The 62,126-nt window shown below is 42.6% G+C and overlaps 1 protein-coding gene across 1 annotated transcript; it reads right to left on the minus strand.

Moving 5' to 3' along the window:
- Positions 1–9,407: 9,407 nt before the first annotated feature.
- LOC108598632 lies at positions 9,408–29,894 on the minus strand. The gene is made up of 4 exons (XM_017985332.2): positions 29,519–29,894; positions 11,797–12,392; positions 11,591–11,719; positions 9,408–11,463 (listed from the first exon to the last, which is right to left on the minus strand). The coding sequence occupies exons 2-4, from the start codon at positions 12,215–12,217 to the stop codon at positions 10,919–10,921; spliced, it is 1,095 nt and encodes a 364-aa protein (XP_017840821.2). The 5' UTR covers positions 12,218–12,392; positions 29,519–29,894; the 3' UTR covers positions 9,408–10,918.
- Positions 29,895–62,126: the final 32,232 nt, after the last annotated feature.

The raw sequence follows: 62,126 nt of genomic DNA on the forward strand, positions 1-62,126 counted from the left end.
TTGCTGCATGCATCAGTGAGCGCGTCCGTCAAAAAGAGTAGGAAAACACAAAGAAAAAAAATGAAAACTAATTAATAAATTAATTATGCCATTATAAAAATACACACAAATATTCCCTGCATGTGTCTGAGTGTCTGCGACTGAGTTTGAGTGTGTGTAGCAGGCAGCAACGGGTCGAGACTCACGCACTTTAATTATGAATATTTTCATGCTGAAATATGCATGCACTTGTTCCACTTCCACTCTCGTTGCTGCTGTTGTTGTTGTTGTTCATTTTGTTGTTACCACTGCTGTTGCTGTTGCCGTTGCCGTTGCCGTTGCCGTTGCCGCGGGAGTTGACTTAATTAGCCACCCAGCTGAGGTAGCGCCCTGGTCTCTCGACTGGGCCATAATTTTCAGTTGGGTCTCTGACATATGCTGCAGTTTGCCCTCATGACATGAACCCCAACTCCAACTCCATCCGCAGCTCAGTTTCAGCTTGAGCTTGGTAATTTTTTGGCAGCTAATTAGCTCAATTTGAATATATTATGCCCTGTTGCTGTGTCTGTTGCTGTTGCCCCTGCAACAGTTTCAGGCATTAATATTCAAAACTACTTTTGTGATTTGTCCAGCTACGACTGTGAGCGCGCTCAGGTGTGCGGCTCGCATTCAATAAGGAATTCTCTACTCATGTTAACAGTTCTATTATCCTTGTGGCTGTATCTATAGCTAATGCCGCAACCTCAACCCGATGATAAATCGCACAATTTACGTGTGTGCGCCCAGGCATATACATATATCAGCTAAGTAAGGTCATAAATATTAATTGTGTTTTCGTTTCAAGTCCTGCCTTGGCTGAACACTTCAGGAACTGGAACTGAGCCTACCTTCAATTTTGCATGTATGCGCTGTTATGTGTGCCTCGTGGCGAGTGTTTCTTGTTTCTTACTGCTGCTTGTTGTTGTTGTTGCCATTATCAATCGATCGAACGCGAGCTGCATTTGCTTAGCGGTTTTCGTTTATAAGCCAAGCCTCACTCCACTGAATAGCAGCAAGAATATTGTTAATAAATATTCTAGATTGAAGTCGCGTAGCTTGTACCTTTACTAGATTGGAAACTGATACCCTGTATTACAGTTACCGTTCTATAGCTTTTTCTTGGATTTTCAAAAGGAGCAAGTGGCTTTCAATCGAAAAGATGTGAGTAATCTGCAATTTCTGTTATTATTTTCACCAAAAGTAGCTTTTATCAATTTACGAGCTGCTATTATTCTATGTCATGTATTATATTAATCATTTTAATTTAATATGCGGATCTTAGCTATAACATTTCAAAATCAATAAAGCTGAATTCATAGATAAAGTTGAGCATTTGCTGTGTCTGGATTATAGTGCCAAATGTAGTTATGGATGCTGTGGTAACATCAAAAAAATATGCAACATGCAACAGCAGCAGTAGTCGAGCTAAGTTGTTCATAAGCGTGGCGCTGCTGTGATTAATATCCAAGGAATGCAGTTTATTGTTGTTGCGCCAAGTGGCAGTGGCAAATGTAGACGCAGAGAAAGGGGCAGACGGGGCGTGGGCACGCGAAGAGACACGAGACCAGGAAGAGAGCGAGAGAGAGAGAGGAAGTCGGGTATACGTTGGAAACTTTGGACCACAACACAAATTTGTGGGCATTATTTTTGGCCCGGGCAAGAGGCATTTTTTCTCGGCTATTTTAGCTCGGTTATAAATTACAACGGCCAAAGGCATCATCTAACTAAATTTGCGTGTTAGTGTGTGTGTGTGTTGGATGGTTGCATAATCTGTGTGTTGAAATCTTCGGCATCCACTTGCGCATATGCTGGGACCAGGCATAAGTGAGCCCAGTTGAGATGCCCGCCAAGTGTAATTCTCTCTTCCTTTCTGTTCCCTTGCCCCAATGCCGTCTCTAGAACAATAGCCCAGTTGCACAATAATGCTAAAGTTGTAGTCGGAGCTGTAGCTGAATCTGAATGGCCTCCTCTTTCATAATAGAGTCATAAAATTTTAGTGCGCCGCTTTGGAACCCTCTTTGCCGTTGATGCCTCCCGTGGCGCCTTACTGAAGTCCACGTCCACATGCCAGGTTCAAGTGCGAGTCCATGGAGTGGATGGTCGTTTCGCTTTGTTGGCCATTGTCCGCTCGTTTATTCGAACCATAGAAATATATAATTGTGATTAATTATACAACATAAAAATGTTTTAGATTCAACATTTTGATGCATTTATTAACCGAAAAATCACTTCAAATGAGCGGCTTTTAAACATTGTATTGCACTTTAGCCCAACCCCCAGGGGGGCCACCATATACCAAGGGGTCCAGCTACATGCTTGCCGATGGCCTCAGTCCGAGCTCAAGCCTTGGATCTATTATCATTCGTAATAAAAGTTTTCTTTGCTGATATTTTGGGGCGGCAACCGCAACCGCAACGGCAATGGCAACGGCAACTGCAGCTGTGCTCTAAGCCATTGGCAGCCGATTTTGGCCTATCATCATGCTAAAAGTACCTACAATGGATTGGCATGGAATGTAAATGTAAACAAGTTACCAACAGGCTGATCGAATATACGACCAGCTTAAGACTCACGGTCTGATCTTTAGATCCATTGCCACCGGCTGGCATTGACATTGGGCAGACCTTAATTGAGTTCATAGGCTGCTGCACTTTGGATTGTCAACATTGTCATGGGCCTAGCTGTGCCTCTTGACTGTGCCGGCGACAATGGCGGCAGCTTCTCGTTATCACACAACATGCCAGCACATGGGAATTGTTGTTTGCTCTCGGCCAGAACAATGAATGGGGACAACAGGACAACAATCACATGCGCAGCGACAATCCATCCATCCATCTAGAACTGCCCGCCGTTGCCGAAGGCATTTCATGCCCATCAAAAGCGTTGACATTGAACAATTGCGCGTAATGTTGTCGTACACTTGACAAGCGCGCAAATTGTAGTGCTACCTGTACTAGCCGAGCTCACTGTACCTGTACCTGTACCTGGAGCTGTACCTGAAGCTGTACCAAAGCGAAAGCTGACTGTCGACTGTCGAGCGTCTCGAATCGCGATCGGCGCTAGCGTTTGGTCTAGCCGAAAGCAAAACAAATAGAAAACTCTTAACAACTTGAGCAGCGTTTGATGGAAATTGGCGGAGTTGTCTGTCTTGGCAGTTTCTTTCTTTCCTTTTCATTGTGCTTGTGCTTTTGCTTGTGGTGGGCCTAATGAAGCGACGACAAGCTTGCGCAAGCTACGACATGTCAGCGCCGTTTGCCAAATATGCAGCGAACAAGCATTCGCTAAATGGAAGGAAAGGATTAATAAGCCGCCGCCGCCGCCATTGCCATGTGGGTGATATCATCAGGCTCACCATTTACCCCAGTGTGTATGCAGTTGAAACGAGTTCAGTTCGATAGATAGCAAAAGTCAAAAGTCATTCTGGCCACCAACCAAATTTGGCTAGGGCAATATTTTTGCAGCCGTTAAAGATTTGCGAGCCAAACTGTAAAATGCCGTCTTGTGAGCGCCTTAAATGGAGCGAGCCAAACGCACAGATAAAACCGTATAGCCGCCTCTACAATTTGTGTGTGTGTGTGTGTGTGTGTGTGTGAGTTGGACTTGGCAGCTGCCAGGGCACCAACATTGCCAGGACACAGTTTTTCAACAACAACATTCTATTGAGCCGTTCGATTAGAATATGCAATAATGTTCATTAGTTCAGTTCATTAATTAAATTTTTGCTATTTTTATTTACATAATCATAGCATAACAACACCAAAGTTACATTTAAATATTTTTATTCACACCTTTTTAAACGATTCGAGGCAGATAATAATACCTAAATAAGTACGATTTTGGAAAAGTATAAAAAAGAATGTCCTGGGCAATGTCAATCAATGCAGTGTACACTTATGGACTCATGTCAAATGATATAATGGATTTTTGTTCCTCTTATATCTTAATGGATGTTTGATCCTCCATTTCATACGTACACCCACAATATGCCCAATTGTATAGGGGAGATAAAAAAATGAAAACAGCTGTCGCTCATATTTCTTTAAAATATATTCAAGTGCATATATATTTAACTCTTCGCTTTGGCAAAATGAAAATAGGAGTAAATTGAATATTCAATTGCTTATCAGCGTATTTATGAATTGCTGCCACCCCCTGCACATGTTCAAAATTATCTTTTTAGACTTATTGTAATCAGTCTGTCTCATCACTTCATTCTCAATAATTCAAATACATAATATATTTAGAGAGGACAACTTAAGTTGGCTAAAATAGGTCAAGTTGCGATTTCTTTAGTTTATAATAAAGAAATTCCTAAATTCATTTTCAAAGTGATACTCTCAGACCGACTAACAGTTGTATTTATGAGACCTAATGCAGTCTATTAATAGAATATACGCCAAGTTGAACGAAATGTAAGTTCTTTAACCAATTGCCAATTGCATAAACTGGTTTCCAGCTACTGCAGCTGGTTTAGCGATCTGCTGAATTTTATAGCTGCTGCTAAGATTGGCCAGGCCACTAAACTATTTACGTTTACCGAATTATGTTGTACTTTGGCATTGTTATCAATAATTTTGGGCTGCCCGAAGAAAGTTTTCTCAACGAGACTGCATTTTATGCATGCGACCCCCAGAGGTCGCCACGGCAAGAGCAACAGCAAGAGCAACAGCAACAGCAGCATCAGCAGCAGCAGCAGCAATAGCAAAGGCAACGGCAACAGCAGCTGCAAGTTGGATAACTGTGCTCATAAATTGCAATTGTGTGTGGAACATGGTGGGCCCCTTGCTGGGCTGAGTAGCTGGTTTGATTCTACTCATTGGCCTTAGCCATTGTTATTGCTGCTTGGCTGTTTGGCTGCTCCATCATTAGCTTGATTGAATCTTATTGTTGGCAATTAACCTTCGCAGCTAACAGGCCAAGCTCCACTGCGCTTGAGCTGCTGTAGTCACATCCTGGGCAAGAGGCGCGGATAATAACTTCATTTGGCACGACAGCTACGACACATGACACAACATGTCATCTGCTTATGCCAAACTAATTGCCAGCGACATCTCGCAAGACTCAATTAATTAGCTAACGCCAAGCAGATCAGGCCGCAGCCATATCCCCCCATCCCACTCCCCACTTGACATCTCACATTTGCATGCGCACGAACGAGCAGCGCGAGAGATCGAGCGTCATCTAACCTGCCCCGGTCCGCTGCTCTAGTGAAAAGTAAAAACCTCTCATACACCGAATTTCACTTAGTAGTCAAGGCGCGCCAAACTTTGGCAGACGGCAGACAGTAAACGCTGGCAAAGTCGAACAGGCAAACGATTTGTCAGACGAGTCTTCAGTTTGTTTTATTTCATTTCTGTTTTTTTTTTTCGATTTTCTTTTCCCAACTTCACTTCCTACTTACGTTTGAATATGAGCAAATGCAATTGCATTTTGCCAGTGTTTACTTACTTAGCAAAGTCAGCCTCAACTGCTCCTCCTCCGTCTCCATCTTCTACTTCTTCAGCTGAGCAAGCAATCGCATGCATATGCAGCGCCTTTGTCATGACATGACAGCAGCCTAATTCATCATTATGGCTACAAAGAGGCTCTGGAGTCTGTAGTCTGGACGGGAGGTGATTGGGAATGGAGGATGAATGAGAGTTTTGTCGCGACTTTCGCTAGACGCTTGCATGATGCTGGTACTTCTTCTTCCTCCGATCTCAGATTAAGGGACGCTGTGTCTCGTTGATTGCCTCTCTTGCTCTGTAGCCATAGCACCCGTAGCTTACGCGGATTACGACATGTGACATTGCTCCTACATAGAAAATCACATCCAGTGCTGTACTACGATGTAGATTCACAAATTCCTTATGCGCAGTTTAAGTCCGCGGAATATTTTTCTGCTTGACAATGCAGCAGGACGACATGGTCGTATTACTAAATATCAATGAATGCCTCGCTGCGGCTGGAACTCCATTTATCGATTCAGTGTGTTAAAGTCAACGAGCTAAGCTGAGCTCTCCGCTCGAATAAGTCGTTGATATGATTCGTCTAAGTCGACGATTCAACAACAGACTGACTCCAGTAACTTAGCATGACAAATCTAGGCATTACTCGCCAAAACAAGCAAACAGCATACAATATCAGACTTGCCTTTATCCTTCGTCAATATCAATGTCTTTGCACGTTTTACGAAGGTGCGAGCTATTATCCGTCATTGAGCCATAGCTGTGCTCTTATACGTTCCTCTATAATACTGACAATTTGTATCTATTATTTCTTTAGTGATGGGCTTGCGAAGGATGCTCAATAGATATAAGGTTTATATGTTAACAAGCAGATTGATAATGTATGCGTTCCAAAACCCAAGATAGGTTTTTGGATGTATCCCCCTCGAATAAGGACAGTAAGTGTAGAAGAGTTTTTTTAAACTGCATCATCATTGACAATAACTCCGAAGTAAGGCGTTCCATTAAACCGTCTGAAAAGCTTCCTGTCGGGTGATATAGCGGTAGGAAATAAGTGCGTAACAAGCATACTATCATTGTTACACAAACCAAAAATAAAAGTGCACAATTAACCTTGTCATATAGTTAGACTTTAAGTTTATCCTCTCGCTATATCTCATCCCTGATCAGGTAAATTAGACTATTAGCAAGGATTTTAACATGAAATAAGGTCTTATTCCTCTTGATCTAAATAGTCCACAACGAGTGATCTCAAATATCTTATAAAATGCTCTCCTACTTGCTCGATCAAAGCCGTCTAAGGAAGAAAGAATGAATCATGATGATGAATATTTATATGGATTGATTTGTATATAATATTACATTGAAGTTAGGTATAAATCAATAGGCATAAAATTAATATTAACTTTAATTGGTTGAGTGGAAGACAGCATTTTCTTAATATTCGGAATAAGTTTGAGTATTTTTCAGGTCTCTATTTTGATAAATTTAAGCATAGTTTTTCAAACAATAGACGACTCCTTTTTGAATAATATTTGAATCGAATTTCGTTAATCATATTTTCGGAACATGAGTTATTCAAGAGCAAAAAGCTTAGATGACTGAAATAAAACAGTTTTATTTTTATTATTTTGGAACTTGTAATACGATCTTGAAGATGTTTTAACACTTATGAATTTGAATTTTTAACTCGACTATTGGAGCTATGAAACAGATAGCTTGCAAAAGATGTCCCAAGTATATTGCCTAGGTAAAACAGACGGTACAGTTTGAAATATATAATATGGTTCGATGCTGCCTTTCTATTTATTATTGACGTGCGCCAGTTTTCGCCAAGAAGAAAAGGTGTCAACTCTTTAGCTGAACGAACTTGTTAATCATTTCACCGCATGACACAAATGCCATGCACGATTTCATTATAATGCAACCTCATATGCAACATCATTGGCTTCGGCTGCATCAGTGAGTTTGAGTGGTTCACTCTCATTGCTGGCAGCTGAGCTCGTGACATGAGTCCTAGACTTGAGGCTGGTGTGATTGGCTAGACAACTGATTAGTTATACCCGTAGACTTTTGTTGCCCTGTCCCCCGTCAGCATTATCATCAGTGCAAATGCACGAAAATGTGCCACAAATTTGTTAGCCCAAGCTCAAAACGAGCTGAAAGACAAAGGAGCCATATAGCTACTAGTGTGTCCATTAAATTCCTTGCTTTGTGCCTGCTAATGAAGTCATAAAGGCGCAAGACATTTGCAGTACCACTCCCCCGGTCCAGGGACCGCACTCTTTGGCCAGGCGATCCTTGTTTTGTTCTGTTTTGTTTGAGTTTGTTTCTGTCGTTACATACGATTGTCTGGCAGGGTGGATGGCTGTCCGGCTGTCCGGGCCAGCTCAATCGTTCCAATATGCAAATCCGAGTGCCGAGTGCACCCGCTGCCACCCACAGACACAGGAGGATTAGGTGACGTTCCATATGTATGTCCATATGCTTGTATCGCGCATAAGATCTTTCGCTTTCGATTGGCTTGACGACGGAGACAGTGTGCGGACTGAGCGGTGGAGAGAAGGGGACATTGGGTAATCTGGCTGCGCTTTATATTCGCTGCGGTTTATCTTGCCAACTGATTTTCCTCTCATTCTGTTGCTGCATTTCATTTCGGAGCTGCTTCGTGCGGCAAATATGCAAAAATGTGGCAATCCCCAATGAGAGACAGCGAAGCAGCTACGGGGAAAACAGGGCCACGTTCATGGCACACGTTCGAGGGGCCTTCGTGTCATAAATGGCATAAATATTCCATCTTGACCGGGCAACCTAAATACATATACGTATCTATATACACACAGATATACAAATAGTATATAATATGACTGCCTGGTCTGTCACTGATTACGAACAACGTTGAAAAATTATAACAATGTGCGGCAAGAGAAAACTTTCACTTTGGTTATTTACGAAAATCGAAATTGAATCGATTTTCATTTTTATCCAAAGAGCCTCGAATAACCAAAATGGTTTGAGTCAGGTCCGGTTTGAAGCCTTCAAATAACTAATTGATTGAAAAGCTAAAGTAAAACAATGCATTTATTATTTTTGTATTTATTTAATTATTTTTTATTTGTAGATTCTTTTTGTCGTCTGTTTTTTTGTGTGCCTAAAATTAAATTTGCACACTCGAATAGATTTGTTGTGAAAATTATTATTGATAATTGTTTAGTTTTTGTTTACTTTCCCACACAATTAGTTAGGCTATGCTAGATTGGAACATTTTGAGTTGCATTTAGTTGAATTTTATTTGTTTAACATGTTATTTGAGTTTTTAATTATAAGCACTAATTAGTATTATGATTATTATTTTGTTTGCGCATTTTTTTGTTTTTTCATTTTTTTAGTCTTATGTTGATTTAATTTGTGCAATGTGCGTAATGAATAAATATTTAAAATACAGTATTGCAGTTAGGTTTTATTTTTAATTTCTTTTGTCCCTAAGCTACTAAATGCAATTGCAAATGCATTTAAAATTACAAATAATTACACATCAAAACAAACAAAAAAAAAGGAATAATACAAGGATAATCGATTTAAAATTCGTAATTTAATTTTTTATTTGTTTTACATTTTTGTTCTTAGTTTGTACATAGCAACATTTCGACTTAAATGACTAGTCTTTGGTTGTTGTTGTAAATTGTATATGTTGTAGTTGTTGTTATGATGTGGATGTTATTATAAATATTGAACAAAAGCTTGAACTTTGAAGAGGAATGTACAGTTCGTGTTAATTTATGCAATTATTTTTTGTAAGTAGAAGAAACATTTCGCTTAACAATGTTCGTTTTTATTTATTAATGCTAATTGGAGCAAACTGCAAATAAGTACACACTACATACATACCTACTACAATATATATATATATATATATGTATATATTTATTTACAATGGCGCGAGTTAGTTTTTTATTTAGTTTTCATTTTTTATTTTTAGTTTGCTCGATTGTTGTTTTAAGTACTTCACTGCTCACTGTTGCTGAGCTGCGTTGTAGCCTTTGTAAATTACGCTTATTTGATATGCATGACATGAATTTGTTATAAACTTGTGTTAAATACTATTGCTTTAATGTTTAAGGATACTTTAGGAGTAACAAAAGCGAAGCCTTAATAAGTACAAATGCCTTTATTGAATACGAACTTGTAATACCCTTTATGGATTGCATTGATAAAATACAGAAAATATAAAGCTTCTTTTATCTTCCGACCTGCCTGCGTTTTGCATAAAAACTATATTTATGAATTAGTTGTTATCACATAACCTCAATCTATGTTTTGTTGTACAAGGCATTACACTGATTTATATAAGTTTACTTGTATCGTAAGCTGCTATGCTCCAGTCAAAGGGTATTGATGATGCACATAAGCCGCAAGAGATAGCAAATTTCAAATATATAGTATTGAGTTTTATTCCAGGGCTTTTGCTCTTGCTCGTTTGCTATGGCAATCTAAACTATTTGCTTTTGTAATTACAAAACAAGAGGAATGAAGTGAAAAGCCACAAAGTTTTGTGCCATTTACAGGCTAGAAACCCCACTGCCAATACAAACAGATTCCCAGTTGCCACACACACACGCACACACACACACACACACGCACACACACATACACACACTACTTAGACACATTGACATTAAATGGCTTGAAACCGAAAAAGACGGAAAGGCTAACAAATACCCTGGACGGCATCAGAGCTCAACTCTTTCCCACATGAAATAGCTCGATGTGTATGCTTTCCACTTAATATACCTTATAGACAGCCACACGTGCTAGTGTGTGTGGTGACAACGATTTTAAATTGTAGCATCATTGGCAAAAATCGGCTGCCCATAGCCATGGAGAGAGACAGAGAGGGGGAGGGGGAGACAGTTGGCAACAAAAAGCACGCTCTTTATTTGCTTTAATCTGACAAAATCCCTGTACTAATGCCGCTCGGCAATAAAGGATAAAACGTGCGAGGACATGTAAAGAGCATGTTATAAGCCCCGCCTTGCCCCTCGCTCTGTGAAGTCTGTTGCGAGTCTGGGGCTTTGCTGGCTGTTGCGATAGTTTGCGAAACGGAAGTGGAAGTGACACTAAATTCGTTTCGGTTTTCCCAATTGCAGACACAGGCAGCTACCACCCACGCATACACATACACACACACACATACACACACAGAGACTCACACTCACTCACACATTGAATACATACGTATTTATAGGGGGCTCTGGTGAATCCTTAGACGCTTATGGACTTGCTTGGCTGACAACAAAAATAAACTTCACAAACAGTTACTTGTAATCCTTTTTATGATCTGCAGCAGATTCTGTGCGACGCATTTTAAGCAGTGGCAAGCTGGAGCTTGTGCTTGCAACATGTTGCCCGGCAACATGTCACTGCCAGATCCAGGCACAGCTTACGGCCGACTCTCAGCTAGCGACCACCATGGGCGCGGGTGCAAGCGGCAACGCGGGCGTTGAGGCCATCGATGACAGCGAGTTCAAGTTCGAGTTTGAGTTGGAGTTGGAGCTGGAGCTGGAGCTGCCATGCAGCTGTAGCTGCTGCGGCTGATGATACTCGGGCTCCTCATACGCGGCGTCCTCCTCGTCACAGTCATGGCCATAATGCGACGGCGTCGGATGCAGTTGATGATGATGATGGTGATGATGATATGGATGGAAATGCAGTGCTGCCGCCTGCGGATGTTGCAGCTGACTTGGCGGCGCGTTGGCTGCTCCAGCTGCAAGCGTGGGTGGTATGGGCAGTGGCAGTGGCAGTGGCAGCGGTAGCGGTTGCATGCCCCGTATGCTGTCCGCAGGGTGTGCGGTGTAAATGTTGCTGCGTCTCAGATGATTGTTGTTGTTATTGTTGTTGTGAGCACTGCTGCCGGTGCTAGCGGAGCTATTGGCGCTACCCGAACCCGTTCCATTGCCGTGGGCGCGCTTGTTGCGTGACCACCACTGTACATGTGTGTCTGCAAGTGGAAAGAGGAAGCGAGAGTTGCACAAATTGTAGTTGCAGTTGCTATTGCTGATGCTGCTGCTGTTGCTGTTGCTGCAACAGTGGCATGTTGTTGGCGGCATGTTGCAGTCAGTACTTACCGTTGCGATTGTTGGACGATTTCTTGCGCCGACAACGAACCACAGCAATCATGACAATGGCGCCGAGCAACGCCGACAACACGGATACAATGATCAGCGTAAGTGGCCATCCCAGCTCAGTGGCTTTCTCTGCAAGAGGCGCAAAGGAGAGAAAGACAGAGTTAGGAAAGAGGGATGGAGAGGGAGAGCTTTTGGCTTTGACTTACCTATCGTGCCCTCGAACATAAATGTGCTCTTGGTGGGCATGGCCCAGGAGCATAAATCACACGTGGTAAGGCCATCGCTCAGCACGGGCTCGTCCACAAAGAAGGGGGGCCGGGGCGGTGGCGGCACAAAGCGTCCATTCCATAGTCCCTGCTCGCTGGCATCGAAAGCCATCGGCGAGCCAAACAATTCGTCGTCGTCGTCATCGAAGATGTCGAATGTCAAGTCCCCAAAGCTGCCCACATCCTCTGCCGAGCTGGCAACGAGGCTCTCAATGCGCGGCGGGCTATACGTGGCGGAAGCGGAAGCCACTTGATTTACTATGTAACTGAGACGTGCATCATTCGCAGGCAGGAAGTTGGCCAGTGTCCTGGCGCTGACACCGTCGTTGTCGCCAACGCTGTTGTTCCCAATTGATGGCATGTTTAGTGGCTGCTGCTGCTGGTGCTTCTCCTCCAGGGGTGAGAGCTGTGAATCGCCTGCAGTTGGCAGCAATCCTTTGAGTTGGCCCAGTTGAGAATGCGCGTGCTTTACTGCTCTACCAGCTGCCGTTGCTGGCTCATGGTGAACATCTAAGCGCGAGGCTAGCTGGCCTGGCCTGCAAGGTAAGAAAGGAGTGGGGAAGTTAGTCGAGTTAGGTCGAGTTGAGTCTTGCCAATTAAAGTCTTAATTGTGCTGTCAGCATTGATGCTTTCACATTTCTCCAATGCATGAGTACACCCGTACTATGCGACTAAGCCTTGCCTATTGGCCGTGCTAATCTTGGCAAGCTGAGAGCTCGCCGAGCTCGGCACAGTCATGCATCAAATGCCAATGCCATGTCAGCAATCGTTTTTCAATGACTGTTCTGTAGCGATTTTCAATTTGTTTGCGCTGCTGCCCCAGCTACCAAAATAGTCAAGAGTATCTGGCAGATACACAGATACGAGCAACACATTTTCCACCTACCCCGCTTCAGAGCTGTCGCTGTAACTTTTCAGCTGGAAATTGAATTTTTGAGCAGCACAGCTTCCTTTCTCTCCACTCTAAGCCACTTCTGAAACTCACATACACACTCATACATAAAAAGAGCAAGGCTAGAACAAGAGAGAGCGAGAGCTAAAGCTAAAGCTAAAGCTGCTCATAGCACATCGCACATGCCAAGCGCTGCTAACGAGAATTGACAACTTGACAGTTTGATATCAGTCTGCAAGTCAGCATTAGTTACAGTTGTTGCTCTAGCTCGATTTTGCTTTATTAAAAACAATCCAAGAGCTGAAGCAGCGGGAGAGACAATAAGAAAGGAGAAGGAGAGAGTGAGAAAGATTGCGAAAATTTGCAACTGTTTCTATTACTTGACTAAACGAACTCAATTTGCACAACGTTCTGAAACAATAATCATGATAAATTAACACTAATTTGCAAGCGCCAAGTGCAGCAGCATTTCCATTCCTTGCTGCAGTCAGCAGACAGTGGCGTCGGCAAGAGAGGGGGCTGAGAGAATATTATTAGCAATTGCAACTCCGATGTGTGGTATTTAGAGGGCTCATGCTAAGTAGTTTAATAAGCAGAGCTCCTGAACGTGGGAAATGCTTAGGAATTTCCCAATAAGGGAAGTTACCCCTCCACTATCGACGCCTCTGGCAGCAGCAACAGCCGCTCGCTTGCGCGGACACGTTTCTGGCATTAGCGTTACCCAACTTCAACGCTCAAAATGAGAAATGCTGCTTCAGGTGAGGTCTGAGGTCTTCTGACTTCGCCCTGCCATCAAAGCCGAAAAACTCGAAACTACCGTTGAAGTTGCCTTTGCACTTACCCAGCCACGCCCCCTTCAATATGTGTGCATAGTGCAGCGCTGTTAAAGTTTTCACTTGCCAAAATGGTTAAATAATATTTTGGCCACCGCCTGCAGTTGCCGTTGCAGCCGTCCGTCATAGACGCCGTGGGTCTGGAACTGGAGTTGACCCGGCTGAGCGGAGTAAGCGATATTTAGTCATTCTCGAAAATGAGAAAACGTGAGGCGCATAAATTGATGCGAGTAGAGTTTGCTACACACACAGGCAAATTCAAACGGCAATCGGAATATGAATGTGAGTGCGAATGCGAATGCGAATCCGAATCTTTGTGAATGAATGAAGCACTGCGTATAGCTGCTGCCTAAAACGGGTTAAGCTTGACTTCGTCTCTCTTCTCTTTGACTGTGTGGGTGGCTGTAATTCTTCTTTGGACGACTGCGTTGGAACTTAAGCTATTAATAAATTTATTTGCTGCATGCTTCAAATAAATTGTCAAGTCACGTGAGCTTTTGTTTGATTTGCCACATTGCCGTGTGCTGCAAGTTGTGAGTTGCAGCAAGCAATGTTGCGACAGCTGTCAGCTGCCAGTTGGCACATGCCAAGAAAACATGCGTGCCTCCATGTGTGTGTGAGTGTGTGTGTATGTGTGTGGGCGTGGACTCCCCCAGCTGCCTGTCCGAAACGTCTTCAGTTTCAAAAGCCTTGTCGTGCCTTGAATAAAGCAACAAACACCCACCGTGGAAATTAAAGAAAATCAAATAAAAAACAGCGTATGTATGCGTGTGTGTGTGTGTGTGTGTGTCGTAACTATGTGTATAAACAAAGTTGCATTCAATAACTGTAGAATTGACAATACGCAGCCCACAAACAACATGAAAAGCAATTACACATGTTCAATGATTGCCGCCCGGCTTCGGCTTGTGTGTCTTGTTTTCTGTATTTGTATTTACTCACACACACACACACACCCATACATGCATACAAGCACAGCATATTTAATTAGTGCAAGTGCTTGAATATTATTTTCGCTTGTTTTAGTATTTTTCACACATATTTTTTATTTTCCTCTCTCCGCATGAAATGTCGAGTAAATATTATTGCGCCCCCATAACATATTGAAATTTAATATGTTTTAAAGCCACATAAACATTCGCTCCACTCGCCCCTCTGCCCAAATAGCGAGCCGAACTACATAACCATGGAGCATCAGAAAATATTTACCAGACCACCGAGTTGGCTTTTAATTTAATGCAAAACATTTAGTAGTTGCCACTTGGGCCACAGCTCGAGTGGGGAAATGGAAAATAGCACGCAATAAATTCACAGGCCTCGTAAATAATAAATATGAATATATGGCACAGTTGTTTGTTAGAAAAATTTACGAAATAAATGTCAATATCGATATTAGAAATGCACAGAAAATAAAAATGCAAATTTGTATGTTGTTGGCTTTAAAGTTTATGTTTCCAGTTTCCAGTTTTTAATAATAGCTTTAATTAAAGCAAAAGCTATTAAAGTGTCGCTATCTGCTGATAATAGTAGTTGATTATCTCGCAGATGATATCATGGCCATATTTTACGGATATTATTGGAATAACTGAAAAGTTATTTATCAAATGCAAATCAGCTCCAATGATTAAAGTTAGATTATCATGCTTCACCTTAAGCTTAGCCTGAGCTCATGTTAATTATTATAAAATATGCATGTATTAAGCTTAAAACGGTTATATCATAATAAATAATTATAAAGATTTTCTCACGAATGGCACAAATGACCAAAACGATGAAAAAAATACATTTAAATGATGTAGCCAAATTTGTGGATATCAACAAAATTTCAACTCAACTACGTGGGCGTATAATTTAGCAAAAATGTCAGTTCAGTTCAGGATACAGTGGAATAGACAGAGACAGAGACAGAGACAGAGACAGAGACAGCAAGTTGCACACTCAAATTTGATTTTACTTTCTGTTTAGTCGACTGTCATTGCTGCCACTTTAAAGAGATAGACAATCATATTCATGCAACGAAAAATGTTGAGCACAGCACGTGCTGTGAATTTCGCTTTCTTTTTCTATATTTTGCAGAGTATTTATTTGTTTCCTTTTTTATTTTTTGCTTTATGCGGGGGCGATTCTCAGACTTGGAAGCAGCAGCAGCCATGGAAAGGTGCGATGCCATAATTTGCACTAATAATGCAGCACGGGGATTCACTTCACCGGACTCCTCATGCTGGAGCCAGTGAGGAAATAATGATTAAGTTAACTAGCAAAAAGAATGATGTCAGGCATTGGACAGACAGTGACAAACGAGAACAAACTTTCTTTGAAAAGAATAGAGGAAAATTGAAATTTTATTTAAATGCACACAAGTGACCAAAGCGATAAACTGATCAACTCGAACAGATTTACATAAATTAAGAGACAGAGAGAGTGGGAGAGAGAGAGAGAGAGTGAGGTAGAAAAAGAGAGGAGTGAAAAATCTAAATTGGTTTTGAGGAATGCCCTCAAGTAGGTGGAGCACTGAATGAGTGGCCATTTCACAAACTAAATTAGTTGATTTGTATGCGTCTCGTACGGTTGGAAAACTAATAGAGTTGTATAACAAGTTGGCTGCAGACACCGGAAAAACTGGTAACAGAAATCGAAAATAGACAATGAGCATTAGACAATAGACTAGGGAACTATGTTGGAGCTGCAACTGTGGCGGCATTTCAACAACTGATAAATTTGACGTTTTATTGCCAATTGAAACTCGAATTCCAACTCAAATTCAAAACCAAGGGAAATGAAAATCTTGTGTGTTGCTTATGTATATTGTCACTGAGTGGAAACAATCGATGGAGAGATAAATGAAACATGCAACTAAGCATAGCATTGATAAACTGAGCTAATGAAGCAAGTGGCCAGCATCAGTCGATCATGACTTGTCCAACAGCGGAACGCTCTCATTGTTGAGAGCTCAACTCTCCAAATGAAGCTATTAAATGTTTCTTTGATAAAGCTAAAATGTTTGGGTCTCGACCAAACAATAGTCGTGATCAGTGCTGCCAATTTTTTCAAATAAAAGAAACATTGATAGCGAGATTAATGACGAAAGAAAAAAGCTTAGCTCGTGTCTTACGACTCTAACCCAATGACAATATTTTTAATTTTGGACCTGTTAATACAAATGCGTTTAGTAAGAGTTTATTTGATTTAAGGCCAGACTCTGCACTTTGGCTAGCAATTTCCAAATCCTAGATTATTCCGAGTCTACTGTCTGAATAAAATAGTATTCTATCCGCAACTCTTCTGGAATACTTTTTTCTAGTCGTATATTTATTCCTTTTCAAGTCTTTTTGGAGTCATATTAGAATCGGATTAAGTCTAAATCTAAATACTTTAAAAAATCCCAGAGCCAGATCTACCGATTTGCTAACCCTTTGAATATGAACTTCGATTATTTATGATTGAAATGCTCAATCAGCTAATTGCTGGCAACAACTGAGACTGCCTCCCAGCATTTTGAGCTGAAGGCAATTTGCCTAAGCCGAGGCTTAACTCCAAAATTGAACAAATGCACACAAAATACTTGAAATCTGACTGACAAACATTTGTCAGCACCACCGCACACACAGTGTGTGTATGTGTGTGTATGGGAGCTGCTTGTTCCCAGATTCATAATTTTCAACAAACAAATCGCTTTATAATCCCTTTTCAAACAGACTCAGAGAGCCAAGGCAAGCAGACTGTCAGTCTGGCAGGCACTTGGCTTCATTCTAATCCAGAGCTGTCAATAAGACATTAATGCCTCCGACTCAGTCTCAACATCTTAGCAGGCAACTACATACATAACTGAAATGAGTTTGAAGTTGGTTTATGTTTTGGGTTTTGGGTTTGAGTCTGAAGTTGAAGTTGAGGCCGATGTGGGCGATCAGGTTACAGTTACAGCATTTGCCTTGCCTTTGTTGCTCGCGCCCTTGACGAGTGAAAAAGGATGCCAGCAACATAGATCTGTTTGATATGTATATAGCTGCTGCCTACACTTGTTGAGCCCCAGCCATAAGAAAAATGTGAATGCCAAGTGGCTGCCATAATACAGTATTTATTTTTCTTAATGTCTTTCAGGCAAGCACTTGAAGTATTTCTGGAATTCTTTGCATATTTATGAAATGATGCTTCAAAACTAAATGGATTTAAGACGGACGTTCAGCTTAAAGCTTGCCACAAACCTTTTTCGCCAAGTGTCTAATGCAATTTGATGGCACACAAACTCAATAAAGGACGCACCTGAAGGGTGTATGGAGGCAGGTGGCGACAGTTGATAGATTCGCCTGAAAGCCGCGGGCCACACACGCCACGCAGAGTGCAGAGAGCAAGGACTGAGAGCGGGCGCGAGAGCGGAGGCTCACCTTTTGCCCAGGCACTTGCTTGCAATCATTTTTCTTGCACACAGCTGCTTGAGGGGAGTGGTAGTGTCAGGGGGGGTATCGGGGGAGCAGGGCACGCACAAAAGCAACGCTGCAGGCGTTGCTAGCAAACACAAAGTAAAGCTGAGAGTTGCCAGTCAGCTCTGGTCCTGGCTGTAGCTGAAGTTAACATTGAGGCTGCGACTGCGACTGCGACTGCGACTGAGGTCCAGGGCCAATAGAAGCCATCAGCGAAAAGTAATGAAAACCAGCAGAAAGCGCAAAATAAATACGAAAATCAATATATGTAGGCGTAAGCAGCAGCCCTCAGACACACAGATACTCACGCACAGAGACGCACACATACATAAAAACGTATGCATGTATATGATAGAAATTGGCCTGTGCATTGGCACAGGAAACATAAAACGAATTAATTCCATGTTGTTAGCAGCGGCTATGACGCAGTCTAATCGAAAAGCAAGTGAAAACAAGACCGCCTGCCCACCTCCTACTACGCCTGCTGCTCACAGTCGAATAACAATAACTTCTATGCGAAGGCGTGGCGGGCAAAAACATGTTTAGGGCGGCTGTGGGTGCATGAAAAACCCAAACACGACAGAAGACACAAATCTTGGCACATAAAACAATTAGCAGGCAAGTGGGCGAGAGAGAGGGAGCGTCAAGCAGGGCGATAACTTGGGCCTAAGCTGACTTAACGGCGGCTGCAAGTCAAATGAATGACAGCCCGGCCAGTTCAAATTAGTTTTTCGCCAAACACACACACACACACACACACACACACATACACACACACACACGCACACAATTTCCACACATTTGTCGCATGTTTTTGTTTTTCTAATTCTCTTTGCAGGCAATGCCAAAATTTATGAATATTAAATGAGCAAAGACCAAGGCGGGAATAATTTATAGCACATGCAAATGCCTCATATATCAAAGCAAGGCCGTGAAGTCATAAAGCAGCAGCCAACTGGCCAGCGGTCAACAAGGATAACATAATGTCCCACACACAGTCACACACACACACACACACACACACACACGCACACGCAGACATATGAACAACTCGAGCGAAAGCCAAAGACAAACAATTTCCAATCGCAGGCTAAACATTTGCCTTGACATTAATGGCCCAAAAGTCTATTGGACAATTTAAGGCGTCCCCCATAGAATAGAATTTTTGTTTTGTCAGGCAAAAAGTGATAATACCAGCTATAGAGGGTTGGGTTGGAAAGCGTGATGCCTGCTTGGCTGCCAAAACAATAGATTAACGCTCGTCTACTCAGGGGTCAAGCCAATGTGGAAAGGTCAAGCAAACTAATAGAGAAATTACCGAAGCGTACAAGCGAACAAACATCGTTGGAAACTAAGAGATAAAGATTGTTTCGAACAAAGAGAGTCGAAAGTGCTGTTAGCATAAACTTGAACAATTTCCTTTGTGGCATATTTGAGAATCGCAAAGAGATGGCCCAAATTTTAAATTGAATGCTATTAAGCCGATCAGCTCATGGCTCGGCATCATTAGTTAACAGTTTAGCAAGTCCATCTATCAAATTGAGGCTAATTCTCAGCCAATGATGCTGCAGCTTCACTTGACTTAACAACAATTAAATTATAGGCAAATATATTTGTATTTGTATTGTATGTATTGGTCTTTAAGACGCTGGAAATGCTTTTGAAGCTCGCAAATACAAGCACAAGCACAAACTAAATAAACAGCCAAGCAGCCAACAATATTGGCTAAGAAATCGTCAACAACAATGCCGCTGCTGCTTTAGACGATGAGATTGCTGCTGTGCTGGCTGCTCTTGTTGTTGCTGTTGCTGTACAATTGCCATCAGCTTTTAATTGAGTTGGAGAGACAACTGGTTGAACAGTAAAGAGTATCTAGAGCTGAAAGCGCAGGAGAGAGCTCAGCGTAAGCGGAAGGAATTTTAGCAAATTAGATTGTTTTCCACTTGAGTTCGTTTTAACGCTTTTCAGGGCAGGGCCCGAGACCAGGCAAGCTCCTTAGCTGTTGTTGTTGTTATTGTTGTTGTTGCTTATCTGCAGCAATTTCAGTTACACTTTGTGCCACCCACACACAACAAGAATAAAGGTAATACAGAGCCAGTTTCCGTTCCGTTCGCTGGCACAATCATCACTCACTCAGTCGGCAGAAAATTGATGATAATAATCGCACGTAGTACACTCTGAGCTGGGCCGGCCTGTGCCGCTTTGGTAGGCAACTGGGGAGCACTTTATGGTCATGGCCAAGCAGCCACGCTAATGCGACTGGCTTACAGCCATTTCAACTCCAACTCCAACTCCAGCTACAGTTACAACTTCAACTTGGCCAGCAGCTGTTCCAGCTTCAGGAGAGCAAAGAGAGAACACCTTATGTCGTCGTCGTCGTCGTCGTCGTCGCATCATCAAAGCGCTCGTCAAATGACATTGTCAGTGGTGCGCTGATTGAGCACAGCAGCCGCCAGTCAGCATCCCCTACCCCCTACCGACCACCCCCTCCACAGCCTTGCCAAATTCCCTTTTGCGCACAGTCTTTTTTCTTTTTATCGCAACGTCAAAAAAATGACGCGAATTTATCTCTATTACAGTAGCTGCTGCTGCTGCTGCTGCCACGCCCACTGTACGCATACGCGCCCATCATTTGTATTGTTGACACAGCCCCCGCCCCCACAACAGTGCCAGATACGCAATCGAGCCGACAGCTGAGCGGCTCTGGGTAAGCTCCATCTCCATCTCCTCTTCCCTTCCACTCTCTCTCTCTCTCTCTCTCTCTAATGCATAAGCTCGCTTTTTAGGGCTAAAATGATTGATGGCGAGGCTGCCAGACTGCCCCACTTTAAAATGGCCAAAAAAGAAGTGCGGCAAAAACGACGTAAATTGCCAGGCAAACGAAATAATGAAAATGGCAGCTATTTGGCTTTATATGAAGATAAGCCAAGTCAGCTTAACAGGCTATAAGCTGAGCCCAAACGAACTAAAGGGTATGCAGCCAGTTAGTTTTAGCGAAGTCAAACTGTATTTTCTATTGGATTTCTAATTAAGTAGATTAGCTCGCTTTCATTTGCAGCGTTCTTTGCTGAAAGCCAGTCAAGACATAAATCAACATAATAAACAATTTTCGAAAAGTAAATATCATAAAAGACTGTTAACATTAACTGTCTAATTTGTTGTCATTTCAGCTGCCAACGGTTGCTGTCACGTTTAAGAGCTTCTTCAGTAGACGAGGCAGATACCAAGCCGCAGCCGCAGCCCCAGCCTCAGCCGCAACGCGGCAAGGCGGCAAAAGCGGCCTGCAGCGATTCTGAAGCGGCAACAACTACCTATAGAATAAACGTGTTTGAAAGGCCCGCACGCTAATAACTCGCATTTGACGTTGTTGGGTAAATTAATGACAGAGAAAATCATTTTAGCCAACTTAACTCACATAAAAGAGGTAGCAGACAAAGAGCGGGCGGGCTGTCGTATGGGGGGAGGGTATACGGAAAACGCCAGCAGACACTTAAATTTTGGACAAACATTAATAAACTGTGGGCTTTTAAGAGTACCCAACTGCATGCATAATTTGACGTCGAACAGTTTCCACTAAAAGTTTTCACCGCACGAAAAACTCGAGAGCGACCGAGCGAGAGAGATAGAGATAGAGAAGTCTTGACTACCGTTGTCTTTTGGGCACTTTGTTTTTATATTCTTTTTCTAGATGCTTTTTGCACCCTGGCCGGCTGACTGGCTGGCTGGCTGGCTGGCTGGCTGACGGACTGGCTATGAGAATGAATTTCAAATGGGAGAGAGACAAACATGAAAAACCTTTTATCTAAAAAGTGCGCTCCAAACGTAAACGCGAACGTTTTTTCAAAGTAAACCCCAAAAAGATGTCTGTATTAGCCGCAGCAAATGCAACTGGAAATTAAGCAGACAATGGGCAGCGGCAACTGAGGCGATGCGATTCAATAATTTGTGGCTGCATTGGAGAGAGCGTAGAACGCGAGAAGAAAGGAGAATGCGAGACAGCAACAATACACCGCTCAGTCTAAAGATAAAAGCAGCAGAAGCATTTGCTGTATATTCGTTGCTGTATAGCCAGCCGCTAATTTAGTTACAAGCATTCTCTCTCTCTGTCTCTCTCTGCCTTCTCTCTCTCCCTCTCTATGCGGTTACAAAACGAGAACCCCAAACCTAACTGCCGAACTGCAGTTAACTGTTTTGTGTTTTCGATGGCAATTGTGTTGAGCCGCCGCCGCTGATGATGATGGCTAATTAGTTGAGCTCCCCTCCCTCCCTCACTCTCTCTCTCTCTCTCTCTCTCTCTCTCTCAATCTCTCACCTCTCTATTCTCTCATATGTAAGTGCCAGTGCCTATCGCTGCCCACAAGCAAATGACTTTATTTTTCTACTTTGCTTGTTCACGCGCATTGTTAGGTGAAAATTGCTGCACATTAAATGGCAAAGTATACTACAGATTTTTTTGTTTTGTGACCGCAGTTTAATTGCTCTAATAAAAGCTTAAAAATTTTAATGCTAATGTGCACACATTTGCCCAGCTATCGACATTAATCAGCATTGGGAAAAATTCCACCAGACCAAAGCGAATCCGCAACTGATTGTGAGCTACCGAAACTCTATATAAAAACAAAGCTATATACAGACATATTATATACACATATGTATATAGTGTTATGTACTACATTAATTGCAGACTGCCTGTTTGCGGTTTGTGGCAATTCGCTAGCCATGGCCAACAAAAATCCATTTTATACATACAGAGCTACAAATTTAAACTGGAAAAGTTCAGAGTCTAGGTGGGGAATACACATAAAGCTCATACTTGTAGATTTTTTAACGTAATATGTATATTACACTTAACTTGGAACTATTTTTAATTGATTGTGTTAATCAGACTCCAGGTTGGCTTCTTTGATTTACATTGAAGGGCAATGAATGCCAAATAATTACAATTAAATTTAAATGCTCTAAAACTAGTTCCAATTACTTAACTGCTTTAAATTTATGAGTCTACTCTCTTAACCCTCCATAACTCAGCCCTCACCACTGACTTCTCCCAGTCCACTTCTTGTGCAACTGTTTTTTAGTTCGTTTTGGTAAAACCACAAGCCAAATCCAATTTCAATTTCAAAATATGCAAAAGCGTATTTTGTGGCCCTAACGCATTTACCTTGCCACAGCAACGGGCCAACTGTTTGAAATTAAATACCGCCTTCAACACCTAATCCCCAGGCCCAGGCCGGGCCGGGCCACACTTAACTGCTTCTTGTGTCTATTTGTTTTTATTTCAAGCAGAGACGCACACGCCGCAAAGTCGCAAAGTTGCCACCCACAACCCGAACCTGCAGCCTGGCCGCAGGATACGGCAAGGTCCGAGCAGCAAGCCCGAAAAATCAGCCTTTGGCAAATGATGCGTGAAATTCAATACAACGCAGCCAACAATATGTAGGCCAAGCAGCTCCCCTGAAGAGGTTCGGGATTTAGGGTTTAGTTCGCTAGCCCATTTACGGCAAACAGCAAACCGCAGAGAGCGTTATGCAACTTGCTGGCAGGATCAAATGTGTATACACATGAGCTCAAGGATACGCGCTCAAGAGCAACAGCCAAAGGGGCAACTGGATGGTGATGGTGCGGGGGACTGACTAAGTGTTTCTTGAGACTTGGCTGTGTGTTTTGCGCTTCCTCGCCTCGATGTGTGAAAAGGCATCAAATGGCGTTAAAAATGTTTAACTACGGACAAGCACACACTCACACACACACACTCACACATAACAACAATATTTTGTGGTGGAATCAGCAAGGGGGAAGGGGGGTTCAGGTTTTGTTTCTGCCTGCGTCTTCATTTCGGCTCTTGGCATAAATTCCATTGATTGTCGCCAGCGTTTTGTATGACAAGCAGTCGTTGTTATTGTCTCTTGTCTTTATGCTGCGTCTCTTGTATGACTTCTGTGGCTGCCACGCCTCGTGCGCCCCTTGGACGCTGCTGCGCTCACCTGCCACTGACATTGCCCGCTTCGCTTCCCTCGCCCGCATGTCACATAAGCCTCAGGAGCTCCCCGCCTCGTCAACAACGGCGACACCAGCTCTCAAACTCCATTGCCGACCCCAATTGCTCAAGTGAAGTGTGAAGCGGAAACCAAACAAAAGCCGCCTAAGACAACTGCAGGTAGACAGCGTTGGCTGCTAGCTGCTAGCTGGTGGCTGGTGGCTGTTGGCTGATGGACGCAGCTGAGCAGCAGCAGCTACAGCAGTTCCTGCCACATTCAAAGCGAATTTAGTATGCATATGTACACTTAAAGAAATACCCAAGACAATCACATTACTAATATTTGGAAAATCAGCGTAAGAATTATATAATGCCCAGGTGAAATATCTTAAATTACTAATTATTACAACTTTTGACAATTGAAAAATAATGCAGGATATGGAAAATATTGAAAATATTATACGAACTATACGAACAATTGAGAAATAATCCGGGATCATTTGAGAGTATTACAACTAATTGAGAATAATTAGAAAAATCCGATGATTATTTTTAATTATTTGAGTAATTTCAACAGATTTTCTGCAAAAAACCGGGCAAGTAAAACTATCTTATATCTGATATTTCTTGCAGTGTGAAATGTGTCTTTCAATTCTGAAAAGAGAATTCATTTGAAATCTGCGGCGCTAGCTTTTCTCACTTTCAGTGCCCAGTTGTTGCTTTAGTTGTTTGTATTGTCATAAAACAAAAAGCGACCAAGAAGTAAAATCTCAGCGGAAAAGAGCTTCGAAATAAGTTTAGTCTTCGTCTTTTGTCTTCTGCCTTTTTCACACCTCAAGACTGCCCTGTCCAGCTGCCCAGTGTTATTTTCATTTTTATTTTATTTTCTCACACAGCCTGTGCACTGCTCGAACTATCTCAATTTTGTCACGGCGCTCCACGGCCTCTTCCTCTACCTCCCAGCTGAGAACACCCCTCCACCTCAGTGGCCAATTGTTTGAGTTGTCGCTGCTTACTTAACAACTTCTCGACTCAGCGCCCCCTCATCCTCACTCGGAGCGCTTCGTCAGGCTCAAAGCAAAAACGGTTATGTCCTTTGGGCAAAAGCATAAAAAGTTGACACGGGCCGTTCGCTCGTTTTTTTCTTCTCACTCAAAACGTTTTTGTTGTTGTTGGACTTTTTTGCATAGCTGGCTACAAAACCGCCTCGCCCGCTTTCCGCACCAAGCTCTGGTCTGGTCGCCGCCGCGGTGTTTGGTAAGTGAACACGTTGAGCTGTTTGCTCCGACAGCGGGTGGAAACTAATTTTTTGACACGCGCTGAGCATATTGCAATTTTTTCCTTCTCTTTCGTTTTTTATTGTTTACAAAATGACAGTGCAGAAAAAAAGGTTGTTACCAAGGTAAATAACTGATTGGATATTTATGAAGAAAATGTTTGGCGGGGCATAAGAAACAAAAAAGAGCTGATGCAAAGTATTAGGCAAAGTATTTTAGAAATCTTTCGAAAACTTTTTGGCCAAACTATTTAGACGATTCGCACGTAGCTGCCCTTTCAACCTGTTATGCACTTGAATGAAACGAAAGAACAGTGGAGGGAAAATAAAGCCAATCTCCTTTTTTAAACTGTTCAACGAAAAACTTTCACTTTGTTGCACAGCTTTGAGGCTGTAAGGACACCGATCAACGACAGAGCTTGAAGCTGGAAGCTGGAAGCGTGAAGCGCAAGAAGAGGAAGGCACGAAAAAGTTCTTTAGAAAAAGTTACCGTATTAAGTCCATTTAACCCGCCATTGAACTTTACGCCTCAATGGCCAACTAATGCAACAAAAAGTTGTGGGTGGAAAGGGAGCGCCGGGGCAAGAAGCGGCGCAAATCTACGCACAACCAACAAAAACTAACAAGTTCTTAAAAACTCACCACTAACAACAACAACAACAAGAACAATAAGCGAACAGTGTGCGAATAAAGAGAGAGAAAGAACACAGAGCCAGAGAAATCCATCCGCCAGCAGGCAAATGGCTAAGAACGGAAAATGAAATGGAAAACTTTGTGCCAACATTTTGGCAACAAAAAACGTAACACAAAGTGCAAAGAAAAAAATTCAATAAAATAACGCTTTCGCCTGAGCGACCAAGTAGAAACTTTTCCCTTGGCTGCTGGCTTTCATGAAATTCGCAATGCCACGCCCAGCTGTCTGAGCCGCCCACCAGTCGGCATTAAACTTTAACAATAGAAGTTGCAGCGCGTGTGTCTCGACAAAAAGGAAAACCTCAAAAAGTGTGGCCAAGGCAAAGGAAGGCAGTTAGGCAAGTTGGACACACTATTTGTACTTAGAACAGATCTATTGAGGTTGTTGTTGTCAGTTGTTGTTGTTGTTGCTGTTGTGGCAAGTGTCTGTGTGGCTGCATATACTACGATAGATAAACATTTTTGCTGGCAACAGATGCACGCACTGCAATTGGAGAAGCAGGGAAAAGTTCTGAGCAACTTGCGTGGCAGGAAGTGTTTAAGGTACATATGGATTTATACTGAGCTGCTCCAGCGAGGCGATGTGGGTGGCACTGGGCGTTAACCAAACATTGTATGATTGTCTGAGAATGCATATTTTTTCAAGGAAAAAGAAAATTGCCCTCAGAGCATATGGCAGGGTGAAGGGGCGTAGAGTCCAGAGGGGAGTAATATAATATATATTGTGAATAAAACTAAATTCCTTCCATTACTATTCTCTCGCCCTTGAGTGGGATAGCTTACCGATAAAAGAAAGATTAATCTCACCCCCTTTGGCTCGACGTCACTGCGTGCAATGCACAACTAACTATTATCAGAAGATAAATGCCAGTCCCCACATAACTAAGACTTATCCAGAGACAAGGACGCAGCAGCAGCAGCAGCAGTAGCAGCATCTGCTCTGAACAAAACTGTAAAGACCGCGTGGCAGCAGCAGCAGCTTTGGGAGTTACGCAAATAAGCGGAAAAAAATACTTGCAACCTGCATGCAGGACTCCAGGACGCTGCCATAGAGTGGGGGGCGCTGCTTGTGGCATCTGCGGCAAGCTAAGTTGTGAGCCAAGACTCCTTGGTTAACGTTTGCCTGGCTGTGCAATAGAGCGATGGCGATGCCATAACGGCGCCTTGGAATTTTAATAGAGCGAATTTCAGTGAAAAAATTCCAGCGAGCGCAGCTTCTCTCGCTTTTATTTTATTTTTCGTTGCTTTGCTGATAATAAAACTTCCAAATGAAGTTTAGAAAAGTTTTTAAATGCCTTGCCGAAGAGCATGGCCAAGCCAAGGATGAAACGCTGTTTGCGGAATAGCCGCAGGGCGTACTCCTACGCACTTGTTATGGCAAATGGCAGGGCCCAAAAGCAGGCTATAATAATGATGGCGATGACGCCTACAATACGACACGCCCACACAGCCTGACACTGGGCGGCATCTTCAGTGTGCAATCCAACTCTGAGCGCGAGTCGCTAAATGGCCCCAAAGGACCTGCAGACCACACCACAGTACACTGCTGCTGCTTCAAGGACTCTCACACACACACGCGCCCACACACACATACACGCACACAAATATACGAGGCCAAAGCCAGCTTTTTGCAAATTTACGATTATGATTATTACAAGTCAGCGTTGTTTTCTTTTTTATTCGCTTGTTTGTTATTCAGAGGGTAAGTGCAAGCGTGTGCGTGTGTGTGTGTGTGTGTGTGGGGGCGGGTGGGTGGCGTGGTTGCCAAGGTGTAGTCACAGTTTGGCATTTGGACAGCTGCTCAAAGAATGCGTCAAAGTATTTTAGCACTTTTGGCAATTGTGTAGCTAGGGCGGGGGTGCGAGCCGAAGGGGACGCCAAAGTTGTGCGACAGTTATTACGAGGAGAAGGCAGCCGTTGACCTCCAACCAGCCTCGAATTCCATGGGGCGTAATAAACGCAAGATAAAAGTCAAAAAGGGACAAAAATTATATAATAAACTCAGCGCCAAGTGAAATGATTGTGTTTTGTTCTTGCCACATTAAAGCGCAGGACGAAGCAGCAATAAAAAGTGCGTTGATGACTGCAACTTGGTAATCTGCTGAAAATTTATGCATTTTAATAAAATATTTGCAAGTGTTTCAACTTTTGCTTGAGCTAAAGTTTATTTAACATTTTGATATCTTGCACGCTCCAAAAAAAAAAAAGAAGAAGAAGACGAAAGCTCTGAGGCTGCGCCTTGGACACACCTACAGACACACAGACAGACAAACAGATACCAAAGGTATAACAATAACTCAGTACGGTGAAGTGAGCTGGAGCTTATCAACATGGGCGCATCAAATTCAGTTAATAAAAAAAAAAGCATTATAAAATACCAACAAATATACCAAATCATAAAAGCATGACGACGAGCAATTTACGAAATAAAAAAAACGAATCCAAATACTTGGGGGAGAGCGCAGATTCAAATCAAGAACGTGCGTCTTTCATAAACAGAAACCAAACCCCAACCCCAACCCCAATCCCAATCCCAATCCCAAGTCAAACACGCTTCGGCCTCGGGAGCCCTGGCAAGGCTCAAAGTCAAGTCGATTTAAGCCATAAGTAGGTAACTACTTATATATGGTATATTTGTTTGTCTGCCTCGCAAGAGCAACAACCAAGTGATTAATGATGGGCAGCTTTTGTCTGCAACGCATTTCACTTTTCCATCAGCCAGTGGAAGTCGAAGCTCTACGCAGCTGAACTGAAATTGAAATGGAAATGGAAATTGCTCTGCAGTTGAAATTCGATTGCTTAGCACTTGTGTCTCTGGGCAGCGTGTTTAACGCTTTCTAAGCGCTGCAGTAATCACTTTGTCATTGCCATCATTTTTCAACAGCAATACACAAGAATTGAGAGATACACAGACGACAGAACGATAGACAGACAGACAGACAGACAGACAGACAGACAGACAGACAGACAGACAGACAGACAGACTGATGATGGTCTGATAGGCCAGCCAAGCTGTCTGCGTCTGCGTCTGCCCATTTGGGAGCTCGCAGCTCGCAGCCTGTGTGGCGAGTAGTGCATGGGGGCTGTCAGTCGATTATTGTTCGAGTCGAGTCGCGTCGAGTCCATATGGACAGCAGCCTCGACGGGCTTTCTGTCTCGAAGTGGACTTCCCTGGAATTGGCTTTGAAATGTGCTCGAATAGAGCTTTGGCAGCTCTGCTGCGCTTTCATCTGCCGACATAGTTACAGATAGATTTGGAAGAGATCAAAAGGCAATGGTTGGTTGCATGCCCCAGCATCAAAACTGTTACGCTAAATGCATGCCAACGATCCATGCGTTGCATGAGCCGCATGAGTTGAGCCCGAAGCGCAATTGCTGGGGCAACTTAGCGCCTGGCAACAATAGCTGACAGCAGATTGAGCTCTCATTCTTTGCCTTGGCCGCAGGCGTCCTGCTGAGCCTTTGATGGCAGGCTAAGCGAGGATGCACGCGCAGCAGTGCAAACAATGCTCAAGATTAATAACAACGAGTTGGCACAAACTAGTTCAACTACTTGTAGTGTTGGAAACTTACCTTGTTCAGTGTTAAGTAGTTGTGCCAATTAGTCTGCTTGTTGTGCTGTGAGTTCCAATTGGAATGTGTTCACCTGTCGTTGCCGTTTGTTTGTCCTAGACGGGCAAGACCTCTTAGCATAATCCAAAGCGTTGTTGAGTGCTGTTTGCTTGTGCAAGGATAACGGTAATTAAACCGCAGGCCATTGCATGCCAAAGCAAATCCACAAATAAAAAACACTTGTAGTTGTTGTAGTGGTGGTGGTGGTTGTTGTTGTTGTTGTTGTTGTTGTTGCCGTTGGGTTATTGACCGTGCCGCTTAGCTTGACACTTTTCAAACTTTTTCTTTTGGTTAGTTAAACAACTTTTTGCTTGCACTTAACACACACACATGTATACACCTGCACACACACACACACACACACACATATATATGCACTTCCACTAGTTGGGCCAAATGATTATTGTTGCTGATTGTTGTTGGTGCTGTTACACTTCTTGCTTGACTCTGCGTTGTAAATCTTTGCGCGTTGTTTTAAAGAAATTCTTTTGCTCAATGGCAAAATGTTTGGACGACGACGTCGTCGGCTTTTTTTTTTTTTGTTTCGTAACTTTTTTTTGCCGGATCTGACTCTGCGAGCCTCTTGCTCAGCTCAGCTCAGCTCACCTTGGCTGTGGCACTGGCTGCGGCTGTGTGGCTGTGGCGCTCTGCACAGAAAACTGAAACAAGCTTCCAAGCAGGTTGGCAGTCACAGGACAGGAGGGCGCGCCTGCTGCTCGTATTGCAGCGGCCGGGGTAAGGTGGTAGGCGGAGAGGTTAAGGAGGGGGGAGCGCTTGCAACTTTGTTGGTGGCAGCAACGGCAATGACTACGGCTTCGGCTTCGGCTTCAGCTTCAACTTCAGCTGCAATCTGCAATCTGTTTGTGGCATTAAATCAGTGAACCAAGACGCGCAGCCAGATTTGTTTATGCGGCCAGCAGCGTTTCTTTCAGGTCTCAGCTCCTCGACTAGCGTATGCAAATTTGTATTACAAATCAGTGCTTACAGCTCAATTAAAGCTGAATTTTCGGCACACACACACACACACACACGCTCAAATATATAGACGGGATCACAGCGGTTATAAAGATCACAACGACATTAACTATTTGTATTTGAATTTGTATCTATCTATTTACCGCTGTAAAAAGATACAAGTGCAGCTTGACACTTTAAAAATTATTATTTATTTATTTTTATTTTGTTTATATGTTTGTTTTGGAATTGTTGTAGTGCGACGCGCGTCTCAATTTGTGATCGCTACATGCCGACCGAACCGGTTATTTCGAAGCTCTTTTTGGATATTCGCGATATAAATTGTCCGGCTCTCAGTACCGTTCGCCTCGACGCTTCACAGTAAACAGAACAAGTTGCGAGTTCGAAACGTGGCTTCGACAGCGACGCCGCTGCCAATAGCGGAGTGCATATACGTTTGTATCTCTCGGATACGTTTGTATCTACCGCCTCATAAGACCTGCTTCGAACATCGAACATGTCGCACGCTGTCCAAGCGGAGCGCGACACACGAAACGAGTGGAATTGAAACACACTCCAGCGCGCCTTGAGTGCAACCAGTAGTGTGTGAGTGAGACCAATTGGAGTTGGAGTCGCTTGGTTGCTCGGCTGCTCTGTCAGGTGGTGGTGCTAGATCCATGACCGTCCTCGTTCTCGAAGTTGTTGTTGTTTTTATTGTTGCAGCGTCTAATTGTGAATGATTTATATGGGTCGACGCTGCAGCCTTTTTGGGTAGAAAGAAAGTGAGCTGCTGTCTTGGCCACAATTGAAATTAATAAGCATATTGGGTCATTGGCTTTATGGCCAGGACATGCGAGCAAATGAGCAGAAGAGTCCCACAGTGACTCAGCTGATTGCCAGCCCAACAAGTTGTCCGGTAATTTGTGCAGCCGTAGGGAAATGAGAAGGGGTAGCGTCCTGTACGTCTGCCCGGAGTTCAGAGCACTCGGGTTGCACCTGTTTTACTATGCAAAGTTTGCTGCCTGGCTTTGCCGCCATGGAATATTCAATGCGGAAAAAAGGACGCGAAACCATTTCGTTTCATTTGGTCTAATGTGGCAGTACTTAAACCACAGTTGACCCCATGCTGGCAGCAGGGCCCAGCTGCGAATGGGCTTATAAATATGCACATACATAGGAGCGCAGAACACACATCAGACTTCCAGTCTGTAGTCTATTCATTTACTTCCTGCCAGGAAGGTGCCACGATTTCGATTGCTAGCCTTTCTAGTCGGTCTCAACAATGTGATATAGAAATAGGAAGGATAGTCCGTATGTCGTTTTGAGCATAGCTTATTAATTGTATACAATACTTTATAAGCTCATTTGCTCGCATGTCCTGGCCATAAAGCCAATGACCCAATATGCTTATAATTTCAATTGTGGCCAAGACAGCAGCTCACAATTAATTGAATATTGTTGGAAAGATTATTGAAAACATACTTTGAAACGTATTTTGTTAGGAAAAAAAAGTGTTAAAATAAAGTAAAATAATGGCTACGGGAGATATTTTCAATTACCAATCCTTACAAATACAAATAATGGTAAAAAAATATATTTTTAATATTTTTCCAATAATAGATAATAATTGAAAATAGTCTAAAGATTATTTTGTAGAATATTTTTAACTATTTTAATTGCTCTCAAAAGTGACAAAAAATCCTCTCACAATTTATTGACTGCAATATTGGCTACTTTTCTATAAATCGTGTATGAGTCTTCTATGAAAATACTCGAAATTTATTTCAATTAAGCAAAAATAATAGAAAATAATTGAAAATAATCTAATAGCTTCTTGTCAATAATTTTTATTTTTTATTTTAATCTAGAATAATCACGCATAAATTGTTTTATTTATACTCATTAAATAATTAAATAATAATTAATAATATAATATAAATCAATAATTTCACTTTTAAAATTAAACGAATATTTCACAGGTAAAACAAATAAGCCCAATTCAAAATTTTTTCAATTGTCGTGCGGATTAAGATGAATAAGAAATAAGAAATAATAATAATACTGTATTCGAGAGATATAAATAGATTCTTTGATTAGATTGACATACAACCCTAACCTTTGCCCTAACCTACGCAATCGTTTGGATATGCACAAGGTGAAGCCTACTAAAGTTGAAAGGCAGACTTGTACGAAAAATTAGATTAGACATAATGTTCGATTGCCATCTGAAACAAGCCCATGTCTATGTGTGTGTTTGTGTGTGTGTGTGTGTAAGCGCTTGTCAGCTGTCTATCAAGCGCTGGAACAAGTAATCTACTGTGCCCCTTGCAGCCTCAGCTTAGTTTGAAAATACTTTCCATGGCAACGGCGACGAGTTGGACAAAGACAAACCAGCTAACACTCAGCGACTAGACAAGTTCAATGCCATGGATGGGCATCAAAGCGCTTTCAAGCGGCCACAGTCTGCCTGCGTCACTGCAGCGCCTTCACCGCCTCCTTTTGACAGCCACGAGACGTCAACGTCGTCTCCATCGTCGTCGTCGTTGTAGGCATCAGGAGCATGGACCAGAGCCTGTGGCCTGTGCAATGATTTATGAGAAATGGCAATGCGCACAGAGAGACGTTAGCGTCTGGGACAAGATGACGATTGCGATGGTCCGCTGACTTTGGCCAAGCCCGAACGATGGCGAGCGCCAAGAAGGTGGAGCGCCAAGACAAACAATTGACATTTGATGGATGCGTAACTCGTGCATTCAAATGCGTCGAGCGGCGAACGAGCAGAGCACTGAGACCAGCCATAAATTTGACAGGTTGCTGGACGCCACCGCTGAGGGCAGCAGCAAAGTTGTCGCAGGCGTCGGCTAATTGTTATTGATAATCGCGTCACAGTTATGTCTCTGTTCGATATTCTTGTAATTGGCAGCTGCGCCCAGCTCAGCTCAGCTATGCCCACTGCCCACTGCCCACAGTCTTCAGCTCACCGCGCCTCAATTAATTAGTCAATCAATAAACGAGCCTTTGTAGAGCAGGAGGCGGCGGCTGCTCACGTACCGGCAAGCTTGAGCTTGAGTGTCCTAATCAGATGGGCGCGCGGCAGCTACCAGACGATGACGCTTTTAGCTTGAATTATGTTTTGGCATACTCATTGTCTGCAGGCTGTTTGAACGTTCGCTCGGACGATGGGCTGGAAATCACGGCTCCATCCTGCGACTAACTGCAAACAAACTTCTCTATTATTGATTTATACCTTTCAACGATTCTCTGTATTTATCATGAGTGCAAGCCACATTTATCATTAATAATGCCGCGGCAACAGCAGCAGCAGCCAGAGCAACAGTTGAAGCAGTTGAAACCCTAACGCTCCAAGCAACCGCATTCGCAGTCGCTGAAGATGCCGATGCACAGACTCAAAGTGGTAGCCCTAGCCCCCAAACGAGCAACAGTGGCAGCCCCAAGCATCCGCATCTAGGCAGCTGTTGGTCGCTTAGCAATCACAGTGGTCAACATGCAATTACGAAACAAATTATAAAAAAAAATTAAACAGAAAAATTAAAACAAAATCTATTGTGTAAATTCAGTGTTGTCTCTGGAAAAATAGTTTTATATTCTGTAAATATGAAAAACTTGAATAGTTAAACCTGCTCTTAATAAAAGTCTGAAACAATGTTTGCCCCACTGTGATGCAGCAACATCGTGGAGTAGCAAGCAAAGCAGCAGGCACCCCCGTTGAGCTGTTGCTGCCGCTGCTGCTGCTGCTGACTGAGTACGTGGCCTTACTGGCTGTTGGGCTGTGTGGCTAGAGTTGCGATCATTTTCCGTACATCATTTCTATAGTATATTTATTGCTTGAGCGCAATGATCATCGCGGTCTGGGCCACCATTTCCGTTGTTGACTGCACAAAAGTTCAGGCCCAGCATTGATGGCAATGGACAACAGCAGCAGCAGCAGCAGCAACAACAACAGCAAGACGACAGCGGCGGCAAAATCCATTTTGGGAAGGTGATCTGTGGGATTGTGCTAATGTCAAATCAAGCTGTGCCCCCTTGTTATTTAGCCAGGCAACCAAGAGAGGCAGCCCAAAAGGAAGAAGCTGCTGCTGCTGCTGCATCGGCAACCACCAGCAACTAAAGTCCATGTTGATTTTATTGTAAATTGCATTAAAAGATTGCATATAAAGAATTTTATTTATCACCTTGGTTGTTAGGGAAAACGCTGTTGGAGACAAAAGCTCTTCACATCCTTGTTGTTGTTGTTGTAGTTGTTGCTGTTGGGCGGCATTGTTGCCATTGCTGCTGTTTGTTGTTGTTTGTCTTGGCATGATCTCAAGGTCTTTCTGTGGCAATTGGTTTAACTAGCCTCGTTTAGCCCCCATAATAGAGCGAAGGTGTCGCTCTTTTTATTAAGCTTGGATGGAACTTTTTGTCTACCTTTGTTCTTCCATTCTCTGCTCTTTGCTGCTGATCTTTGCCAAATTTGTAAATGTTCTTTAATGGAATTTGAACACTTGCTTGGCTTGGCTTGGCTTGGCTTGGCTTGGCTTGGCGACTGGCCGGAGAGCTTGTTGAGATTTAAATAGAACCCATTGGCCTGGAACTATTTATATGTGTGTAAGCAATGCTCGATCGATACATGGGCTTGTCAGTGTGACAATCTGCAGGAATTACTGCCAGCCGTTCAGCCATGAAAGAGCTGCAAATATATTTTAGTTTTATTGCCAAAGCGCACAAAGTGAAGGGTTAAGCACTTGGCAAAGCTTTAGTCGATGTGTAATCGGAGCAATTGAATCTGGCGACCTTAACAGCAACTTGCACGAGGATCGATTTCACAGAAGCTTGTTAAATTCTATCTAGATGACTGTGCAAAGATTCCAGATAGTCCACAGACTTAGATTCCCTGCAGGCAAAGCGAAATTCTGCTTACCTTCTTTTTAGAAACATTTACATTTGTTTGCTCAAAAGTTTTTATAACACACCAAGCCAAGCCCAACATGCGAACACAGTGAATCCAAATGTGGAACAGCTCAACGTATATGTGTTGACAACTCGGTAGGAAGTTGCCTTAAGTAGTTGCTGGGGCCAAAATGCGCATGCCTTTTGAGAAAGCGAATTTGCAGACAAATAAATCAAGCCACCTATTCGCGAAGAGTGTCCATTGTGTCCTGGCTGGGGCCATTGGGGTGCCGACGACTGTTAATACCTAAAAATGGTTAAAGCCGGTTCAGATTGAGAGGATCACTTACTGAAAGCGCATCTTGCTGTGGCTGCTGCTGCTGCTGCTGTTGTTGCTGCTTTTGTTGTTCTTGCTGTTGTACAATGCAATTGTTAACAAGCAAAGTTATGCGAATCAAGCAGCAGAAGACGCTGCAAACAGGCAACATCAAAGGGCAACAGCTATAGCCTTGCCTGCAGAGCCTTTTATAAGGCTCTAGAGTCGGGACGCGGCGCAGGGCAATAGTTGGTGCTGGAGAAAGAACAACTGGCCGAGGTCACCGGTTGCTGATGCCCAGGGGCTAAGCAGGGCCTTAAATCTTTGCAGTCGAACATGACAAAGGATGTGCAGGCAGTGGGACGACAGCGACAACGACAACAACAAATAAACACAGGGAGTGGAGTAGAGTGGAGCGGAGTGGAGCGGAGCGGACCTAACTGGCACTGGACTGGAAGCGAACGTGTAGAGGAAGGTGTTTAACAAACAGCAAAACAAACAATTGTAAAACAGCAACGACAACACACACATACACACATATAAGGCGTGGCTGTGCTGAACGCCCACGCCCCCCGTATGAGCCTGAGGCAAAAGGCACTGATTCCCATTCCCAGATGTCAGGGAGTGACCCAGCGCGGAGCAGCGTTAGCCAAGTTAGCTAAACGGGTGCGGGAACAGAGTCAAAAATGCTTCTTACAGCAAGCGGAGGCGGCTCAGGGGACTGGGGTTGGTGTCGGGAGCAGCTCTTTATCAGCGATAAAAGATCTGGCGCGCGAGACAAGAGTAACCCACAAAAATGAATACAAATACAAATACAAATACAAATACAAGAACAAATACGAAAAGGAGTGCGATGCGCATTCTTTATGCGGAAACACACAAATTGAAATTCAATGCGAAACAAAAGTTTTCGCTGCGACGGCGACCTCAGCTCCTTCTTGAGCTTGCTTGGGTCCAAATTGGCTTTCGCAGATAAATAAAGAATTGCCCGCGTGTGAGAATGAACAGCAAACAAATGTAGCAGCCGAAAAAACTGCGCTTTCAAAATAACTGCCCCAATCACGCCCTTTTAAAACGGTTAGCCAAGGACCAAGTGCCCGAAAGAGAAAGTGTGTAAGAGTGAGAGAGTGAGAGAGAGAGAGAGAGCTGGGATAATTCGTTGGCGTGGCAGGCGCTCGGGGCGTGTTTCTGATTGCAGCTTGTTAACAAGTGTTGGCAGTTTAATTGACTAAGAGGCCACGCACATCCTGGCTACTCGGCAAACCAATCAGCTGTCAGCAACTGGTCCCAGTGTCCTACTTAGCCGCACGCACCTCTCACTTCCTGTGCTCCAATTGCTGATTCGCAATCTGATTCGATTTGCAGCTCGATTCGCTTAAGCCCAGGTGCTAATAGGGCCCATGATAGACCTACTTGCTCATGACGTCACCGCACAGCGGTGGCCCAGAGCACTTCCCCAGCTCTTGCAACTATGTAACTATCGACGATCGATCGATCGATGGCTCGCTCAATGAATCGTGATCATGCCGAGCCGCCGATTAATTGAGCTGCGGTATTTTTATTAAGCCAAACGATACCTACAACGAATGCGTCTTACTCTATACTTGGGCGCAGCTCCCAAGTGAGACTAAATCCACACAAGAGTATTAGGAAACGTGTTTGCTTTAATTAATGGCTAACCATGATGACGCAGGAAGTGGCCGGCTGCCCAGGAGAAACTGAACCTGAACCCGAACCTGAACTAACTGTGTTATAAATGATCTTATTGGCTTTTTTGAAACAAGACATTCTGGAAATCATTATTCAAGAGCAACTTCACCACAAACAAGTCCCAATAGCCAGCCAACTGGCAAAGCCGCACGCAAGCTGCGCTGAGGATTGAGGATTGCGTGCACCGGCAGCAATTAATCATCGCACACCTAACGCAGCCAGCAGAAGCGGCAGCAGCAGCAGCAGCATGGGCAGTCAGGCAGCAGGAGATGCATATTTGAAAATTTGCAAATCATAAGATGAGCGCGGACAAACAGTTGGTCGATTGGTAGGTCCACATGGCGAGCTGAGCGGTCGATCGATCTTTGTGGCCGCCTGCTGCACTTCACTTGCTGCTTCATAAACGCCCCCAGACAAAGCGATGTGCGCCTGACTTAAGTCGCTGCTTTAAGTTTAATTTCAAGCTTATAGGCCGTAGTCGAGGTTGGAGCTTATGCTGAAGCTGAAGCTGGAGCTGGAGCTGGAACTGTAGCTTGTTCGATTGCGCTGTGATCGCTGATTGCATTCCTTGATATCGAAGGCAACGATTGCAGCTCCTTGCGCCTGGGAACACAGCCCGATCTGCCGCGCTTTGTACGTGACACACTCCTACTCTCCCTGCTCCTGCCCCCTACTGCTCCAGCTTGGCTCGCTTAATAATTAATTAATGTAATTGGCCTGTCGTTGTTGCGGCGATAATGATCTCATCAGATGTGTGTTTGAGATTTCGAATTCAATTTTGAATTGCACTCCAGCCCCAGAGAATTGGCTTCTTTCTTATTATATTGTTTTTATCCTTTCTGGTTAGCTTTGTTTCTGCTTGGCTGCCTGATCTCCTGCACTGATTTGTGATTGCGGGTAATTTAAATTTTACAAGCTCATACTTTTTGCGCCAGTGTCAATGCTGCCAAAGTTTCGGCGCAGTGTGTTTTCAGCTAGTATGTACATAGATGTTGATTATTAAAAGTGCATACTCAAGAGAGTGACAAAAGTATTGAATTTATATAAAAGTATGTATTTCGCCTTAGGTTAGGTTAGGTTAGACCGGTAGGCCACCATACAGTGGACCTCACATAGACCAGTTTTGGTCCTTAGTGTTGCCGGGAGTGTCATGGAGCGTTTAGGTGTTGCTTAGCTCGTTTAAAATGTCGACGTTTTTTGCGAACTTAAGCAGTGAGCAGGGACTTATCCTCGCTGCTGCTTTTAGGTTGGGGATCTCGTGTTTGTTTAGGTATTTTGTGCGCGTTCTCGCAAGTGCCGGACACTTGCACAACAGGTGCTCTAGGGTCTCCCTGATTCCTGGCTCGTTACATTTCCTGCAGCTGTCTTCTTCTATCAGGTATTTCGCCTTTAAACACAGTTAAAATAAAAGAAATTTTTTCATAAAGCGAACATTTCAATATTTCAACAGTATCTATTAAAACTAGGGTTGTAAAAAATTGATCTATATAGCGTTATTTTAAGAAAACCAATTTTTATTTTTTACTCAATTTCAATCTATATATAAATTTCTTTTCAGTTGTAGATAATTAACAGGAGAAGGTTGGAACGTAACATAATTTTTGAAAAACCTCCCGGAAAAGTCTTTAGCGCCTAAACAGGTGGACGCCTTATTAACGTATAGAGTCTGTTAACGCTTAACAGCAGTGTACAGCACTGTAGAGCTGGGAAACTATCGATGGTACTATCAACGTATCGAATTTTTACCCTTCTGAGGCACGATCGATAGTTTTTGGTCGCAATCGATGGTGCTGTGAAAAATTTTCTATGGGACATGCTTCTATTTTGCAAAGAAATTCATGGATTGAATAATATTTATGTTAATTTCTTTGTCAAGACAAATAATTCGATCTTTCTTCTTTTGTTACAGAGTTGATCTCCCATTAAGTTTCTGATGTTATTTTTTTTATATTTTGTACACTTGAATTTTCTTTTATTGTTAGGGATTTGATTTTCCATTAAGTTTCCAATGTTATGTTAAATAAACCGTAGGACAACCGTAGTCGCTTGCGTGAAGTATCGGCAAAATTTGAATGCGTATCGATAATGCTTATCGAAGAAAGCGATTATTGTGGCAAGGAGAAGTTCGCCGGGTTCGCTGAGATTTGCATTTTAGTTAGGGATGTCGAATATTTTTTAAATATCGTATCAACGATATTCTCGGTTTTTAAAAAATATCAGAATGATATTTAATATATCATATAGGAAAATCGATATATCAATATTTTTGATTTTTTGTTTCAAAAAAAAAAACTAATGTTCCCCACATTCATTTCATTCAATATTTTAATGCCAATATTTAGTTTTAACAGATTTTAAAAATACACGTTGCTTCATGTGTAACTCCGGCATTCGGCTCGAGTGTCGCCAAGCCCAACCATTTTTATGCGGATGCAAGCCCGCTCTGATGTACGAACTCCCGGGCCGGTGTTATCAAAGTACTTGTTGTGGAGCGCCAGTTTCGTAGTCCGGCATAGACGCCTTATTGCGAAGCTTGCCAAAATATTAGGCGTATCTGTGCGCATGATGCCTTGCGGGCAAGCGTAAGAGATACAGCTTCAGCTCACAAGCCTCCCGCTTTCTCAAAAGTAGATCGAAGAGTGACCAAAGCACAAATTTGTAAAAATATCAAAAAAAAAATCGTATCGACGATATTTGGGCAAAAAAATATACCGATATAAATAAATCATTTTTAGGAAAATAATATCGATATTTTGATATATTATCAACATCCCTAATTTTAGTTATAACTTATAAGTTATAACTTTCCACGCGATTATAATGAAAGCCGCGAAACAATATTACCGCGATTTTGCGAAGGTAGCGCAAGGTATTCACTATACGTAAAAAAAAAAGCTAAAAACCATCGGTAATACGACAAGCTTGTTATCGCATCTTAAAAACAAGCATAATGATAAATATGTATTTAAAAGGTTAGTACCAAATAAAGTGCTGTCGGTTAACGTCAGTGGGTGGTACCATTTGTGGCGACCATTTTTAATAAGTGTGTTAGATTTTTCCAAGAATCTGGGCGCCAATTTGTTGGCGTACAAACGTACATACATATGTGAAATTTCAACTTTTTTTGTGTCCAGTTAAGAAATTATTTATTGTATAAATGTGTTTTTATATATTGGTACACATTATTGATTCTTATTTATGTACTATTATAAACTTGCAGAGCAACTTAACCGATTTTGGTAATCAGTTCACACTAGATAAGACTTTTAAGAGTGCGTCTTTATAAAAGGTTAATACGTTTAATTGTTCATTCGCTTTGTGATATATAAGGGAATTTTTTTGTTTTAATTCGGAGGAAAGGCTAATGAGATCACAACTGCCATTACTTACATGATTTGCAAGGACAACTTGTCTGCAGGATGTGTTGAAAAGGAAGGCCTGACCAACTATCAAGATTATGTTGTCTGGAATATAAAATTCCAAGCCGGTCTTAAGTATATATTTGTTCTCAATTTTTGCAATTAATTTCAATCGTTTTGACTCTTGCTAATATTTACAGATAACAAATCTAATCGAAGAAAACTATCGTGTGGAGTATCTCAAAGGGAGACCATTCCCGGACTACGATGAATAGCCATGGGCTGCGTAATAATTCCATTTGTTAACCTAGATAAGGAAACCCTGGGCAGTTAGCACTGCCAGTAAAGGATGTTAATTCTTATTAAAATTATCCTTTTGGTTTTTTTTTCATTATCAACTTGTGAAAATATTTACAAATGTGCAACTTACATTATTATTATGTATTTACATACACACATGTGATCGCGCTTGTAGCCTTTATTGGGTGCATGCCCCCTTTGTAAGCTTCTTGTCTGCGAAGTGAATGTTTGGACAAGTTTTCAACATTCCTGGCCATAACTTGTGGCAGCGGCTTTGTCACACCAGAGACCCCAAAAATGAACAAATCAAATGTCACAAAAGCCGAGGTCATAATGCCGTCTGGTCATAACTATAAATTTCACGCACCCAGGCTCTGACACTGCTCCAGCTCCAACGCAAAAGACAATAAAGCCAATTTTCAGCCGTGGCCGCCAACAAAAATGTAATTGAATTGAATTTGATGAAGGTGAAGCAGAGAGAGGGAGAGATCCAAAAGGCAAATCTCGGCATAGAGACCGTGTGCTGCAGGCAACAGAGAGTGCAGAAGGAATGAGGTGAAGTGCGTAGATTTCACGAGTCACCAAATATAGAAACTCGCTGTGTAACAGCTCTAATGGACAATAGACAATGCTTACGCACAATTCTTGAGCACAACCAAATCGGGCGAATAAATGGGAGCCGCTCATGTTAGATATTACGATTGGGAAACTGTGAATATTTTGTGCAGTGCATAGATGATCCGGTGTGACTCGTGGCGACTCGAACGGGCGCACAAAATGGGCCATGCAACTGTCTGGGGGTCAGGCTTACGGTTAAAATGCCGTGGCGGATTTCCAAAAGGGGGTGGCAGAGTGGAGAGTGACAGATGCAGGCGGCGATGGACATAGATATAGCAACCGTTTGTTTGGCGCATTAGATTTCGGGCAATACTGGGAAGCTCATGAATATATTAAAACTGCCATTTAATGATATGTATTTAAAGACAATTCATAGCTGACCATAACAACAACTGAGACTGAGGGATGTGACTGGGACTGGGACGGGGGCAGAGGCAGAGGCAGCGCCAGCTCTTGCGCCTGGCGGCATTGCAATCAGCAGTTGCATCGAGATATCGAAGCGGGTTCAATGTTCATCTAGCCTTCGTAATAATTCTTTGGATTGGGCGCATAGGCATTTCTTTTGTGCAGATTGCACATTTATGCATTTTCAATGAACAATTTTTATGCAAAAAGTGAACAAGTTGCACAATTTACTCTTGTTAAAGTCCAACTGCAGTCGCTGTGGCAGTTGTTGCTCTATAAAAGTGGCCACAATTGTAGCTGCCTTGGGCATTGGGCACATCGGTGGGGATTAATCCGAAACACAAGACCTTGCTTCGCTCGAAGGCTTGCGGTCTGTGTCTGAGTCTGAATCTGGCCCTGAGGCTTGGGACATCGGCAATCGACTTGAGTATGAGGCAGGTGCGCTTCAAAAGCGCAAACACTGCACACGAGAGGATATGAGCCTATCGCCGGCTGGCTGGCTTGGCTTAGTGGCAGCCAGGCAGGCCGGCCGGTCGGCCAGCAGGCAACGCACTTCATTTGAATTTCATAATTTCTTTGTTAGCTCCAATTTATGGTCACGGTTCGGTGGGCAATTTATGGTCATAAGCTTGAAAGCGTTTACAAAACTGAAAGCGAATTAAAGCAGCGCTCCTGAGACCCGCAAAAAGACAAACAAAGGCTCAACTAAATTAAAGTTAACGATTCGAAATGGAAATTAAATTATACAGATATTCACTTACATACATGTAAAGAAATCATTTATTGTAAATATATCTGAATACTATAAATCTAAATAGTTTTAATACAAGTCGATAAGTATGTTGATATAATATAGAAATATTTAACGAAACTGTTTGCCCATTTGTTGCAGATTTTACTTCATTAGCTAAGTTTTTCTTTCTTAGCATGTCTCACGTCCCAAATAAAATGCTATTCCTTTGCATTTGGCGCCTTGTGATCGGCTTGACTCTCAGGTGTCTGTACACGGTCCAGAGACATGTGGATATTCGAAAGTCAGTTGGTATCTAAGTGGAACAAGCCATTTAACTGTCTGCGGGAGACTGTTAGGAAACAGCGCTGTAGACACGCCTCTGATTAGAAATAAGCAACACCTGTCGCGTCTTTTGATCGTGTTCAGACCCTAGAATTCAGCACTCAGACGGCTCTGTCGGTATAGAAATAAAAAACTAAAAACACTACCTAGGTGTATATTTTCACAAGTCATGACATGAGCTTGTGTATGCGATGAACTGGTGAATGTGCAACTGGCAATTGGGAGCTGGGAACTCGGAATTGGCAACTGGAAATTAACGTGAAGAGCGTAGCCCGTTGGCCATTATCAACGCCGTCGTTGATTTGCGTTTAGCGGGCAAGAGATGTTCGCCTTAATCAAACATGCAGCCGCCATGACAAGTTCGAGGCAAAAGCGTCTGCGAAAAGCCCTTCTGGGCTTGCCCCAACCTTATAGTTGCTACTCTTCAGCCAGTGGACTATACTGGACTCTTGGCATATTTTCTAAACAACGTGGCACATAAATCATTGGGGCGGCAGCCTCTGCTGCTGCTGCTGTTGTTGCCACACCTCCAACGATCCAACGACAGCAAGCAGCTGGTAACGACTGGGATTGCTACTGGGAGCTTGGATTTTTGCGTGCAGGCAACGAGTTGCAACTAATGAATTTATGATGAGATTCTGCAAGAGCCAGTAGCCAGTGGTCAGCAGTGGTGTCTAGCCAGGGTGGAGAGCGAGGGATGAGCATTCCACTCGGATTGTCCACTAAATGTTGCTGCAATTGAAATAGTTGGTCCAAAAAGCCTCGCCCAGCTGCATGCGTTTTGCATTTTGAAAGTTGGGCTCTGTCGAGTGCGTAGAGCGGTGAGTGTTGACCGTTATCATGGCATCTTTATGGGCCCAGACATGCTGGCATCAAAAATTCTATTACGTGGCAGCAGCACTTTGAATAAAATACGGGAACGTCCACGCTCAACGTTGAAACACAACACTTTCGACGCTGGCTGCGGTTAGCAACAGCCAGGAAGGAAACAGCGGAGGAGCTCTGCCTGCAAATCGACAACTGGGCAATGCCAAACCGCAGGCAATGCAAGGGTTGAGGCTGTGGCTGCGACTGCGACTGTGGCTCTGTTCCTGTCGCCATAATTCAAAAAACAGCAACATTCGCACGTAAAATGTAAACGAAACCATTCGAGTGCAACCCAGAGGGGCACAAGAGGGTACGAGCGGGGAGCAGTAGACTGCTGGCTGGGCAAACAAACGACCTGAATGTGAACCACAGCCTGGACAAAGGGCAGCCTCACTCGTTGTTGTCGTCGTCGCCGTCGATGTTGTTGTTGTTGACGTGGCAAGAGAGTTAAAGCAAATGTCGTACGCATAACAAGGAAATCCTTTGGGACCGGGACCTTCGAACGTTCATGCAGCACACAATGCAGTGGCGAGACCTTCATTACCCACATCCCGACCACATCCACACTCCCTCTCTCACGCCTTAGCTGTCCTGCTTGCGGCATCGGCCAATGTTTGCATTTGTTTTGCTTTTCGGTATTTTTCGGAGAGAGAACCAAACAGCAAATAATTGAATGGGGTTGGGACCCAGGACCAGCCGACCAGTTGGTCATTCAAGTGCTGCACTCTCGATTACGTTTCAAGTAGGTCGCCAGCCCTCTGTCCCGGCTTGGAATGATTTGTACTGCTGATTCCAGGGTTAAATTGCATAGACAAATCCGTAAGCTGCTCGAGTTTGTTGAGATTTCATTTACGATTCTGATTGGAGCAATTGTATAAAAGTTCCTTTCAGAAAAGCACAAGATTTTAGCAACAGGATTTTGTGTTTATTTCAAATCTAAAAACTTAACATGCTGTTGCCCTTTACAAAGTAATTTGTACATTAAATAAATTCTATACCGAAATTAATTTGCTTTGTGTATAGGAAAATAACATTTTTTATTTTATCATTTTTTAATTTCTAAGTGTTGGAAACTTTTCTTAGCATCGAAATCCTTTGTTTTATCTAGTATTTTCACATACTATACATATTAGCTTTTGACTGATGCAATTTTCTGGAAAGTTTTAAGCAATTGTAATTCCGTAAAGAAAGGTTTAAAAAAAAATTAAATATTCTTCATAATACAATATGTTGCATGATTTCTATCGAAAACTGTTAATTTTATGCAATCTGGTTGAACTCTTAGTGGTGACCCGTTGCGAAGTGACCTACATTCAACCTTGCAACTGCAACTCCAATATGTCACACTTAAATTGCGAAACTTGTGTCAGGCTTAATGAAATTTTTAAAAGCGATTTTAGCGGCTCTCTCTGGCGCAGTGCCCAGAGGGCTCGGGCAAGAGCCGCGTTGAATATAATGTGTAAAAAATGTTAATTCAACGTGCTGCAGTTGGCTTAATTTGTTCGCAGAAAAGCAAACGAAATGTTAAAACCGAAAATATGAAATATAACTTAATGAAGTCATTTTGCGGCTAAGCCCCAACCCGCATTACCGCCGCCACCACCGCTGCCGCTCACCCACACAGTGGCCAACAAAGAAATATTAAGAAATAAAGCCGGCTGATGATGTTCCGAAAATAAACGCCAAGGCACCTACACAATGAGGTACACAAAAATGCAGATGGTAAACGCAAGGTAAGTGCGGCTGGACTGGCTTATCAGTAATCTGCGACCCACATCGGAATGACCAATGAACGGCTGAACCAATTGAAGGTTTAAATTCTAATTGTAATAAGAGTCGGAAGAGGTAGAGCAATAAAAAATGCCGAATAGCGAGTGGGCCCCAACGCCAACGCATTGAGCTGCCAGTTTGTAGTTGGCTTAAAACAATAAATTTCGGTTTTTAACAATTAATTCATGTCAACAAGTCCCCCTCTGCTCTGCGGCTGGTGTTGGTGGCTGAGCGGAAATGCAAGCGATCTTCAATGCCCACGCAAACTTTCGCCGGCTGTCGCTAATTATGTGTAAATAGCTTGTAAATTGTGCATTTACTAATAAATCTTGTCGAACTCGATTGCTCGCTGAGTGTATTGTGTGTATTGACCTTTGACCTGCATACTAGTCAGCGATAATAATCACACTATGACCATCTCAGCCGTCTTGTGCCTTAACCATGTTTGGATTTGCCGCCTCCCTCTGGACGTTGCAGCTGGGCAAGTTGTCGTTGTAATCAAATGCAGTTGCTCCCGAAAAATTCAATCAACATATTTCAGCACCACTAACGAATTTACAAAATAGGCAAGCCAAAGGATGCGCCGACCACGATGATGATGCTCATGATGACCAGACGCTGGAACAGCCGCTCTCTATCGGTGTTGCTATCGTTATACTTCTTGTACTCAGCAGCTTCAGCTACAGCTCCATTGCGTACGCTGATTTTTTTTTTTTTTTTGCTTACTTTTAGTTTTTGGAGCAACCAACTGACGACCACTAGGCAAATCGGCTGACCAGTGGACATTGCCATCGCCGTCATCGTCGTCCTCGCCGCTGCAGTTGCCACATCTCGTGCAATTTGTAAACATTTCCATATTTGGTTATTTTTTGCTGCTGCCTTTGCCTTTGCCGGCAGTTTTCACTTCCGTCTTGTTTTTGGCTGGTCCAAAGTCAAAGCCAGGCAAACTTCTGATTAGAAGAACTCTGCATTTGGCTTTAAATGGCAACTGGTTGCCGCTCTGCACTCTGTGCTGGCCGGAAAGTGAGTTGAAGAATTTTGGAGTTGCTTTTGGCAAAATCATCCAATTTGGTTGCCACAATAACAGTATCTCAAGCACTTTTGGTAGCATTCCAGCAAACACTGATTACGTAATTAAATACACGTATTTATGCTCTGAATTCTTATACTCTGCTCATTGAGAGAATGGCTTTGAGCTCGCGCTGGCGACTTAAATATCCCCAAAGCGTTTGCAGTTCTTGCTTGACAATTTCTTTGTTTTTACCTGGCCTGCTCCCGGCAACACGCGGCGGTGGTGGTGGTGGTGGTGGCGGCGGCGTCGGCAACTGCTACTGAAAGCCATACAAATGCCTTGGCTACACAATCTATGGCCAAGAACCCCTTAATCAGAGGCAGCCGCCATAGTAGTGGAATCTCGGCTTTGGCTCTCCCTCTCACACTCTGGGGCTTAACAACTGCAAAGATTTAATTGTTGTCGTCGTCCCTGCAGCTGCTTAGCTCAGCAGCTACTGTATCTGCTGCATGCGCTAAATAGTTAGCATCATTCTTATGCCTTACTTTGCTGTTGCTTTGCTCCTTCTGCTGCATACCCCTTGTTGCAGTGGCAATGGCAATGGCAGTTGCAGTTGGGTGCCAGTGCAGAGCGCATGCCAATTGGCAACTGGCCGCCAAGTAGCTAAAGAATTGTCATTTAATTGCGTCGCGTACGTGATCGAAGCATTTACAGGATTCGCCAAGCGATTTTCACTCTCCACGCTCCCTCTACAGCGACATCGCTTAGGACATAAATTTTATGCGTCTGCTGGTTTGCAAATATTTAGCTTGTTGCTCTGTTGTTGCAATTGTTGCTGATGTTGTCCTCTAAAAACAGGCAGCAACAATTCGTTAATAATCCAAATTCCCACATTGGCAGCGCCTGCCTGTCAATTATTATTATTTTTCATTGGAAAAGCCAAAGCGGAAAAATGAAATGCCAAAGAGAATGCAGTCGATAGGCGAATAGTTGAAGCTGGTCAGATGCTCGTTGCCAGCTATTTTAGCAGCAGTTACTTTTGCTGTTATTTTAGTCTTCTTTCTTCTTCTTCTTCTATACGAATGCGTTTGCCACTTAAAGCAACACTCTTAACCCATTGTTGGCCAGCTCTGCTTGCGCGTGATTAAATCTGCTGAAAATTGGCCTTTGTTCGGCGACAAAACGACAAAAAAACGCAGCCAGAAAAAAAGACGAAAAACAAAACAAACGAAAAATCAGCTTAAGGCTACCGTCGTAGTCGTAGTCGTAGTACACGCATATCGAACTAACGTAGCAGGCCTAGGCCAGCGACCAACTTACCATAAAGCACCGTTACATTCTTCCGCTAACAAACAAACAAAACCCAAACAATGCATGCGACCAAACATTGAACCAAAACGCTCATGCGTATCTACAGCAGCAGCAATAAGCCCAAGCTGCTGCATCCAAAGACGCAGCTTTCCAATTGGACACGTACCCTTGAAAAAGAGAACACCAGTTAACCCAGCAGCAAATAATAGTTTGATTTCATTAAATTGCAGTTGCCTTCAATAATTCCGATAGTACGATATAAAATAAATTTTAATAAATCCAATATTAAATGGCTCAAAATATATTTCATATTTGTTTACTGATTTCTAATTTTATCTGTATACATTTTATGCCATAAGCTAAGCTAGATTTTAATAAAAATAAACTTATGCTTAAGTATCATTATCTATCTGGGGGGCCATAAAATTGCATACCCAGTCTCAAAACAACGCAAAGTCAGCTTCGAGATGGTTTTAAGCCACACAAATTCCATTTTTGGACGTAGCTTAATATTCCGAACTATAAAATGTCTAAGTCTTGCGCCTTCAAACAGATTTCAGCGTAAAATCTCTGGAGATTTCAGTTACAACCTGTATAATTTATATATGTTTAAATTGATAAATGGCACACGCTACAAAAATTATATTCAACTGGCATCCCAAGTACAAAAGCAACTTCGCTTTTGTTGACTAGTGTAATGAGTCGAAGTTTGTGCAAACAATTTCATTTGCAATGGCAACTACAATACATTCGTATACAGCTCGACTCAAATGCATATCTGACTATTTGCTTAAGCATTTTAGAAACTGCGCATTCCTGGCTAGGTCAGTGAGTGGTAGTGTTTTGGCCCGATCTAAGCTTGAAATGCATTTTGGTTAATTAAGCGCGTTCCGGCGTCGATTTCCCGCTGCTTGGCAACCAATTAAGTCGCCGCCGGCGCAGCCAGAACCTGAAACAGTCGCAGCACTCTCTTACCCCACTACCCATTTGGGTAACAGTCTTGGCCAGGATATTTCCTGTCACTTGTGTACATGTGTGAGTGACTTTGCCTGGGTGTGCGTACGTGTGTGTGTCTTGGGCTTGTCGGCGCGTATAAATTTCAGACAGCTGTGCCAAGCTCTGCAGCCTTGCAGCCTTAAAGTCTTCCTGGCTAACTGGCTGACTTGCTGGCTGGCTGGCTGGTTGCCTGCCCACGGCTTTTGAATTTTGGTCCGGCCTCAGCGCCTTTTGACTTGGAGTAGGTGTCATATTTATAATTTACAACATTAGCTCGCCATGGGGTAGCTTCGCAATCTTGCTAAATTTATGCATAAAGTAGTTGAGGTTATATATACTATATATTCTATATATGCATTGCATTACAGCAACTTCGCTGCGGCCGCCACCCCGCCGCGTTAAGCATTGGCTGGGCCCTGTGCATATGTAACACACGTTTACGAGCATGTAAAATGCGTGTATTTTATTTCTTCTTAAGCTTTCGGGCGAGTGCCCATGGAGAGCACTTTGGCTAAATTGGCTGGGCTATGTATGGACATAGGTCTATGCCTGTTGCCTGTTGCTAACGAGCGCACGTCCTGCATGAAGGTCGGCGGAACGAACTGAAAACTGCTGATGGGAACGAACACTTAAGAATCTTTTACTTTTGATGCCAAATCATAAGAAGAACACAACTGACAAAAAGATTACCAAGAAAAGGGCCGTACGGCAATAAAATTTTGGTTACTCGCTGCAGATACGCGATATCAGTGCCGAGAGATCCGTATCCCAGTTCGCAGCATTGTCAATTAAAGCTCCAAAAACAGCAGACACAATTTGTAATTGAAACTTATCTCGACTGAAAATGCGCTAAGTGCATTGGAATGCAGCCCATCCCAAAAGCGAAACCAACAACAAAGCCAAAGTCAAAGCCAAGAACAAAACAAACCACAGCAAGATATCCAGAGTTCATTTAAAAACCAAGCCCCAGAGTCATTTGCGAAACAAAGTCGCCCAGCGTTCAGCTTCCAGCTTCAACTGCAACGCGCTCGGCGTTTGCTTAACGGTTTAAGCGGCAATCACTGGCACCGTGCGCACAATGATAACAATAACAGCCAAGCAAACAGCAATAAAAGGCCCAACAAACTGCAAAGAAGTTAAGCGAAACGAAAGGAAAGAATCGAAAATAAAAAGTAAAAATCAGTGAAAGATCTGCAAACAATCCGCGAGGCGTCCGGTCGAGCTGAGAGCCAGCAATTACCAAATTCCGAAAAATGAAGAAATTTTCAAATAAACGAAAGCACAGTTTATACAAAAGTGAGAACTCAACTCAACTGATGTGTGAGACCCAGACCCAAATCCAAATCAAGTACCAAGCACAGTCTCAGTCTCAGTCTTAGTATGGAACTTGGGCACTGTGGCCAGCAATTACAGTCAAGTCGAACCGCGAGTTCGAAAAGCCAAAGTCGAAGTTGAAGTTGAAGCTGAAGCGTCCGCCCGCTCGTTGCCATTTATTTTTGAGCCCTCTGCTCTTTTCTCTTTCAGTTCATTTCGCTGGAATTCATCATCAGGCGAATTAACTGGCAGACACAGTGCAGCATTTTCGGCAACGCCACTGAGTTCGGCCACTGCTTGGCAAATACGGCCATGGCAATTTAGTTGTCATAGCACTGGAAGAATTATCGCTTGTGGCGGGCGGCTCACCCAAAAATTTTGTTGTCAACTGGCCAATTGGTTTTGGTGGAACTCCTTCTTCAAGGCAAGGTCGAAGGCAGTTTATTATGATGCACTGTGGTTTCAAGTTATGCTCGGTCTCAGCAACGGGTGTATATGCGAATGCAGAGCGCTCTTTAGCATTTTTTTCATATTCTATTACTTATCTATAACACTTATTGTATACATATATTAGTATATTTGGGATATCTCTTCATAAAATTACTGTATCAAAATAAAAACCTTGCACCTACAATTTATAACTTTTTAATTCATTCAGGTATAGCTTGGAGTAATACTGTTCAATACAAAAAGTTTTTTCTTTCTATGTCATAACTTGAATTTCCAACAGCAACTTATATTTTTAATCGGTTAGGCTTAATAAAAAACGTTGATTCCTTTCTAATACATTTTTAAATTCTGGGATAAAATTCAAGCATTTGAAATCAAAAGTTTTACAACATTGGAGAAATGCAATAAAATACATATTATTTAAAACAAAACTGAATACTGAATAGAATTTCAAACATTTTTATCAAAACTAAGCATTTATGTGCTTGTTCCATAATATTAAATTCAAACGAAGGATACTTTTTGATGACAACAAAGTTATTAAATTTGGTTAAAATATAATATAATATTTATTAAACTTTTAATTGTTGCATTTCAATAAATCTTCTTAAAGTGCTGTTTGATTTCTTCTGCATCCAACATAATAATACCTCCAGTATAGTACAGGGTATAGTCACGCCTCTCATTTGACGTGATTCAAATTGTATTGTATTGTATTTTGGGCAACTGCTCCAGAGACGTGTGTTTAAGCAATTTGCCAGAGTGGAAACAGTCTGTAGGTGTTGCGTTGGGACCTCGACCAGCTTTCACAAATGATTATGTTTGATGTGCAGTTAATTTGTGGTTCCTGCATTGGATTTGCAAGGCAGAAGCGCGAAGCAGCGACGCATTAGAGCAGCAGGAGTGCACACACAAGTTGGCTCAGGATACGTCGATGAGTGGCCCTAAATAGCCGTTATGCGGCATTATTGCGCCATAATTCATTAAGCATGTGTGCTGCAACAGCAACAGCCACAGCAACAGCGAGTGGTAGCTGCCAAGTATTGGAGAATGAAGCCTCGACTCGAGGCCTGTCCGCGACAGGCAACCCATAATCTCTATAGGCCACATTTATTTCCATGGGTCACTGATAGTGCGGCTATCAAAACACAGGAACACTTTTAAAATCGCAATGAAAAGCGGCAAATGGGATGCACGCGCTAATAAAATGCCGATATTTTATGGCCAAGAGCAGCCAAAGACTTGGCCAGACCAGACAGGCAGCAGCCATCAGACGGGGGCCAGCCATAGGCAGCCAGACTAAGGCGAAGGCGAAGATCGAAGCGAGGACACATCAGAGTTGGAGGTGGCAAGTGTGAATGTGTTTTGCATATGCTCCCAATGCGACTGGCAGCTTACCAGTCGGCCCGAGGCGCCAGATCGCATCAGTCGCAGTCTTCGTCTTGGGCTTCGTCTTCATTTGGGGCTCTCTTTTGCCCACACACACAGACAACAAAATGCCTGAGTACTGCGGACCTCCGAAAATGAATTGCAAGTCATTGGAGCGAGCCATTGCCATATCCAGAACACACGTCACTCTGTCTAGGATAAACCCAAGCGACTTGCACATACCTAGTCGCTTGGTTGGGAAGGGGAGGGTGAAGATCCGCCCGCTTAAGTGCACATTACTCGAATCATTTGTAATGCTAATCAAAGCAGCTCCAGCCGTTCCATGCACTCGATGGAACGAGTGCTACTCCAGCCCTGTCTGCCGGCCATATCTTGAGTTGTGCGCGGAATTAACCTACATACATGGTCATACTAGTGCACATACGTGTACTTGACAAATCTGCACGCCTACGTTGATTACCAATCTCAGCGGCAACAAACAACTGATAATGAGCGATTGGACGCTACAAATACTCCATGCTCTATGCTCTATGCAACTTGGAGCAACTGACTCCTGTCTCCCGACTCCGATGCATTCGATGGTTGCGTCAATTAGGCCGAGCCGAGTCGTCCCAACTGCGCAGCCGCGACAGCCAACGAAGTACCTTAAGTGTGATCACTGATTAGCTTTATATAACCCGTCGCTACAGCCCAACCAACCAACCAACCAACTAACCAGTGGGTGTGGGCTGCTGAAGCTCAAGCTCAAGCTCAACCTGAACCTGAGGGAAGCGTGGTAATGGCAAGGGTAATGGTAATGGAAATGAAGCTGCTGTTGGTCACTTGCATGTGCTTGTCCGTTGCAATAGTTTAGGAATGTGGTTAGCTGCTTGCACTGACAGCGCAGTCCAGGACATTGAACCCTCAAGTGTTTAAAGGGACTTCCTATATTAATGTCAAGTACGACAAATCAAGAAAGAAAATATCAACAATTGTGAAAATAAAGTATAATTTAGGTATTTGTTAAAAAACTAAGATCAAATTTTTAATTGTGGACCTCACATTTTTAAAATAGAGCTTTAATGCTCCAAGCTGAGATTTCAATGTTTCGAACTTGGTAAACTCAGTTAGATTAGTACTTCTCAATTAATGCATTTCAGCAGCTCAATTGTTTCACCTTACCAACATGGTTTTGTGAAACATAAGTCTACTACCACCAATCTACTTGAGTTTTCGTCAATGGTAATCAAAGGTTTCCACAACAAAGTGCAGACTGATGTTATTTATACTGACTTTAGTAAAGCATTTGACTCTGTTAATCACCGTCTTCTAGTTTATAAATTAAGCTTGATTGGACTTCCAAACAATTTTCTGAAATGGATTTCCAATTACTTAACTAACAGAACTCAGAGGGTGATTTTCAAGTCGGCTGTTTCGAAGCCAGTATTCGTAACGTCTGGTGTCCCTCAAGGTAGTCATCTTGGTCCTTTGCTCTTTAACCTATTTATTAACGATCTTCCCCTCAGTCATTATGCATTCCAATATTTTGATGTATGCTGATGATGTGAAGCTGTGTCTATCATTTAGAGACATGTCATGCATTACTTTATTGCAGACCGATCTTGATTGCTTTTTTAATTGGTGCAAAAATAATTTATTAAAACTTAATTGCTCTAAATGTAAAGTAATGTCATTCCATAGACACTCGCCTCACATCGTCAACTACTACACGAATCAATTGCCTCTCAACAGATTATCGGAGGTTAATGACCTGGGTATTCTCCTTGATAGTAAGCTGAAGTTTGACAAACATGTTTCCTTAACTGTCAGTAAGGCAATTCAAGTTCTCGGCTTTATCAAACGATGGGCTAAGGAATTTGATGACCCTTACACAACTAAACTACTTTATATATCTCTTGTTCGACCGATTCTGGAATATGGATCTTGTATTTGGTCTCCACAATACTCGAACCACCAGATTAATATTGAATCTGTTCAAAAAAAATTTTTACTATTTGCTTTACGTGGCTTTAACTGGGTTCCAGGTGTTGATCTACCATCTTACTCTAGTCGACTACTTTTAATTAATCTTCCATCTTTAACTAATCGACGAATCAGCTTGGCGTCATGTTCATGAATAAATTAATTAAAGGGGAAATTGATTCTTCATATTTGTTGGCAACTTAATTTTTCGGTTCCTGTTAGGTATACTCGAAATTTTGTTCCCTTAACTCTTAACTTTTGCACAACTAACTATTTACTGCATGAGCCTCTTCGAGTTCTCTGTTGCTGATTATAATAAACTTTATTCTGTTATCAACACTGAGACCTCAGAGTTTATTATTAAGCGGTGTATATTAACTTACTTAAATATTAACAATTAACTTTAATCCAGATCTGATTGTGTTTTTCTGGGTTTTCCCCAATCCTTGCAACTAAATATTGGGTCTGTTTAAACACTCCCAATATTTAAGGTTTTAAAAATAAAGATATAATTATAAATTCCTTTAAATTTAATTTTACATATTTTTGTATATAAATACTATAATGTAATTTTTTTTTGCTTTTGCTGTCGACTGCTCTTAGTTGACATTAAATAAATAAATAAATAAATAAATAAATAAATAAATAAATAAATAAATTACTGATGTGATACTGATACCCTCAATTTTGATTCATTGTGTCTCAATATTTGTCTTTAATACAGAGGGCTTAAGTATCAAAGTGTATTTCATCTTATTCAACTATTAAAAACTAACACTTTAATTACTAATAACTCACACAATACTTTCTTTTTCAATAATTTAAATTAAATAAATAAACAATATTAACAATATAAACAGATAAAACTTTAAAAAACTATTTGAGTACTGAGGGTAACTCGCGTGAGGCGAATAGGACAATAGAATAGAATAGAACAAAATTGAACCTGAACAGTCTACCGATTTTTAAGTCTGTTCATATTTGTTTAATGCCTATCCTAGTAACCCTTAGCCTCTGTTAACTTTCATTGCTGCTACAAGGCCATAAAAATCATTTTCCTATAGTGAAAAAATCTCCACATTAGCTATACGTAAAGTCATAACAGCATATGCAATGTACCGTAAAGAACAAACAAAAGACACCGGCACTTTGTCCATATAAAGTAATATATGTATTTACGTATAAGAAGAATAAAAATAAGAAGCAGCGAAAAGCTTTGTGGAAATGCCGACAGAGAAAGGAACACAGAACAGCAGTCGTGTCATAATTGTTTGTAGCTAACTAATTTATGAACTTAATGGCGGCTAATTAACACTATTTTCCTCAATTGAAAGATTTTCCATTAAATAAAACACTTTATGGAATTGCCCAGCAACACGAGCAGTCAAGCCCCACAGCTCATCCACATATGTACATATGTATGTTTGCTCGTATCTACAGTCACTATTCGCTTGAGTGAACAAACACTGCTGGCTGTTGTTGGTTAGCGCAGTGGGCACGGCACTGCAGTTGCGGAAGTTCGATTTTCTTTCGCCCCGACTAGCGCAGCTCAAATGGAGCAAAACACACAAAACTTCAGGCCAAGAAGTGCAAACAAAGCGCACCAAAAGCAACAACAGCAAAAACAAAAACCAAAATAAAAATAGAAAATCATAGACAAGGCAAGGGGCCGTGGTTGGATGACGAGGTAAGCAGCCAGTCGGTCTGGGCCAGAGTGGACAGCAAATTGACGGCGCTGGCGATTCTTAACGCATGAATGACAACAGCAACACACGAAGTAAGAAGAAGAAATAAAAAGTGTTGGGCCAAAAGGCATGTGAAATGCAAGTCTGCTTAACAGGGGGCACAAGGGCTGCCACTGGCGAGCGGAGACTGCCGGGTGTCCAATCGCTTGTGACGAGCGATATCCGATGCGATCTCTGGCGGTGGTGGCAATGGCGGCATTGGCCAAGTCTTCCTAACAGTAACAGTCCCAGCCTGACAACTCACTGAGCGCGCAATGATTAATCGCGCAATTGTACAATTGCAATTGTGCAGTGGCAACAGCAACAGCCAAAGTTACAGATACAGATACATTGCCGCGATAGAGACTAAAGCGCAATCGTCTGCTGGGTCGGTGATCGCCTTCTGTGCCCTTTTTCTGCTAGCTCTACAGTTTTTAATTGCAGTCAAAAGTGTTGCCGGAAGCCATTTACAAAAGCTGTCAACAGCGTTGCGGCCACTTTTATCGAAATCAATCAATGGCTTGCCGTCGAGTCGACGGAAACATTTTACGCTCTGATTGAAGAGCGCTACGCGTTAAAGTTTCGACTGACGCGTTTGCCCACGCATTGATTGACTATGACCCCAATATCAGCTCCACCCACCGCCCAACCCCCCGACTCCGTGCAGACAGCCCGCATGGGGTCAACCAGCCGCCTAACCTCGGGCAACACCCAGGCACAGCTCAAGCGTGGCATGTAATTGAATTAAAGCTGTCGAGCTGATTAAAATTCCAATGCAACATGCCAGTTTTTTTTTTTTTTCTTTAACTATTTACTTGTAAACATGCAGCCGGTCAGGCATCTCCAAAATGTAGCCATGGCACCTGCAGCCATTAAGTCGAGAACACGATTAAAGTCTACGCTATATCATGCCAAGATCCCCAAGCTTATCAGCTGCATAGCGATCAATGTGCTCTGCTCCAAATTGCCGAGACAACAAAACAGAAAAACTTTTGCGATCGATCTGCCCGTTGCATGGCGAAGAAAGTGATGGAAAAAACGGAAAACAAAAACTGAAAAGACAAAAAAGTCAACTAGAGAACGCTGCTCAACAAGGACGCGACATGCTGGCCGACCAGCATTTGAGGCAACTGCAACATCTTGCGCCAATCGCCGCCGTTGACATCTTGTCAACTCAAAAATCATGATCAACAAAATGTTCTGCGATTGTTCGCTTGCCAATACCCACACACAATACACAGGCCCGGAGTGTATAACAATTCTATTGCCTGCCTGCCTACCTAGCTACCTAGCCTAGCTACGAGATCATCTCTACCGATCGCTACAAACAGGCAGCGGCAGCTCTTGACAGCCGCTTGGTAGTTTCACACATAAGTGAGGCATCATTGAAGACGTCATTGCAAGCGATTAAAACACACACAAACACTTATTAGGCATTGCTACCGCTGGTGGTCGCGCATCCACTCCAATTTCAATTCTATCCTATCGCTTCTTTGGTCACCTGTCAGCAACAATAATCAGGCCAAGCATCAAATTATTGCTGTAATACTGAAGGCTTGCAATCAATCGTTGGCTATCGTCAACAACAATTTCGACTTAATCAAATTATAATTGCGCTAATTCAAACAATTTTTGCTTACATATTTTTAAAATAATTTTTAGTTTGTGAAATAAAAGCATACATTGAAATTAAATACCATTCTGTCACAGAATAGAATATAAAATAATAAAAAATTTAAATGGTATCATGAAATTATTTTACAATTTAAATTGATAGGATGTAAGCGCATCAAATAGTAATGTGCGACCAATTTTAATGCGTTCTTATTTAATTTATTTATTATTATTTATTTATTTATTTCAGATCCCCGATAGAAGTGCACTTTTAAATCATTCAATTTAATTAAATTAATTTTTATACACTTTGACATTTTTGGTAAAAAATGGAAAAAGGGTTTATGAAGTTGCTCAATGTATGTTACAGGGAGAAGGAGGCGTGACAGACCCCACAAAGTATAAATATTCTTGATCAGCTCGACGAGCTGAGTCGATATATCCATGTCCGTCTGAATGTTTGAGCAACTGTTTCTTCAGCAAATATAAGAGCTAGAGCAAACTATAAATTTGGTATATAGGTGCTCCTATATCCAAATCCGAACGCTTTTATTTTATTTTTTGAATTTCCTCCCCCCTCCCCCGGAAATCGAAAAAAAAACGATCTTTAAGGCAGTACAAAAATCTTTAAAAATCTGAAATAAATCACAAATTGCCTAGTTCATGTTTTCGACCGATTGTGAAAGTTTCAAAAGATAAATAACTTTATTTACATTTAAATTTTCATTATAGACAGCGGGGTGCGCATGCTGAGCGGCGCCGTCGCTGCGGACGCTACAGCGAAAACGAGCTGAGACGCGTTAGTCTGTTTGTGTGTATGTGTTTGTGAATGCATGCATGTGTTTTTTTTTACATTTAGTCAAAGTGTACTTTAAAGTTGGTGGCGCCCAACTTTAATTTGTCCACTTGTTAATAATACAGTTTTTAATGTTGTTATTTATATAATCAGAACCAACCGTATGCAAAATTATAGACAGATATTCTAACACTATCCTGTAATCTTGGCTGTAGGCTATCAATTAAATCGGCTTGTTAATTTGTTACCATTTATACCAGTATTTTAAAAGGGGAAGCATACATAGGTAGGAAGTCTAAAACGCTTTCACGTTTACACCAGTCTCGACATAGTCATCATAGCCAGCATTATTTTAGCATAAATCTTACGATTGCTATGCCATTATACGGTTATAAACCAGCTGGCAGGCTAGTTACCGATTTATTGATTTTAATTGCAATTCGAGACGTTTATTTCCAATGAGAATGGGCAAAAGGCCCGAAACTGCGAATAAAACGTGCTGCTGCTCCTGCTGACTGCCTACTGACTATGGTGAATGGCAAATCGACGAGGAGGAGAAGGAGGAGGAAGAACACAGTTGCTGCCATGACAGTGGGCCATAGTTTTGGACAAGTTGAAAACAAATACGACTCGGCTTGCTTGGCATTCGCATTCATTGCAGGCTCAAGCTGTGGCTCTTTGGACGTTCATAGGACTCGGGATCCCACAGAGCGTGGGGCATATCATGACATTTTATTGTGTTGTCAGATGGAAAAGTGCTTATTACGCATGCGGCACGGCGTCCGTAGTGAATTCAACGGCGCTGCCTTTTAATTGTGGGGTGCCAGTGCTGAACCTGGAGGATTGGCCAGCTAGCCAGCCAGCCAGCCTAGCCCAACCCAGTCCCGCCAACTGGTACGTCGACGGAGCCTAGACATAGACATAGGCCAAGTTCAGCTTCAGCTTTACTTGTCGCTGTTGTTTACGCCAGCGATTGTTTTACAAATTAATATTATTTTATGATATCGCGTTTGTTTTGCTAATTGTTGCATGTGTGGCGCAGATAGCATTTCAAGCCGCTAGCTAGTCCAACGGACAGACTGAGGGACCAACAAAAGCGACAGGCCAGGCAGACAATTGTAGAACCCAAGCCGTCCGGTAGCCGGTGCATTTTGACAGTTTTACGAGCTCAAGCCAGCGTTGAAATGAATACCTATGTGGTTGGACTTAAAGCTGAAGCTGGAGCTGGACTCTTGTGCGGTGATGGTGAGTTGTGGCTTGGAATGCGCCAGCCACCCAAACATAGGAAGCTTCTAATGAATGCTCAGTGCAACTCGCATAAATTGGTGCCAGCAAGCAAGGCTAATTTCGCAGCAACTTAATGTATGTTGCCAGCGGCAGCTGCTTGACATGCTAAATGAATTTCTTACAAATATGAGATGAAACTGAACTGAACTGGTAACTTGAATCATATATGAGGGAATCTCATATCTAAAATGTTGTAAATAATGTTTGAAGGTTTGATATTTTGTCTGCTCAAAGGTAAGACTCTCTACTCCGATAAGTCTTGCAGCTTATTTCCTGCTTGCCACTCATTTCCATGTGGCAGTCTTTTGTGTGATAACTATTCACACTTTGTGCTGCCTTAATTGTCAAAGGTTGCTTTTATCTTTATGGCAGCAACGGCGACAACAACAATAACAGGAGCAACAGCACAAAAACAGCAATGACGGCGGTAGACAGCTTGGCTGCAGCAGTTCTCAACAAAAGTCCCTGGCTGAACTGTCAACTGTCACTCAGTCAACTCGAACTCGCAACTCTGGCTCCGAGACTGCGTCCAGCTCCGACTCCTACTTTGGCTGCACGTCTCGTTTGCTGTTGTATGGCACAACTTACAACTGGACATCAATATATGACTCTGTGGCACATTCTGATTGAGGTTCTCTCTCTCTCTCTCTCTCTCTGTCTCTTTCTCTCCTTCTCTCTCTCTCTCTCTCTCTGTCTTCCACTTGCCATTTCATTCATTTTCGGCCAGGGCCGGCTTTACCCTTGCCCTGTGTTTGTTTGGAGCATGTTACTTTGCCTTTGCTGATAACTGATATTTGACAACTTTTGATGTGCTGACGTTGACAGCGCCAGGCAGGCAGGCAGGCGGTTCTCAGCTCTGGCAGTGCACATGTGTGTGTGTGTGTTTTGGACATTTAAGAAATTGGACAGCTGCATCACAGCAAGCCCAATGGCCAATGCAAAGGAGTTATGTACGAGTGGAGGCCAATTTTTATTTATAGCGGAGAGCAAGCGTTTAGCTCTCAACTGGCACAGGGGAGGCAACGGCTCAAGGATAAGCCATCAACTACTTAAGTAGACAGCTTAAAAGTGTACATAGGCATAATTTATTGGGTCTAATGCTTCAAGTTATGAATGCTGAGCTATATTAGTAGATAAATAGCATATTATGTAGGCTTTGATATAGCAAAGTTTACAGCATTTTCGTTGAGGCCTCCGATATGAAAGAACATAAAATGTGTAGAGCATAGAACAGTTATACTCGCTGCTCGTTAAAGATGCAATATACAACTGGAGCTGCTTATCACATTGGGAGAACTGCAAATGAATTTTAACTGCATTACTGTAAAATATGAAACTAACTAGAAACGGATACTTTCGGATACGTAGCAGAGCATGCATCAAGTGGAGTCATTTTACTCTTGCCGAACAACTCAATGAAGCTGGAAACTGAACATGAGACATAACAATAAACCCAGTTTGCTGTATGATCATTTCAATAACAAGCTCTTGTTTTTACAACATGTTGCTGCAAAAAGGCGCAACAGGCATTCCCCCAGTAATGATTATGACCAGAGCAACGAGACCAAAGCACAGTGTGCCAAACCCAGAGCCGAGCAGAACCCTCACTCATCTGCAGCTCCCAGTGAATAGCTGTGAAAAAATAACGAACACAAAACCATTTTATTGAAATGAGCAACCATCGAATTGAGCTCTGCTTCAAATGAACTTGTTTTCATTGAATGAAAAAGTGCAACAACAGCGGGAACAAACTTTCAACATGCAATTTCGTTGGCACTGGGGCTGGGGCTGTGGCTGGAACTAAAAGCTTTGATAGCACCGCGCCAACATTTAACGAGGTGGTCAAGATTGTGCCAAAAAACGTTGGGTAATTACAAGACGTGCTCACCACACATGCGAATACCTTTGTAGCCTATATAAATCTCGATATGAGCCCGTTTAGGATGATGAATATGATTTTTTATGGCGCATTTTATGTGCTTCTGGAGAGCGAAAGAGCAGCAGCAGCACTTGATTGTTCGAAGCATCTACTTAATTTGTCGTAATAATTTCACTAACTCAACTACTTGGAAAGTTTTCTAATTATAATTACGAGCGTACTCATGATGAGGCCGAGCCCCCAAGCTCAGCACGAGTACATTATGTCAATTGCTGAGAAGAGTCAAACTAATTATTAATAAACGCCAACGTATATGTCATTGTCAGGCAGCTTCTTGGGCTGGCAGACTTGCCACTGCCACTGCTAGCTTCCAAACGCCCCCGCTCGCCCCGCTCTCGTCGCATCAAGTGGCTGTCATCATTTTAATGCCAACTCGTTACTTTATTTATCATCAACATCATTTCGAGCTCAGCACTGACAAGCAGACAGTAGCCGACTACAACTCCACTTAGAAGCAGAACCTAGAGGGGAGTTGCAACCAGCGCAGCGCAGCGCAGGCCACGATGTAAGC

Source organism: Drosophila busckii, chromosome 3L (genome assembly GCF_011750605.1).
Source record: "Drosophila busckii strain San Diego stock center, stock number 13000-0081.31 chromosome 3L, ASM1175060v1, whole genome shotgun sequence".
Taxonomy (NCBI): domain Eukaryota; kingdom Metazoa; phylum Arthropoda; class Insecta; order Diptera; family Drosophilidae; genus Drosophila; species Drosophila busckii.

What these genes read in the sequence shown, in the direction of transcription:
- LOC108598632 (XM_017985332.2), bottom strand. Translation starts at nt 12,217, where the DNA reads ATGCCATCAATTGGGAACAACAGCGTTGGCGACAACGACGGTGTCAGC. An exon ending in TATGTTCGAGGGCACGATAG is followed by an intron (nt 11,720 to 11,796) that starts GTAAGTCAAAGC and finishes CGCCTCTTGCAG; the next exon opens with AGAAAGCCACTGAGCTGGGA. An exon ending in ATCGTCCAACAATCGCAACG is followed by an intron (nt 11,464 to 11,590) that starts GTAAGTACTGAC and finishes TTCCACTTGCAG; the next exon opens with ACACACATGTACAGTGGTGG.